This window comes from Pseudomyrmex gracilis, unplaced genomic scaffold (assembly GCF_002006095.1).
Source record: "Pseudomyrmex gracilis isolate BER0280 unplaced genomic scaffold, ASM200609v1 scaffold_44, whole genome shotgun sequence".
Lineage (NCBI taxonomy): Eukaryota > Metazoa > Arthropoda > Insecta > Hymenoptera > Formicidae > Pseudomyrmex > Pseudomyrmex gracilis.
The window spans coordinates 445,845-517,933 of record NW_018020628.1 but is presented as its reverse complement, the minus strand read 5'-3'; the positions used below and the strand labels follow the sequence as shown (position 1 = coordinate 517,933).

Sequence of the window (72,089 nt, the reverse complement as noted above, 5' to 3'; positions counted from 1 at the left end):
ATTTCTGTCAATTCTGTCAATAGTACGTCTCTCAAAGTCGCACTCCATCTCTGATACAAGATTCGCAAAACAATAAAAAAAAAAAAAAAAAAATATTGCGAGTCTCTTCTTCTCGAGATCGTCTTTTTATCAGCTAATAACATCGACGCGACGCTATATCCGAATATCCACTTGCTTTGTGAGCCGCGACAAGATCCACAATATTAGTTTCTCTCGGTAGACGTAACAAACGCAGGTAGGGGTTATCTTATTCCTCTGTTCCGCGCGCAAGAGGGCGAAGAAAGAAACCGAAGGCTCGCGGCGAAAGCTCGAGCCGACGAGGAGAAGACGAGGCGCGGGACGATGAGAGAGGCGAAGAGTAGTCGGCGCGGGAGGAGAGAGAACATTATGAAAGCATTTTCCTAACCGACTGGCAAAGCCCCGAAGACATTTATCCCGCGAAAAATGAAGTAAAATAAATATAATGTAAAAGGCAAACCGCGATGTCGGTACCAAAGAGTGCAGTGCGGAGGAGAGACCGGTCGGTCGCCCGCGTTTCCCTCTTTCTTTTCCGTTTCTGCGAAGTTTCCGACTCGTTTTCGTGTCCTCGTTGCAGGGGGGCGACCGCGCTCCTCTCGCGGAAGAGAGACACGATGGCGCAGGGAGAAAGGAGCGAAGGAAAAACGAAGGGCGATCTCCTTCGCGAGCTACAAGGAGTCACGGAAAATGAAGAAACGGCTGACGACGGGATGAAAAGAAAGGAAAACGAAGCGGGAGAGAAAGAGAGAAAGAAAGAAGAGGCGAGTCTCCAACGGCTCGTCTTGTCTCTTCGGGAACGCGCTCGTTCCTCCTCCCGTCTATCCTCCTACTACCGCCCGCAGGGATTTTTCCTTCTTCGGCACTCGTCCTCCTTTATGCCTCTTTCAATATGCTCTTCTAACTCTCCACCGTCCGCTTGCCCGGTCACGGAGCTCCACTTTTCAACTTGACATTTTTAATTCTTTTTTTTCTTTCGCGTAATCGTCTTACGAGAGAGCAACCGAAGCAGCCATTCGAGAAACGCGCGACGATATGCCGACGGACTCTTTCTCTATCTCTTTCTCTTTTTCTAGACTTCCCTACGATCCTACCCACTTTTCACCAGACTGACGACGTCCTCGGGACGAGTCCTCGCTTTGCACTCTGCGGATTTATCTCATGCCGTCGGAGATCGTCTTACTCTTTCACGGCGAAAAGACATTTCAGAAAATGCGTGTCGTGCGAAGAAAAAAAAGATAAATATAACGAGAGCGGAATATGTTACATTTAATGGGATTTTAAGAAAAAATTTATAATAAAAATGTACAAAGTATGTATTTGTGCATTATTCCGCGGAATATACATATATGTATATAGAAAACTGTCGAGATGCTAAAGACGCTGCACCCTCGAAACGCAGGCGTGGCCGCAATCCAACAGATCGGATCGGTTCGTAGGGAAACGATGATGTGGATTGGGGGCGACCGGTGACTGGTGAAAGGAACCGTGGAAGGAAGGCAGGAAGATATTTACCAGCGTCTCCTCTTACAACCTCGGCAAACTTCAATTCCCCTTTTCCGCGTTCCGGCTCCCTCGTATTTACAATCGGTTACCCGATGCCTAATCCGATGAGAGAGGAGAAGGAGAGGGGGTGGGGAGGACAGACTGTCGTGTCGTAATTTAAGGTGAACGCACGGGATGCGTTCAAGGGTGAAGGGTAGAGAGGAGGAAGGGAATCGCGCAGCGACGACGAGGTTCCCCGCTCGCGCAATTCGTCAAAGCGCGTCAAGAAGCAAGTAGAAATTGCGAAATCTCTCTCTCTCTCTCTCTCTCTCTCTCTCTCTCTCTCTCTCTCTCGTCGCCGACGGAGGTGCGGAGAGCCGCGCGCCATTACTGAATTTCGGTTACTTGTTGTCACGAGAAGAAAACGGAGGAATGGGGCGAGCTCGTCGCGGCCGGGGAGGGGTTACATGTTTTAAAAGTCAGGAAATTGAAAATAATCCGACGAGGATTCATGAATTTCCGGAAATAATTAGCGATACATGTGGCACGGCTCATCTGCATTTTCCTATACGCGCGTCCCGCCAGTACATAACAGATCCATGATTTATTTTCGCACAAATGCGCACAATTAACGCAATTCCGGTATCAAGCCAATATTTTGGCCGATACAATCTGTGCATGTGTGTGTGTCTGTGTGTGTGTACGGGCGCGTGAGCGCGATATACGCGTGCGAGCAAGTGTATTTTTGTTTATTCCCCTCTGCCCACCCGGTCCCCCGTTAAAACGATATTTGTGACGGCCTGTTACGCGTATGCGCATACGTTGCACGCCGGAATGCACTCGATAATTGCCACTATTTAAAATTGCATCTCTTGCCGCCTTTTTTCTTTTTTTTACAAATTTCACGATAAATATATCCGAACCAGTGGCATTGCTTTATGCGGATTGGAATGTGCGTACCGCCGGCCGATTATTTTTTTTATGCAAAAATATGCAACGGATCACCGAGAAAAATATGATCCGGACGACTGCGCGCTCACCGACAGAAACCTACATGCGCGGAATAAAATTAAGTGACGCGGCAACGCGCGGAATAACGAGGAGTCGGCTTGCGCGTAGCGGAGATTTTCAACATTGATTTCTTCTCGTTCGCTCGAGCACATTTCACGATTCGAATCGTTACGCGAAAATCTAAATAAATATATATATATATATATAGGATATATATAATATACACACTCGAGTCGAAATACACATGCAAAAAAAGAAATTCAATCCATACACAGTCAAATTCGAAAGAGTGATTATTTTGTTGTTACATTAATCGAACGGCTTTTTCTATCTATCTCTCTTTCTCTCTCTTTCTCTTTCTATTTTTTTTCACGTGCCGTATTCGCGACTCGATCGTGATAGGAAATGCATATCATTCGACGAATACGCAAGCGAGCTTTTGAAATTCCATTAATGTATTCAAAGAACGGCCGAACTAGCGATATCTGTGCGCAGCTACTCGGAAAGTTCGCGAGGCCTCCTTACCTTATAAATATTCAAATTGTAACAACCCTTTTCCCGCGAAGGGAGAATCGTGCGTTTGAATTTTTGAGAGTTAATCGAGAGAGAGGCGAAATTTAGCGGCGCGCTATACTCTCATTCAAATGAACGGAAAAACCATTATTGCGAGCTGCCGCCGTCGATGTCTAATTACGCTATTTGTCTTTGACGATTGATTGAGTGTTTGTCATAAAAAAAAAATAAAAAATAAAAATAAAAATACAAAAACACCTCGTTCAAACATGTGACTCATTAATAAAAAGTATTCTCTTTCATTCGGTAAAAGTCCAAGCTGCGAGTGTTAATGCGCGTGTTGGTTATTTGAAGACGCGCGCGCGCTCGCAAAAAAAAACAAAAAAAGAATCTTCCGATGCGTTGAATAAAATACACACTATCTGTTCTGTTAGATTGATACCAGCTGAAAGGCTAGTAAACTACGGTTGCTTTGAAGCGATTGGCGACTCAGAACCTTAACCGTGTTGCGGTGTGTTCGCAATCTCGCCGCCGACCCTTCGGGCATGCGGCGCACACACCCTCTTTTCTCACCCACCGGTTCAAACATCCCGAGTAGTACGGAGGCCAAAAGCAGGACCGAAACCAGAAGTGGAAACAGAGACGAGCACAAGGGCGGAAGGATGGTGCGGCGGCAGGAGGCAAAGGGCGCGGCAAGGGGTAGAAAGAGGCGACGCGCGGCGTCGTGTGCATCGTACCGTGTTGAACTTCCCTCTATGGTCTGAGTGAAATCGTTTCCTGCGGAAGAGCAAGCACTTCGTACCTACCACCGAACATCGCGATTTCCTCCGCGAGCCAATTCGCCGAACATTCGCCGACTTCCGGGATGTTACCCGTTCCGAGATGATCGGCGATGTCGTGCTTGAGATTGAGATCTGAAATTTTCGTTGCACGATAATGTGCTCCGCGCGGAAGAGATTGAGATTCGGAAAGCGTCTCGTATCAGTATTTTTTTTTTTTTTTTAACGTTACAAAAATCTGAAACTTTTGAAAAAGTTTGCGCGCAGATATGTGTGCGCAATTAAATATAATAAGATACATAAATATTACGTATACATAAGAGAGTCAAAGAGAGAGAGAGAGAGAGAGAGAGAGAGAGAGAGAAAGAAAAAGAGAGAAACAAAATTTTATAAATTATAAATTGTCACAGCAAGAAATGATATATTAGTATACACAGACATAACTGTTACGATGTAACGGTAATACAATCATTTCAGATTCTGACTGTTTATACGACATATTCACCGATGATACATTCTCCGATGATGCAACGTAACTATCTGGCTATGCAATCAGATGTGTTTGATGCACAAGCACCCGGTGTTAAGCAACTCTATCGGAAAATACGTACGCTGCGGTACCGCGGAGTTAATTTCAGAGAATAGAACACTATAAACCGCACGAAATTTAATCGAATATTAATAAGACTGACACAATGCTGTTTTTTCTTTCAAGATATTCAATCTGTGCTGCTTTTCACGCGACATAAAACAACTTGTTTTATTAACGCGATTTTCCTCTTCTCGAAAGTTTCTCTCGAAAGCTTTCGTCTGAATGAACATTCGTCTCTCAAACTGTCGAGTTTTTTTGATTGTAAAGACTATATACATATATATGTATATTTTTTTTAAATAATAGAAATAATACATATGTAATACACAAAATATATATAATATATATGCAAATAAATAATATATATACATTACTTTATTCTCTCTAAGAATACTTTCCACTAAAACAAAAGATATATTTTTCCATTATTTTTTAATAAAGTTTTCTGCGTTTATATGTCTACATAAATAAAGACCGAAAATTTGACGAGATTCATAATTCAATGTAATACGAGTTAGCAGATAGAATATATGCAATATTATTGCACCAAATATGGCAACTGACACACAAACAAGCAAACTTTATCTTATTGTTAGTCATTAGATATAATCGATCGATCGCGATTACGCTATCATCGAAAGACATTCGAGTGGATTTTACGATGTGGCGTGTGTGTGTGTGTGTGTGTGTGTATATCGCAATATCACGTTTCGTAATGCGTGATGCGGATAAATCCTCGGTAGCGCGCAAAAAGCACGATTGCTAAAGCTCCCGAACGCGCACGAGCTTTCTGTTTGCAGTAAACAACTACATGACCAGCGGCGACGAACGAGGACTACAAAGCGGTAAAATAGGGGTGAAAGATGTCGAATATACATCCGAGTGTCATTGTCAAAATGACGATGTATCTGACGCCTAACTGTCGATGGGATTATGTGTGTTTTTGTGTTTAATTGCCACGCTTTTGATGTATAATTATTGCCGATAAAAATAGTTGGGATTTACATCCCCCAAGAGACAAAGCGAGAAACGACCACAGGCTCTGTGTTTGAAAAATATATTTTATAGTTTTACAGAGAGAGAATATTTGACTCACAAAACACACACACACACACACACTCTTTCTCTCTCTGCATCTAAAGAATTTAATATGCGTTTACTGTATAAATCAAAACACAAATTACAAAAATATATTTTTCTCGAAATCTATCTATATATCCAATTGAGATGCAAACTTTTTTTTTTGTAAATGATGTAAGAATATGCGACTTATATTAAGTAAGATACTGTTTGATCGATAAAAAGAAAAGAAACTGCGAGGGAAGGAGGAATGACCAAAGTGGCGGCTGTCAACTCTCTTGAACAATTTTAAATGTAAATGTAAATTAAAGTATTTGGTCGCGCATTTGCCTTGCTGTCTGGATTCGGGCTGGAGAGACGAGCGACAACAGTCTGCCCGCCTCCGCGATGCATTTGCATATTAAGTGGCCACGACCCAATAACACTTCCGCTCCATAGAGTTTCACGTACTTTATCGCTCTGCTTTGCCCAAAAATACGATCGTCGAAGCAAATCTTTTGTGCAATTTTTTACAATAGTTTGAAAATAAAAATTTAAATGTACGATATTTTTTGTGTGTCATGTTACTTATCAATTGATAATTTTTACGATTAATATCTCAAATAAACGTATTCCAAAAATAATCTCAATATAGTTTTATCTGTCATGAAATTAAGAGTTTAACATATAACATTAATACTTTTTAATACTTTAATACTTTTATATTAGAATATTTTATCTTAAAAATTTGTTACCTATCTTCAAAGATAAATTAAAAAAAAAAAGAAAACAATATTACAAATGCTCGATATGGTTTATTGTAAGGCCTATTTACACTTTGCAGAATCAAATTTATGGATGCGTGACGTCAAAAAATGATAATAAAAAAAAATATATATATAGAACACGGTGTAACCTACAAAACAAATTATCAACAGCTGGATATAAACAGGAAATTCTGTACAGTTACTTTGCGTGCTTTTATTTGTTATCGCAACTTCGCTCGAAGCTTGTTTTTTTCAAAACAATACACGAGATCATCTTCAATTAACTTAATGAAAAGTTTTGCAAATGTCGTTAATGCAAAGATTTTATTTAAAGCTACTTTTCGCAATTTTAGTTTTCAAACTCCAACCGAAATAAAACTTATAAATTAATCGACGTCAGACACAGAAAGTGGCGCTTTAATGCTCGTAATCAAGAATTATCTTCATCCCACGGGTGACTTTGTGAACGCGGGAAAGAAAGAGAGAAAGAGGGAGAGAGAGAGAGAGAGAAGGGGAGAGAAAACGATAAGTAAAGAATCACAAGCGTCTTGCGTAGCCGCGAGAGGCGAATTTTGTCGCTTACGCGAAATAAACTTCGACAAATGATCCGCCGTTCTGTGACGCGTGCACCGGAAAACGCGCGCAAAAACTGCGAGAGCGAAAGATAAAAAGTCAAGCGAGGGAAGAAAAGAGCCGAGGGGAGAAAAGAGACAAGGCGACAAGAGTAAAACTGGCCTAATGGGCGAAGCCTGAAGGGAGAGGACGCGGCAAAAGAGTCTCTTGCGGTACATTTGGGTTTTATTGAATATAACGTGCGTGCGGAGCCCCAACCGGCTTTTCAAGAACTACCCCTTCGAACCGTCCCATTCGCGAACCACCCACTAAACCTCACTCTCGCCGACAGTAGCGGTCGCTACGGTTATTACGGCACACACGCGCCGTGCTTATGGCATTTTTGCGTGCATTTAGACAGTCTTTTTTTTTCGGTATGTCTTTCCGCCCTTTGGAAAGGCGCGCGCTCGCGCAGAGCTAACGGCCTTCCCCGAGCGACTTTTAAGGTGAGCGCAGCCGGCCGACTCCACCTCGCAGCCTCGTTATCGAACTCGATGATTCGGACTTTTATACGGTCTCTTACTGCTCTTCTTTCTCTCTCTTTCTCTTTCCGATCCCTGCCTCGAAAGGTTTCATTAGGAAAGGACCACGCGCGTGGATACTCTTCTTCCTCGCTGCTCCCGAGAACGGATGCTGCGAGAATCGCGGTATTGAAAAGTCTCTCTCTTTCTTTCGATGGATCTCGAGAAGTTTTTTGAGAAATAATAAGTCCCGATGTGTGTTGTGTGTTTGATTCGTGTGTTGCTTTCGCGCGCGCGTAATCATTTTCGAAATGCGGAATTAAAGGCGAACGAAGAAAATTCTCAAAGAAATATCGGACACAATTACAAGTTCGCGGTAAAACTTATTATCGCGCGAATAAAAAAACAAAAATCAAACGAGTGTACGCATTTTCTTGACAGTATATGGTTTCTTTGTGAAAAAACACCCGCGCGAGTCTTGCTTACCCAAGTTGAATTAGCAGCACCTTCGGTCACATAGCATGCGATCTCCTTTCCGCGCCATAGAGACGAGCACTCGAATGGCAGTAATACGGATCTCGACTCCGCTTCCGTTCTTACGAAGCTGCCTTCGCCGCGCGTTTTTTTGTCGGTACTTGTGTGTGCGATTTCTCTCTCTCTCTCTCTCTCTCTCTCTCTCTCTCTCTCTCTTTCTCTCGCGACTGAGGGAAATATATATGTACCATGATATCATAGGATAGGAAAAAGACGGTATCCTCCGGAGCATCTGTCGATCGCGACCAAAAGGAGAAACGAAGCTCCCGGAGGTTGGGGAGGCTTTACGCAAACCGTATTGCATAACCGTATCGAGCCGTTTTTGAAGCGCATCGCGCGGGGATCAGAATCGCTATGCCGGATGCAATACCTATACACACATACACGCCGATTTATGATGTATGCCCATCTCGGCGCATTTCAAATATCGAAAACGGAAGAACAACAACGCGACCGGGTTGCCGAGCTTTAACCCTAAACCTATACACCTGTAATGTATATTTTTGTAAGAATTACACTTCTTTTTCCGTTATCTAATTCACAATTCTTTTGACAAAAGCATTATCGTGAGAATATCTGTAAAAATTATGTTCATGTATTCTTTTTTTCAATATCACAATCGTGTACAATCGTCTCGTTGCAATATTTGAAAAGTGTTAATAGTTTTTATTGTATAAAAAGAAAGAACACGTAAGTGTGGGATTTGCGATAATAATTGTTTAAATAATTTCAGACATTGCTGATTTGCGTGTAAACGCACACATTCGACGATTTAAGAGTTGCGTTTTCCGCCTTGCCATCCCACTCCGACGGAATTTCATTTAATGAAAGACAACATTCGGAGCACATCCAGACTGCGGACGCGAGACTGGTGAGCCCGGATCAAACAAAAAAAAAAAAAAAAAAAAAAAAAAAAAAAAAAAAAAAGTAATACGTGAACGTGCTACGGCATCGAGTTTTTCTAGTGTCTGAATCAGAATGCAGGCTCGGCTCGGACTCTACGTACATACCCTCCCAGAAGTATGCACATGATATTTGCATCAGTGCATGTGAATGGATAAAAGCTACGTGCGCAACAGTTCAACAGAGTTTCTCAATCGCAACACTAGTCCGGGCAACAGGTATTGTCTTGACTCCTCCACTCGTCGCGTACTCGCAACGTATTCGAATTTCCCTTCCACTCATCGCGCGCAAAACATTGTTTTTATTTTTTTCCGTAAAAATATTCACAATACACCGCATGTGTGCCAAAAAAGCTCACGTTTTCCAATAAGAAGATTTTTACAATGTGATAACGCATAATTAACAAGCCAATTTTACTTATTCGCACTGTTGCGGCAATTAATAACAGCAGCATTAACACAGCACGAAGAACTGAGTGGCAATTGAATTTTCTCTGATCTTATTACTATCCAAATATCCAAATATGCGTAATATTGTAAGTTAAATCTTTGATTGATTGCGAGAAGTTAACGTGCAATTTACCTTTCGTTAATTAACTTCGTCGACCCGCGCGCTCGTACAGACGTCGGGAACCGATTTTTTGTCGCGTGACAACCACTGATCGCCGGACAACCGAACAATAAAGGCCCACGCCTTTACAAAAGCCGTACAAAAGCCTCGCGCGCGCGCTCGGTGGCATTCCTATCCATTCACACATGTGGGAAAGATCGTCTGGACAATGCTGAAGCTCGCAAGCTCTGTACAGGCCGGTTCTGCACAGGCTCGATATTAAAATACTTCGGCGTATCCTCTTTCCTCGGAGCGGCGCGGCGAGAAGAACGCAAGCGCCGAAAAGTACAGTTATAAGCGAAACTCTTTGAAAAGAAGGCGGAAAAATCCTGACGCCGAGCGCGCGCGCCAAGATCCTTTCCCGCTACTGCAGGCTGCAGAAAATTCCACGGATTCTGTTCGAACGTTGTCACAATGCATCCGCCTCTCGCAACGGAATAGCGATCGGTATTCTTTGACGTCTTCCTCAGATCTGCTTATCGTTAATAAAAGCTTTATTCGCGAGAATAGCGCGCTACTATGAAAATTCGTCGTTTCTTCTCGGAACTGCAGAGGAGAGCAAAGCGCACGATCTCGATTCTCTCTCAAGCGAGACGATATGCTGTATATTTTGCGAAAACGCGCGCTCGCTCGCATATCGATGCTTTTCCCCTTTCGACGATATTCCGCTCTATCAGCGCGCTCCCGTGATATTCATCGAAACACGAATCGAGTTCTACAAACATTTTTAAAAGATAGATACATGCCGTAAGAGATAAAAGTCACGTATTTTCTTTGCAATTATCCGCAGTTGCCGAATTTCTGTACGCGTTGCGAACGTCGGAGAACAGAATACGTAAATTTTTTTCGGGCTTAGTGCGTTGTTCTCGAGAGAAGTGTGCGGACACACACACACACACACACATCAGAGAACGGATATCATCGCTCGCGCCCTCGGTTATTTTCAGCGTACCGTCGTAAATAATTTTCAGGGTGAAATAGCCGGTGTATCGCTGTGGCCACCCCTGCGAGAATGGAATCGAAAAACTGCATTACCGCGTGCGTTTACGACGACAATATTGTGACACGGTCCTTTGTGAACGTGGGGAAAAACACTCACACGTAAGAAAGAAAAAATAAAGAGAAAGGTGGAGAGAGTGTCGTTTTGACAGGCATATAATTTTTATCGAGCAGCTCGCGTGATAGCAGATGGACGAAAAAAAAAACGAACCTCCGCGCGACATTTATCGCAAGTGGAGTTCGAATCTCGCTGTAACAACGGTGTGGGAGGTCTTGTAAGTAAATAACAATATCGTAAAAATTTATTGCAATATTCAAATCCATTTATCTCTCTCTCTCTCTCTCTCTCTCTTTCAAGGAGGCCGAGACGGAGTCACGTGGGCCGCGCGCAATATTCCACCCCCGCAACCAGCGGTGGTGCTGTGCGACTGCACGAACGGATTGTTTGTCCGCGTTTATTACGCATGAATATTTACGAACCGTGATTTAATATGGCCGCGTCTCTCGAAACCTTGTAAATCTGGAAAACGCGCGCGAGTGAGTACGCGCGTGCGGGGGTGAATTTCTCGTTTGTAATAAACTACGGTGGGAATTGTACGGTGCCCCCGAGAAAATGACAGCGCCTTTGTTGCCGTTACAATGAATTTAGCATCGTAGAAGACCGAACACATTTTAATTTAATGCAACAAAATAAATTACCGCAAGGAAACAGCATACTTTGATGTTACGATTATTCGACAATTACCGTCCGTATCTAACCCCCGGCATATGTGTGTACAGTTATTTTTTTTTCTTCCACCCTGTGCCTTCCGCTTACATTCATTTGGACACTTTTCGCGCACGAGCAATATTACCGAGGTATTACGACGATAAAACGATAATGAACACGTATCTTTACAAGGCAAAAATCGGCTGGTTCCGAGATGACGCAAAAAAAGACCTTTCATTTCGACGACGTCTCAGTCTATTCTCATCGGAAGAGAATGAAGTAAAAACATATGAGATACAGCGGATCAAGAAAAGATAGGCACAACCACTTAGAACACTACGCGAGAGATAATATACTTATAGGTTATATGATCTTTTTCTATGATATTTTTGCCAAGCCGCACACGCGCGAGATCATCATTTTGGAATGTTTATCGCACTTCGACGTTCTCTTGTCCGCATACAAGACAAGCAATAAAGCGTAACATTTTACGCGCGGTTGAAGCTTTGTTTAATGCTCTCTCCAGTGCCGGTGAACGATTAATCTTTTCAACACGCAGTTCACCGCGATGAATGCATTGATTTCTATTTGCGCGACGCGAACGGTGATACCGCAAAGAGTATTATATGTATGGATAAAAAAACACACACACACACACACGCACACACAAAATGCAGTAAATGCTACAATTGGCCGCACAAAGGTTTCTCTTCATTTGAAATCATCGCGACATATATATAGACATCGGTTTTTTTTTTCATAAAACTTGGCAGTGAAAAAAATAAAATAAATAAACGGAAATAAGTCTCTCGACGGTATCAAAATAATTGAGCTTCGCTTTGAACCGAACGAATCGCCCTGTCGCGAATTACACGAAGTACGAGCCAAGAGGTGCATCGTAAATATTAAAGCTTCCTGACTGTCTATCTATTGCTTATCTGGGGAACATCTTGTATCTCTCGCGCTTGGGGTCAGAAGGCGGAGCGTGAAAGCTCGAAGGTATTGACTGCGAGATATATATATATATATATATATATATATGTATATATATATATACTACGTGCTTTTGATATGTTTTAATTCGTATTGGGATACATGACGCTCGTGAGTGGTCGGTCAGTTGGTGTGGGTATAATCAGCACGGTGAGCCTTTGCGGCCTCTATCCAACCCCTCTATCAACCCCGTACGTCCCAAGAGAATCCGGTCTCTCTTTCTTTCTTTCTCTTTCTCGCTCTCTCATTCTAATCTTCTTCCGTTCTTTCTCTGTTTCTCTCCCGAAAGAAATTCAGTGACATACCCGTATCGCTGTGTATACATACGCACACAAAAACACCCAATAGCACACCCACAGCGTACCGACGCCAATATCTCAATTGAGGGGTATGTAAGTCTGTATGTAACTTATATGCATGTGTGTATTAAACATATATATATATATAGATAGAGAGAGAGAGAAAGAAAAAGAAAGGAGCGACACAGATGAAACGCCAAAAAGACTCACGACACCATTACAGAGGGTGACGAGCGTATAACGGCGTTCCTCTGAATAATTGAAGTTCGATCCTCGCTTGTCTAGAATATTAATGGAACCTCTCTCTCTCTCTCTTTCTTTCTTTGCCTGTTTTCTCATATCCCCCTGGCAAACTGCTCCTCTCACAAACTAAGATTCCCAGAGAATGCTAACTCCCCGCGCGCTTCTTACACATTGCATCTTCACGGTCTGAAAATCAGCGACGTCGACGTTGTGTTACGACAAGTGTTTTACCTGTGAATGATATATCTCGTAGCACGATATTGTTTTCACGATAAAGAAACTCTACTCGCAGACGGTATCGGTTTCCGCGTGATTAACATTTCGAGGCTTTTCTCTATTATTACTTCGTTACAACCAGGAGCACGTGTTGCTTACGATCGGCTAATGAGGGGCGCTTTAACGTTGACAGTCTCATTAAACCTCGAGAACACGATTTACAAGCCGTCTATCGTAGAGGCTGTAAGCGAGAATCACATAATTAATAAAAGTCAATCGCGCGCGAGGAAAAAGAAAGAAAGAGAGAGAAAGAGAGTATCCTGCGAAGTAATTAAAAATCTTCATTTTCGGATTTGACGTTCTCATTAATACCTTCGCTAATACATTTGCTCTTCATCTGAACGAAGACGACGCGGTGGATGCGAAAAAAATTAATCGATATTAATCGTTCGCGCGCCGTCACATGTCGCCTTGTCAGCTTATTCGTATATATATTCTGAAACGTCGGCGAGTCAAGAAAAACGAGGAAAGAGAATTCGATATATAAGAAGGAGAGAATGGAGAAAGAAACACGAGGTGATGGTGAAGATCTCGAGTAAAAACGAAGGAGCTCTTCATCTGGCGGAAGACTTTCAAGAGGGAAGACAGGACGCACAGGGGTGGCATCCAGAAGGGATATTAGTGGACTTCATGGAGGCAGGCGAATGCACACCAGGAGAGCCGCTTCCATTATAGACATAACCGCACTTTGCTACATTAGCTTTTATGTTAGTGCATTCTGCCACGCGGCTCGTCTATCTGTTAGTAATGTCCGGTTCTCTATATATGTTTCGTCCACGGCTATACGGTTTTCGAGCTCTGTGTGTTACAGCGCAAACGTCCGAACAGCAGTAACCATCGTCGTTCATGATGCCCGACTCGCGGTCGTTACTTGCAAGACGCCGCGAATGCTCTACAGTTGTCTAACGAGAGAAGTGAATTGTCGGGTGAAGGTGATTCCGAGCCTGTGTCATCGCTCGGTGACCTCAATTCGGCGAGAGAAAAAATTTCTAGGTAAATTCCTTAATCTCTCCAGATATCTCTTAATGCCGTTCTCGATTGTCAGAAAACAATGCGAGACGATAATAAAGAACTTGAAGCGTGATTGTGAGACGCGCAATTTATTTCCAAGCAAAATCGTAATTTCAAAAATCCGGAATTTTTGAAGAACTGAGTAAACTTAGCGAAAATTAATATTGCTTCTGGTTATATCGATAATCCAAAAAGAGAATCGAATATCTCGTCGTATGTATCATCAAACGCAACCGGCCTACGAGCGAACGCGGCAATCTCTGTAGACGCATTTAATAAAATCCAATTTGGATCGAGCCACCGAAATTAGGTGGTGTAGAAACGCCGTGTACGCGGTTCGGCCACCCGGCAGGCAAAGTCGAGGATTGGCCATCCCTTGTGGCCAACACAATTCTGGAAATTTCTGCAAATAACTCCCGGGCTTATATGGCCCGGTTCGACCACGAGTCAGAGCCAGCGACGTCATGAGACTAACGACGGAAGGAACATCGCGCGAAACCAAGACTTATGAGACCTGCGATTACATCGCAAGCGCGGGACGAAAAAAAAAAAAAAAACAAAACACACAAAGAAAGATAAACTAAAATCAGAGAACGAAGCGAAGATGAACCGAAATAATTGCAAAAGTTAATACAAAGTAAAAAAATCGCATTGTATTAGTCGCATACACTCTGCATCTCCATGCAATATTAAAATGTAGAAGATCAAAATATATATATAAAGCGTGGGTGGTAGCAAATATATTTTCATAAATCCAATATTATTTACACATGTGCGACGTGTGTTCTACGTGAAAAAAAAAGAAGATTTGCACAACGTGAAACAAAGTGAATTTTACTTCTCTTGATTATAATAATTACGTGTTCTCACAATACCAAAGCCAGCGCGGCTTGTGTTTTTTCCTATAACGCACTCGCTGTAAAACCAAAGGTAGATTGTGCCCATAGCTTGGATATATTTCATCTCACAATTCATTTCTCTTCGCACATTCACATTATGTGAAATTATCCCATTATAATTTTCATGTCGACGTGCATTACAATGATAAAATTTTTCCTCACGAGTAGAACGTCAAAACGGACAATGCTTTGCGCAGCGCGGAAAAGAAATTTTTTTTTATATTTCAATATTATTAAACTACCGCGGCTATGTTGAAACGTTTATTTGCTATGAAAATACTTTCGTGAAATTATGCACGTTTCCGTGTGTGAATTCGGAATAAGCCACCCCCAGATATTTTATACAAATTAAAAGTTTCAAAAATAAAATATCTGACCACTGACCACTTAAAAGATTTTAATGTATCTGTGAATATTATATTATACATGCGTTACACAATCGCGATAGTTTGTACATTGTAATATTCTCTATTATATCTTTCGAGCTTTTTTTTCATATTCATAGAAATATTAAACGAAAAAACTGCGATTATATTTGACGAAAATCTATAGATAATCACAATACAAAAGTCAAAAGCTGAGAATTCCGCATAATTTTCTCTCGACACGATGTTGCTTCGAACATTTCAATTTCGTTACAATATAAGCTCAGCAATTAATCGTTCACTCAATTGAAGCAATTAGTACGTACAACGGAAAATACATCCAAAATGTTTCGGCAAAACTTGTCGAACACAACTGCGTTTCCGTTGTAGATACAGCGAATAACTTTGATATTCGGATACTACACAAGTTTTACTTTGTTGCGGGATAATTGGAAAGAAATGTTAAAACAACGACTGCGAGAGGAGTGGAATAATATTGAATATTAAAAAAAAAAACAAAATTATTTGTAACACGTCTCAGCGTTGGAAACGAGTTACACGTCAAAGAAGAACATTCTACGAGATGTGTTTTAAATTTCTCTTGTTGCTTAGAAGAAAATTAATGCAAATTTTATTTTCAAATATTATTAAGGTAATAAAAAATCAGACGTTATTTTGTTCAAATTATATTATGCAACAAATGACAAAGTGTATAAATAAAGTTTATAGTTTGTTTTATTAACTGGACTCAGTACTCTATATAGTGTATAATGTGTACAACAAATATTCTTTCTCTCCCTTTTATCCTAAACAAAATTACACTGCGACAAAATAAAACTTGTGCGGTGTCCGAATAGTAGAGAGTTACTCACTGTATGCGAAACAAGTTTGGACGGAAACATATACATTCAAAAGCGAATGCTCCCGCTTCCGCATGGCCTGCAAAGCCGGTGTGATATTTCTTGCTGAATGAGTGACGCAAAAGTGTAGCTTTTTCCCTTCCGCTAACTTTCTGCCACGGTTCGGAATGACCGGAACCACGAATTCGAGAGTAATTAAGGTTCAGGACAAGCTGCCGCCCCGGCTTTTGTATGCGGCCAAAGTGCGCGAGGTTCGACCGAGGTGAATCCCGATTTAGCACACGAACCAATTTACATCAAACTTCTTCCGTTAATTAAGCAATCTCAGAAAGATTCTAACGGAGCGACACCTCTCTCGCTCGCTCGCTTTTTCTCTTTCGCAATTTCGCACCTTGTTCTTCCTTACCTCCTTCCTTCCGTTCTCTGTCGTTGCATTCTTCGCTTAACATTCTTATTCGCCTCTTCCCTCCTCCCCTTCTCTCCCTCCACCGCATTTTCGCGGCGGGGATTCGAACACTCGTAGTAGTTCCAAAACAAAAAGTTTTTTCGCCCGATTCCAGCAACGACTTCTTCGTCACTTCCAGACTATTCTCTCGTTAGTCGCTTTCGTTTTACCCGAGAATTCCTCTCTTTCTCTTTCTTTCTCTGTTTTCGTTAAAATTTTCTGTTTTCGTTGAAATACGCGGGTAGTTTATAATTTAGCGCTTTATAGCGCTAGTAAATAATATAAATATAAATTTTTCGGTTTATAGCTATAAATTATCAAGTGAAAATGATTACATTTAACTGTGTATGCGTGCGATTGACAAGCGAAGCTTTCGTAATTTCCAAAAATCACATTAATCTAAATTGCTCGCGACGCGAGATTCGCGGGGAACCCGCTTTATGGATTAAGCCGAAACTTTGTCATCATTCTAATTGCTCGAGTGGCTGTGTTATCCATCGACGTACAACATCCGAAACTTCGGCGCCAGTTTGCGTTATGAGCTGCCACGGTACGATAATCTTCCAGGAAAGTCCTCTTCTCTCCCCGCGTACAACCGTCGCGGTTTGTACGTCACTTTCAACATTAGTTGTCAAAACCGCACAGAGGTTGCGGTCGACACTCGCAGCGTTTGCGCAATGTTTTTTTTTGTTTTTTTTTTTTTATAAATAAATGTACAGAAGCATGCCGCGAGCGCTTTTTTTCAACATAAGTTTTTTCGTTTTTCCCATTAATTTCGAAAATCTCGTACAACGTTTTTTTTTCGCTCGTTCTGCGTTTTCCATTTAATCCTCCATTACGTTAAGGAGGCAAGACCCTTAGTGAGCGAGCAAAAAACTATCGATTTAAACCGTAACTGACTATTTCCTACGGAGTCCTTGAGCGTGTCATCTAAGAGCACTACGAAATTACCCGGCCCCGCCGACAGGACACGAGAGAGCGAGGGAACGAGATTCCGAGAGGCGGCGAAAATTGCATCAGGAACTCCCATTCCCCTCTTGCCGCCGCTTCGGTCCGGAAAAATATTCAGAGTGGACCGGAGCCCCCGGGCTGGGAGCGCGGAACGAGGCGGGCTTACACGGACGCGCGCACACACACACACCTTCTTTCCCTTCCCATCCCACCCCTCACCCTGTAAAATATTCGAAATCCATATCCGGATATTTACAGAGGTGGCTGAGCCCGGTGTGTCGCGTAACACACATCGACAAGGTTTATCATATTTCAGACCTGTCTCTTCCTGCCGACTCCGCAGGGGGTGACACCTTCCCATCGAGGAGAAATGGGAAAGAAGGAGAAAGCCCAAGTAGAACGGAGACGCGACGAGCGAGAGAGAGTGGAAGGATTCTTTCGCACCGAGGATATTTACATCCTGTTGTGACGCGCGCCCGCTGAGAGATAATTAAGGCGCCAGTGGCGACGCCAAAACTTCCCCGAACGTGTAATTGACGTGTAATTCGGTGAAAACATTTAACTCCCGAAACTGTATCGCGCGATGCCAAACGGAATTGTTTAAGTGCAAAGTTACATCAGACTCTGGTTAAAAAAAAATAAATAAAACAAAGTTAAAACATAAGAGATAAATTAATAAAAGTTTTACGCACAATCCCTCTCTCCCCCGCCCCTTAAAAAAAAAAACTGATTACTTGCCTGCACACGTTACGAGCGAACGGAATGCGACGAGACAGAGAGGAGTGAATTCCGCGTATATATGTGTATAACAAGTATATACAAAAGACCTCTGAGTTCTCGTGCATCGTAACGCCAATAGGGGGGTGGTTTATTATATTTTCGACATAACTCCTGTACGTAGCCAATAAGGATGGCGCAGACGCGTCTATCGCCGTGCTCTTCCTCTTGTATCGAAAAGGAACGAGCGCGAGAGACCGCGGGGAGAGAAAAGAACACCGGAGAAAGGAAAAACGCACGTAGAAGGGAGAGAATACGCCGTGGCGCACCGCGTCGCGTCGCGCCGGCGGCGAGGAGAGGCAACATTTTTCAGTCTGGCATCCATGAATCTGAAATTGAGTGGATCAACCATCTGCGTCACTGTTTTCCTCTTACTTACGGATAGACTTCTGAATATATGTACGACGCATACGCGATGCCCCCCGGATATATATAGATATGTACAATATATATATATATATATATACGGTGGGTATGTTGCGCGCCCCGAGGGAGGGAGGGAAGGAGGGATGCGCTTTCATCTCGGTGCAGTCTACGTTTCCGATCGTGATTATATACAACGATACAATGCTCGTTATGCAAGAAGAGCAAAAAGCCGAGGATATACGATAATAAGAATAATAGATACAATACTCATATATAAGAGACATTACCGGAGGATTTCAGAAATGCAACATTTGAGAATGAAATTGTCGGAGAACGCGTGTCGCTTCTATATTAAAAACATTTGGATCTTATTATTGTTAAAAGGACGCGCGATACGGCTCGCTCACTTTTGGCGTGTGGAAATGCAACGGAAAGAGACAAGGAAACCGGAGACCGCCGAAACGTGTACCGCGTGGCGTGTACGAAAAATAGGAGAAATGCCAGCGCGCAAGGGATTCACCACCGTTGCAAAGGGGGAGGGACGTGCTGGGGGTCGCCGACACAATGGAGAGCAGACGCTTTGGACTTTGTCGCCTCATTTCTCCGTTTAGTGCGCGTCCTCTCTTCCTTCCTTTAATATCATCGGCTTTCCGGGAACGCGACGCGCGTTCCCTTTCTCACCCATCCCTTATCTTTTTCTCTCTCTCTCTCTCTCTCTCGCTTTCTCCCTCTTCCTTTTCCCTTCATCGCGCGTTTTCGTTTCACCTCTCGGACTTCGCTCTATTCCGATGATAAAACCAACCTTTCGCTCTCCTTCTCGTTCTACCGCATCGCCTCGACTTTTTTCCCATCGAAGCGGACAAACGTGTACAAACGGAAAAACACGCTGAAATTTGGTCTCGTCAGCACCACCTTTAAGGAACTTATACCATTACGAACAGATTAATTCGCTTTATTAATTTTGTGGCCAAATATACAAAGACATTCGCACAGGTAAATGGCGAATGTTACCCGCTTATCGTCAGAGAACAATCTCAAAAGATAGTGCTAGCGAAATTTTTTGAGACTACAATTTTCTCAAGCTCCCGTGCTTTTGAGCACGAAATTGACGCAATTGCTTGCGATTAAAATTCGAAAACGCGACAAATTCGACAAATTTTTCGATGTAAAGGAGGATTTAATGTCCGCATATCTGTCGATTCGAATTTCATTTGGTTAAACATTCGCAAAATATCGCGTCGATAAAATTCGCGCTCTCTGAGCTTACAACAAAACCCGCGTATATAAATTCGAACATGTTAATCGCAGACTCAAATCAGCAGAAATCGAAACTCGTCTGCGTGCCGCCGCATTGAATTGCATTTTCACAAATCTGTGTGCGTGTCGATACGAAAGAAAGAGAAACAAATGCGACGGAGTGCCGTATCGAGCACGGCGAGAGAGCGAGAGATAACACGGAAGTATTCGCAATCTCTTTCTCTTTCTCTCTGCAGTTTTGCTGTATCAACTCGGCATTCCCGAGCGCAACATTTCGCTAAGAAGTAACATTTATAATGGCAGAGAAAATAAGTCCGCTCGGAGAGTTAGTGCGCCCGAAAACTTTCGACAGAACCACCTGCGCGCTCTTTACGTTCTCGTTCGCGCGCTGCCTCTTCCCATTCTCCACCTCTCCTGCTTCCACCCTCTACCCCCGTTTCTTTTGTTCGACGACGCGAAACCGGGAGTAAACTCTAGAAATTCTTTGTTACCTTTGTAATCGCGAACGTACGATAAAATAATTACGCGGCATAGAACAAAAGCGCTGCGCTCTGCGTACGATTCCAAAAGATAACAATTATCCCGCCAGCGTGTCCGCTTTTGGTGTTTTAACCTCTTTTCCGGGGTAGGAGGAGAAACGTAAATCGAAATCTCTTACATGTTTTTCACAAGATTTAACGCGAATATAATTGCGCGCCGATATAAAACAAGAATTACAATCTTTGAATAAAAAAACCGCGCGCGCTCGCTCAAAGACCGCACGTGAAAAAGAGATATACGCGCTTATACGTGTAATAAATCAAATATGTGTGCATAATAAATTTTCATGCACCGGAAATTTTAGAATTTTATCCAATTAAATTTTCTGTTAAGATTCGAGCACAGATTTCAACCTCGAAATTTCTCGTCGTTTGAATTTTCGGTGTCTCATTCGTTTTTCGTGATTTCTTTTTTTTTTTTTTTGCGCTGGGTACTCTATTTAAACGACGTATTGAAAATAAATTCAATATTAAATATGATAACGTCGTATCTTCTGCAGAATGCACTTGAAATAAATGAGTACGATTTGTAGAAACTCGTGCGTATAGCGTTAACGAAAATAAATAAAAGCAACGGAGAAGAGTGTATGCGCGTGTAAAACATTTTTTTTTTTTTTTAAATAAACTCTTTTTTATACTAACGAATAAAATTTCAAAGCAAACACACATATGCAAACATGTGATATCAGGTGTCTCATTATCGAAAGAACAAAAAATGCGAATAAAAAGTTGAAAAATTATACTTTCCGGCGAAAAAGCGAGGAAAAGAGCTTTTCGTCCAACTCGCGAGTAGATGGTCAAACAGAAAGCAGTCAAGAGAGTAGAATATCAAAACACATAGGTATATATACGGCGATCTGACCATTCTCGCCAGCTCGTTTAAATGTCGGTTTCTCCGAAACCGACCGCGTGAGAAATTCGCTAAATAATAATTAAACGATACTCGAAATTAATGCGAATTTTTGCCGTCTTCGTTTGTTCTTCTCTCCCCTACCGTCTCTTTCTCTCTCTCTCCCGCTTTCCCTTGTTCTCTCGCTTTCTCACCTCGAACATTTCACCTCTCCGCCACCCCGACCTATTTTTCTCGTCTTCTACACCGCTGCCGCCGCCTAAACCACCTTCGAAGCTAACGAAACGAAGAATAAATGCGGGCCGGTCTATTTTGAATGTATCCGGGTAGCGGTGCCGACAGGAAGATAAGTATTCGCGCCGCACCCCCTCAACCCCGCCGTCCTCGCAGCCGCTGCTTTTCCAACCCTCTCCCCGACCAAAATCCACGGAAGCGCGATAAAGTAATTGCGGTACAAAGTATGAAATATGCAGGAGGTCATGGGGGACGCGCGGGCAACTTCTGGGAAGATGAAGAGAGGAGGCGGCACAGCATAACCGCGGCGGGAAGATGCGAAAGGGAACCGAGGGTGTCGGTGGATGGATCGGTGTAAAAGGGATGAGAGGCTCGAAGGCACTACGCGGACGCGGGGGCTGCCACGAATTATAAGTTTTAATTACTCGAAGATGAGCGGATGGATTACTTCGTACTTCTTTTCTGGAACTCACTTTTAACAGGTTGTGCCGGGGTTTCTGACTGCTATCACTGACAGTTTTTATATATTGCTGTTGATGAAGAGAGGGAAGGAAAAAAAGAAAAAGAGAGAGTGAGAGAGAGAGAGACTTTGTACGTACGACAGCTCGTCCCGACGACGTCGTCGTTGACATTATCGTCGTTGGACTTTCGATAAAAATCGATGGGTGCCGCGTGCTCGATGGGCGGACGACGATAATTTATCATCACCGGAACCGCGCGCGCGATTTTGCGTAACCGGAGGGCGAACCGAAAGCCGTTGCTCACAGAAATTGGCCGTTCGTGAAATTGATTACGCAATGTTCGCCAAAGTGTGGCTTCTTGCTACAAAATCCCCGAAGCCGCCGCCGCGCTCACCCCCGGTTACTATCTTTGCTCATTAACCGCACGCTGCGTTGTAAATTTAAACGACGCGCGTTCTCGTCAAGCCGGTCTTTCGAAAATTTGTTCGGGGCGAATAGATAACCTATAAGTATAATAACTGACCTTGTACGCTCTAGATAGTTTTATCCGAAGCGACGGAGAGAACGACGACAGGTACACAAAACAGGTATACAAAAGAGCGTATCCAATATTTGAGGGTAAAAAAAAAAACATGCGAAGTCGTTAAAATAATATATACAGAGGTTAACTACGGTGATATAGAATATCCATTTTATATACGCCGAGGATAATAATTATCTGTAAAACCCTTACAGAAGGTAGTTGTTGTACAACATTTGTGTGTACAACAACTACCGATAATGGATCAGGCGTGGAGCTTGAAATCGGTATTATTCGTTCGAGGCAACTCCGACGACCGACAGAAACAGCTTTTTCACGGAGGAAATCGCGCGAGGATGTCTCTTTCGAGTCGAAGGGCAAAACTGAGAGGGCGGGAGTGGCAGCCGTCGGAGCTCATTAAGGACAGACCGGGAGCGCATCTCCAATTAACCGGCGATGTTCTAGCGCGTGCTACCGGGTAATCGACCCCCTCAGGGCGCACGTACTCCCCCGCTACTATCTGCCACCGAAGCACCGACATACGACGGCAATAAAAGCCGAGCCGCATCGAGTTTTCAAACCAGTAAATTCCGGTTTTATCGAAACGTCTTATTGGCTCGCATATATACGATTGCATCGCAGGACCGAAGCTACGCGCGTTAAAAAATAAAAATAAACTAGAGATATCTCCGTATCGCACCCGATAAATGAAGCGTTTGTCACATTCAAGGTCGATCAGCGAAGTGTTGTTTTATCATTGTCAGATGTGTACTTCTTACAACAAATTTTAAGTTCAACTAAATATATCAAGATCGATATACGAACCAATACGCCGGATGTGTGCAAATATGTATATATATTTTTTTTTTTTAAACGTAAATTGACACATTTGGAAATTTGATTTCAATTCGAAAATTCATTTCAGACGCTTAATTTGCATCTCCAGTATATAAGTTACCTATTTTTATTTTCTACAAAATTTCAAAAATTCATTACAAAAGAGATACTTGAGTAGAATCCGGATGTTACACGTGTATTAACTTTAACACGTCTAAAAATATTGTATATTTGCATATTCAACACATCGGGTCGTGTGTTGTCGACCTTAAGCTATCTGCTAGTTATATACATATGTATTTCTTGCCGCAAAACAACGAATTAGTCTCTATAATGTTTCCACTTGTTCCTACTTGAATACTTAATTTTTTTTCTTTTTTCTTTCTCGTATTTCGTTACACACACGTGAATCATTAAACACCCTGTAACGCGAGATATTTTTAATGCAATAATGCATACACTTAATAAAATTAGAATTAATACGGAAGTGCCCTTACGTACAAGCTAAACGTTCTTTTAAATTGGTTCATCCATTTAGCTAAAAGTTTTCAGCGTCAAAGGCGAGTGTGTCGAAAGCCGACAACGTGCTCGCAAAAGTGCTTTACGCCGAAAGCAAGATTACTTAATATCAGCTCTCGTTAAGGCTGCAAAATATTAATAGAGACTTCACAGTCTGACGTCTTTGAAATCTGGCTGATACTTTGAACGCCGTCTTACATAAGATATAAGGCGCTTACATATTAATCGACTCATAAATACTCGAGACGCCTTAACACGAGCTGCCATTAATAAGTAACAAACCGACCTGAGATGAGACGCTGCAATCTGCGGATATTGTCTAAACAGGATATTACACACACGCGTGTGTGTGAGATGAGAAATACTAAACGCTCTCTAAATCGTGCGAATAAAAACGTATAATACTAACAACTATTGTTACTAGTAATAATAGTATTACCATCGTGTGTGTATGTGTGTTCTCTAAACTTTGTATTTTTAATAATCAACTGTGACTTTTTCATCACAAGTTACAAAATCATCGCGCGCGATTCGCCGTTGAGATTCGAGAGAATTACAAAATTGCAGCGATGATCTTGAAAACTCCGATAAAAGGAACTCTTTTGTCCGCATAACACCGCGTCTGCGTTTTAATTAAACGTTCCATGACCTCGAAGAAATTGCTGTTTTTCAGCGACATAATGAATTTATATATACTCACGCCGTGCGTCAAGTTGGCGAATGAGACCCGAGCGGCCGACTCGCGCAGGATGACTCACTTGAGAAACTTGTCGCATAATTTTTAAGACGTGCGACAATTTTGCTTTCAAGAAACAAAATGTCCTTTGTGCATACAAATTGTTCATTTTAATAAATATAAAATTATTAAATACACAAGAAAGATAGATAGATAGAGATAGAGAGAGAGAGAGAGAGAGAGAGAGAGAGAGACGAAACAAACACGAAGGAGATTTCTGTAATCGAGCACAATCACGTACATATAATAATATCTTTCGTATATTTCTATCTCTCTGCGCGAGCCCGTATCGAGAACTCGCGCGTCGCGAATATAACGGAAAACTTGATCGGAGCTGAAAAGGGTTAATCGAAACTCGATAAAAATAACCTATCCAAATATTTGGCGTTCTGTTTATTCGAAAGAGTTGAAAACATAGACCGTTTCGTACGAGCCCGAGTAGGCAGGCGCGCTCGCGCGCGCGGGTATGTGAAATTGAATGCAGCGACGAGCCGCCGCGCCGTGTGCGCGCCTGCGAATAAAGTATGGAAAAAAAAGGGACCGACGGTGGCGTATTATTTATCTCAAACAATACGTGAAAAACAATGAAACAGATATCCGTGGATACATACGGACGCAGCGCGAAGGGATGATGCCGGAGGAAGAGAGGGATGAGAGGAGAGGGATGTGCTCGACCAAACAAATCGTGGCGTGAATTCTACGTCACGCTGCTGGGCGACACGATAGAAAAAGACAGGACGAGAGAAAGAAAAGAGGGTTGTATGCGTGGGCGTGTGTTGCGTGTGCGTGCAAATACAGCGTGACGAACCAATTTTCGGGGCATCGGTTGTTGAGAGGTCGAGAATACGCGCGGATGCTGCGAGTATATATGAGTGGTATAAAATGAAATATAAACGTAAACTTTATTGATCAAAAAAATGAGAGAGAGAAAGAGAAAGAAAAAAAACTACTGGATGATACGAGATAGCACGCGTTCTACCGAGCGCTTCATTAATAACGATCAGCATGCAATGTATCTCTTTCTCTCTCTTTCTCTCTCTCTCTGTCTCGCTATTAGTCAAAGTAGAAAGCCACTCGTTTTAAAAATTCAGTTCGCGTGTAAATCTGTTAATTATCGGAGCGAATCGGATTTCGTTTGGGAAACCTGATGTCTTTGAAATTTAATCATACATAATCAAAAAAGAGAGAGAACAACGTTCCGGTAATTTCTTGCTAAAGATAAAATGAATTAAAAATTATACACTGACTTTATTGTGTTTTTTTTTTTTTTTTTTTTTTTCCACATCAATACATACATTATGGGACAATTTAGCGCGTTACATCGACTGGAAAGTTTGATCGTGCGTGTATTCCATAAAATATCGCGCGCGTATAAGCGCTTTCTACGGTGGATTCTACTGCTATGAGTTTAGTGAATTTGTCGGCGTTCATAAACAAAAAGTCGCGGTGCGCATCGAACGCTACCTCGCTTCAACGCGCGCTCTCTCCTCCCCACGCCGGTTCTCGCTCAAACCATTCAAATATACATTCCAAATTTCCACGAAGCTTTCCCCGCGCTCATCTAAATTATGTAAACGATAACGCACAACATAATTACGCGTTAGAGAGTACACATACGCTCTCTCGCTCTCTCACATATATACACGTCACGCCGAAATTTTAATGATTTAAACGACATCTGGATAATTAACGTGTGTCCACGTTATCCTAACCGAACGGCATCAAACGTGTAGACCGGTCGCGGCGGGTTACGTTAATTTTCAACCGGATGCTGCACATTTCCGCGCGCAGAAATACATACAAAAAACACGTCACACTCTCTCGATTTATTCTTAATATCAACGCGATGTCACTTTTGAAACAAAAAAAAAACAAAATGTTCAAACGTTTCGGAGCGCAGCGTTTTGACAAGAGAGCAATTTCTGACGCCAAATTGTATTATATTCCGCAAAATACGACGTTATGTAGTATAGTGTGCCAGCGCGCAGAACCGCCGCCCGCATAAAAACTTGAGCGAAAGTGGAAAAATTCATGACGACGGAAATATTTCGCGAATGCAAACCGAGCGCCGAAAATATTCCACTTCGTCAGATGCAGATTCCGGACTGCGCGAATCACACCGCGCGCCCCGGAGCTGAATTCCTCGCGCGAATCGACAGAAAGCCGGAGTTCTGCCGTTTCGAAGTGGAGTCGATGGATCAGCCATCATCTGGATTCACCTGCCACGCATCTCTTCACAAGTTCGGTTCTCGCCGTCTCAACCAACTCTCTTTACACGCACGCTGACTTATTTCGTTCAAAACTCATTTATGTATTTTACGACGTGATATAGGGGTATGCGAAGTGACCCAATTTGAACTCGAAAATTACTAATATTTATTTATTATATTACATTCGTAAATTCGCACTTTTTTATATTTCATGTGGATTATGCGAGATTTTTCCGCGTGCGAAGTTTCCCTCGCACACAGTATATTTCAGGTCCAATCTGTGAGACGAAATTATTCACTTTTTACGTTGACCTGAATTTTATATCTGCGCTTTTCATAAAAAAAAAAAAAAAAAAAAATAATAATATTACGTGAGCGAAGTCGTTGACCTGTATTTCGGAAGCGTTTTATAAAATGTAAACATAAAAGTGCGGCGGAACTCCTGCAAGTTATGAAATGAGTCCGACGTTTCACAAAAGGATCGTTGCACGCGGTCGGCTGTTAGTATTTCATTCATACGACGTGTACACACGTCAACGTTTACTGCTTGAAGAACGTGCGTCTCGCACGTTAAATTAAGACCGAAATTACAAAACTGAAATTATAATTTTCTCTATTTAGAAATATACATGTGCAAATATGTTTCCTTTTATCGAAAAATGTAAAAAGTATTTCTGTTAAATTTAAGGAACACTTGTCGAATTATCGCGAAAAAGAGAGAATAAAAAAGAAAAGAAAGACGAAACAAATAACACGATAAAAAATGCCGAGTATGAAAATCACACAAGAATCGGTCAGAATTTGCTATCTTTGTTCATCTTTAATTTGTGAAATTTCATCCAATATCAAAGACTCCTATATGAAGACGAAATATACCCTATCATGATACAAGCATAATGTGAGACTCGATGTGACAGATATAGATGGACGTGTACTAACCGGAACAGGTGGCCTGTATGTACACGTATGTTCCGGTAATACATGCTGAGAGAGAGAGAGAGAGAGAGAGAGAAAAGACGGGAGTTCATATAATCGTCATGTTGTAACCTCTACACACTCGATGGTCCGATAAACCAGTACCGATATACCGCGCGCGTGTACGATACCGTTGTGACCTATTGTGGGGCCGCGGCGCAACTATAGACGAGCTCTTTTCTGAGCGCAATTTCGCGCGGCGTGTCGGCGCGATGCTCTGGCAGGCGGGCAAAGAGCCACCCGTCGTCATTGTGCCGCACTGCGAGAAAGTGTGTACACTCGTGCGAATGTGTGGCGGCTTGCGGCCGGTCCTTTGGCCGGCTCTTTCAACGCGTTTCCCCCAACGCACATGTGTGCGCACACGCGCGCATTTGGTTGCACGTACGTGGACGCGCGCGCGCGCACACACACACACACACACACGCGATGTCGCGCACCGCAAACCCGCACCTACGTACACACTTGTTCGCCTCGTCACAGGCTGAAAGGCCGTGATCCAAACCATTTCCCGAAATTGCTCGTGGACCGGCGAACGCGTAACTCGTCGATTGACGTTTCACTGCCCGGCCGCGGGTCGCGCCATCGAGGGCCGTCGCCGATGGGAGAGAGAACCGGTTAAGAAGCTTAAAACACAGCCGGCTGATCGGCCAGTCCCTATGGGGCATCGCTTTGACTCTGGTTTAACACGCGGGGAGATCCTTTCCAACGGCTCATCGCCCCGCGCGCTCGTACACTGTGTTCGCGTCCGCCCTTAATTGCCACGGGGTTTTAAACCCCCTCCTCCCGTCAAATATCGTGCAATTCCGGTAGTTTTTGTCGAGAGCCGCTCCGGTAGCAGCCCCGGTATCGATCAGCTTTTTACACTGAGATGAAGCAAACAATAAACAGCAGTTGAATTATTAATCAAGGAATTACGCGAAGGTTATACATGCATATTGCGTGTACGACGTAATCGCAATATACAACATATACAATAAATCGCAATCGATTTTCTCTTTGGTCGCGATCACGAAGTGAAGCGAACTCCTCGTGGAGTTGTCGGTCTTTATGTTTTGCAGTTATGTAAAAAATGTCATAATAGCTTGCGTACTAATGTATGCCATCACACACTACGTGAGCGGTTTTATTTCAAATCGTTTTTAGTTTAATCTGTGAATAATATTTATATGGGATTTCGGTGATAAATGGAAAATTGAATAAGTGTTTTTCAAAACTATGTATATTTGCGCGCGACAAATGCACACAATATTTGTGTCATTATATCGTGTGAAATTATTTTTGTCGCATCGGTGTTTATACTTTTATCCGCGGGCGTAATTAAAAGTTCGATCGCACTTTCGTCGGTAGGCGCGAAAATATCGCCCGTATCGCTCTTCCGCGTATATACGTGCGTATATACAGTTGAAAAGTTTAAAACGCGACCGACTTTTCCCGTATACGTCGCGCTAATTTCGTTTTAACAATCCGTGCTTTAACGACTTTCCGACAACACGTCGAGCGGACAGTTCGCCTTTAATGCGCGTGCGCGCGAGCGCGCGCGCTAGATTAATATTTATAATTAAAAAGTTTTACCCGCGCACTGTGTTTCTCACGAGTCGCGTTATTAAACTAATGAAAAGGTAGTCGTATCATAATCTTTTGTCGCGCAACGCACGGTAGCCGTAACGTTCGGATCGGTTTCCAGTTTGTTTATGTATTGACGTATCGACAACGAGATGACTGATCTAACAGATCCTGCCTTTTCCTCCCACCCGCGCAAACGCTCGGTGATTATATTTGACATACCTAATTTTAGATTACCTATAAAAGCTCTGTAATCGCGTATTCGACGCGGATTCAACGGCGAGATAACAGCTTATAGTTTGCGTAATCACAACGAAAGCGCGTAAGCTTCGACGCCTAGTGTCTTGTAATTAAGTGTAACTCAACTCGCGAATCGTTCGGAAGGTAACATCGATCGCGCATATTTGGAAACTCAGTTTTACCAAAACGTGACAAAATTTTTACGAGCAAATTGAAAATTCAATGTGTCAAATTCGCGTGTGCGAAAAATACAACTTGTAAAAAAACTGACTCAATATTCTCTTCAATTCTTATTTTTAGCATACAAGTAGATTTTCTCTCACTGCGTAAAATATCTATATAAAAAAATCCATGTGTTCCGCAAAGTGCGCGTTTTGGAGCCGAATGTATCACATCTATTGTTGCCTCTTTTCCGTGTTGCCGATTGGTCGATTGGTTGATCGAGTCGAATCGAATCGGTAAGATCGAGAGAGTAAATAATGAAAAGCAATTTTGAGACAGTTTGTCGTATATGTAGAGAAAATTAAAAACATACCTAAACGTAACTAAAGTCACCTGACAGGAAAGAGTAGAAAAACAATACGTGAAAATAATTTATACGACTGTAATTTATATTATATATAACATTAAATAATACATATTATACATATAATTTATTATATATTTATAATATTATACTTTATATTGTATTATATGTATTATATACAGTAATGTCACTGACCTCCGCCGCGCGATCTTGGCGGGGTCACTGACCTCGGCCGCGCGGCCTTGGCGGGGTCACTGACCTCGGCCGCACGGCCTTGGCGGGGTCACTGACCTCGGCCGCGCGGCCTTGATGGGGGGGGGAGGTCATTGATCTCGGGCGCGCGACCTGGGCGGGGTCTCTAACCTCGGTCATGTGATTACGGTATATATATATATACGTGTATATGTGTGTGTGTATGTATGTATATTATATATAGATATAGAATATTATCTATAATATATGTATATTATATATAATATATGTATACGTATAATATTTTTTTTTTTACTCTTTTCTTTGTCACGTGACTTTAGTTACGTGTTATTTTTCCATTTTTCTCTCTTTCTTTTATTTTTTGAGTTTGATTTTCATGTGTTATTTTTGACATCTCTCGTAGGTGTATTACATAGTTTATAAGATGTATATATTAGCTGTCATCGCGGTGACAGGTTGTGTTCACTGATGCAACACATGAAAATGAAAATAATAATAGCGTGCGCGTAGCGCGCGCTTGTGTTGTGTTAGTAAAACAAAAAGTTGTTACTCCACAAACAAAACAAGACAAGATGCGCGAGCAATCGGGAGAATTTACATACGATTTTTGCGATAAAACCGAGCGAATTGATTACCGCTTAAGATTTTGGAAATTGTTGCAAATCCACGCGAGCAACCCTATCGATTACATGTTTTCACATTGGAACGTTAATCTGATGTTACGCACGTCCGCGTAGCCTATCGTCGAATGTCAATATTAACACGGCGTATCGCGCGTGATATTATTTAATAACAAACAACGCTTACTTTTAATCCCGGAACAGTCGAGAATTTCAATTAAATTTTCAAATAGTGCACCGACGGAATTCATCGGACATCGAACGTGATTTTTCGAAATCGATAATCGAGCGGCTGTGTGCGATTATGTGTTGTATAAAAAACGGTATAATTACAAAACAGTCTCTGTTTACTTCAAGTGGGAAATAAATCACCGATTTTAGATTAATGTCTACAACAATGTACTCCCACGCGACACAAAGATTTCAACAAAATGTATTGTTTATTAAAATGTTTATCAAAATGTATTGTTTTTTAAATATTATCAAACTTGATTAATAAACTGACGCTATAAGCAACGCAAGTTGGAAGCGATTTTATACCATTATCATTAATAAAAAAAGATAAGATAACATGTACCGCCATATGCTATTAACATTATCTCATCTGGTCAAAGTACGGTTTAAAAAGTATTACTCACAACAGTCTAACCGAAATAACATATTCAGAAAAAAAGAGACAGAAAAAGAGAAACAAAGAGAAACAGACAAAAGAAAGCAAGAGTTAAACATTTTTGTGCAAAACTATTAAAAAGAAAAAAGAAAAACAAAAGCTAAATCATTGCACACACTGATTACATCCGTCAAGTATGTACCATATACAAATACCACTTCCCCTTCTTCTTACTACCACTACCAGTCGTACTCTCGTGTTACGTAAATTGACGTAACTGACTAACTCTAAGCATATAAAAAGAAGATCATTTCCAGCAGCAGCATTCGAACGTCTACTATCGGTCCATTGATATCGAGTCAAGTCTGCCGCCGCGTCTTGTCGACATGGACGTCTGGATATTGTTGTCCATCCTGGCAGGCACCGTCGCTGTGTATTACTACTTCTTCAAGGATTTAAATTACTTCAAGAAACATGGAATTCTTCACATGCCGCCGTTACCCATCGTGGGCAACATGGGACCGGTTTTCTTCCGGCAATCGTCGTTGGCTGCGCTCGTCAAAAAAATCTACAATCTGAACCAAAATGCCAAGTACGTTGGTTTCTTCGATGGTATGAATCCGGTAGTGGTAATTCGTGATCCGGAACTCATCAAGTCCATCGGTATCAAACACTTCGAATCGTTCACCGATCATCGCGCTTTTATTGACGAAGTGAACGACCCGCTGACCGGTAAGAATCTATTTTCGCTACGCGGTGAGAAGTGGCGAGACGTGAGAACTCTACTGAGTCCCGCTTTCACGTCCAGCAAAATGAAGAATATGTTCACGTTAATGTCCGATTGTGCTGCAAATTTTACTGAATTTCTGTCCAAATTACCTTCGGACGAAACTGTGATGGAAATGAAGAATTGCTTTACAAGATATACGACCGATGTGATTGCAACGTGTGCTTTCGGAATTACAGTCGATTCCATGAGAAATCCTGACAACGAGTTCTATGTTTATGGGAAAGCTACAAGTTTCAACACATGGCGCACTATAAAATTCTGTATAATAAGAAGTTGTCCTCTCCTCACCAAAATGGTGGGCCTCAAATTTGTCAGTAATTCCGTAGCTGTATTTTTCAAGAATCTTGTACAAAACACAATAAAAGCCAGAGATGCGCAGAACATCGTACGACCGGATATGCTGCAACTGATGATGGAAAGCAGAGGAAAAAGAGGACCTGGAAAAGAATTAACTATTGAAGACATGACTTCGCAAGCTTTTATATTTTTCTTAGGCGGTTTTGATACTATTTCTGTTACAATGTGCTTTGCCGCTCACGAACTTGCCGTTAATCCAGACATTCAAGCGAGATTACGCGACGAGATAGACGATGTTCTCAAATCAACAAACGGGACATTAACATATGAGGCTTTAAACACAATGCAGTATCTGGACGCTGTAGTTAACGAGACTCTTAGATTATGGCCTGTGGGAGTGTTTTTAGATAGAATGTGTACGCAGGAATTTGAACTGCCACCAGCGCTTCCCGGCGGCAAACCTTTCGTTGTGAAGAAAGGAAGGAGCATTTGGTTTCCGGCTTACGGTCTTCATCTAGATCCGCAGTATTGGGAGGAACCTGAGAAATTTAATCCTGATCGATTTTTCGACAAGAAAAATATAAATTCAATTGCGTTTATCCCATTTGGACTCGGCCCAAAAATGTGCATAGGTAACAGATTCGCGGTATTGGAAGTCAAAGTATTGCTGTTTCATCTGTTGGCTCGTTGCGAATTAAAGCCGTGCGAAAAAACTAATCACCCATTGCAGTTGAGCAAGGCAAACTTTGCTTTGCAACCGGAGAATGGATTCTGGCTGAAAATTCAACCAAGAAGCGACATAAGTGTTACGTCTACTGATACGGCCAATGATCACATTTAAAAATATGATAGTGAGATTCTTTTTTAAATTTGTTGTGATGCAGATTTAAATTAGACAATATGTGGAAAACAAATGTGTGAGTTTTTTGTAGCGTGTGTCAATGAATAACGTGTCCAATCAATAACAGCAGATCAAGGAATATAGTGTGTGTTTAACACACTTTATTAAACAAGTGTGTAAAACATTTTACTAAACATCGCATGTGCTTTATTGTATCAAATGCTGTTGTGCAAATAAAATAAATATTCTTAAGCACGACAGAAGCGGAATAAAGTTAACTAACAAAAAAATAATCATAATAATTGTTATATTTATACAAGTTTGAGCTTGCTGTTAAATTGTTGAAAAAATATACTATTTTCTCGATCTTTATCTTCCGTTACATTTTTTTATACAATCTAAATATGTACTTCTACAATATAAATTTTACATGTATAATTAGTAACTAGTTTTGTAGAATAATACGTCTTATAATTACACTATACGTAATGCATGTGTTTTCTAGTGTATATTTGTTTTTCATAATATGAGAGAAATGTTTTATAATACATTAAAAATATGTGACGATAAAATAGGTTTTAAAAGTGCAATAAGTCGTATATCTTATATAACAATGTGATAGCTTTGTTGAAAACGTCATAAAGAAATTAAATCAATTGGGTGATATCAGAGTGAAATAGTGTCAACTACATACATGCACTTGACTGAAGTCAAGGTTATAACGAATATAACAGAGACAGTCATATGTCTGACTCCGAAACCAAGCTAATCAGCTACTCGTAGTCTTTCTGTTAGTACGCAATATATACCATCTGTACGATAAATTTACTGATAAATGCGTATTACACATTGTTATTTCTTTCCACAAATATTTCTACATATTTTAATATACTGACAATATCAATAAAAACGCACCGAAAAATAAACAATAAATTAAAAAACCATTAAAATAAGTTTCAATAAGTATAAATAGTACTTTGTAGATTCTATTGTATACTTATACATTGTTCTTGTCATTAAAAATTTTTATCAACAGATCAACTTAATGAGCACAATTTCTCTCTCTCTTTCTCTCTCTGTGTGTGTGTGTGTATGTGTGTGTGTGTGTTTCATTCGTGATGATGCTTATCACTGATAACAACTCATATCAAAGTGATCAATTTTTTAATGTCTCAACATATTGAGAATTATAACTTCTGAAGAATGTGATTTTGTAAATGAACGATTATGTAATTGCGATCCTATAAAAGTTTGCTATTGCAATTTATAGTACAATAAATTAGTTTTTATGCGTGTTATCGCATTGCTGTACCAGGCTACAATTAAGTAAGAAATAATCATCGTATTCATAAAAATTCAAACATGCTGTTAAACTATGAAAACTAAACACTATTTTATTGATCTTATTTTTTTTGTGTATTCTGTTATATAACTCTATAAATAATAATTATGATAATTAGCAATTACTTTTGCAAAACATGTCTCTTATTCCGTTATGTATTACATGATGCATTTCTGTTGTACAACAAGAAAACATTGCGAAGGAAGTGACTTGATAGAACAATAATGGAGTCTTACATATAAAAAAACAGAAGTCACAATAATGGATAGTCAAGGGATACAATCAAGTCTATCAATAAACATAAATAAATCAAATGCCGTCTCATATTTATATTTAAAATTTATCTTCTTCATAAAAAAAATTAAATATACTCGTCAATTAATTAAACTCTTAAAAACTACATTACATAACGTAAGACATAAAATTCTTGAAACCTCAGCTTTTTATGCAAATTTTTTTCTACAAAAAAACGACATCCAAAATTAGAAGCGTTGAAATGTTTTTTGAAAAGGTTTTATTCCGCAAGAAAAATGTTTTCTCTGACTAAATTGTTTCTCTTATGTATTGTGTTTCTTTTATGACGCAACATTTAATTGATCATATCTCCAACAAAACAGTCCGTTGTTTCGAGCGAGCATTCGTATTGCACTTGGCGCGATTGTATCTTTTGATCATACTGAAAAAAGAAACTCATCATTTTGATCGATTTTCACGTAACGAGCCTTAATTCGTTCGCGAGCTCGACGGCGAGCTCACGTTGCGCGACAGGTCGACGCGCGCAATGAAAGAGCTTCAAAACAACGACAACTCATTTACTAATCACTGTCATTCGTTTCCACGATGTATTTCATCATCGCCGATAATTCGTTATAATACGAGAGAAACGTAATCGCACACGGACGCCGCCCGCGGCACGCTTACATATTCCGCGACGAGACACATTTCGCGTTAGGCTGTGGCGGCAGCAGCTGCTGCTGTGCTTACGACACGCGCGCGTATGTGATCGGCAAACAATGATGATGATCTGCGCGCAGTTCGACCGTTCGAACAGCGAACGGCTAATGGCGATTAACGTAACGTTTAGAGCATTAATCGGTGGCATTAATATCTCCACTACATTCCGCGCGCCGCGCCTCTCCCTTCGCCCTTTAGTGCATAGCAAACTGCGGCTCACGTGGGATGTATTAATGTATGTCTGCTTAATACATGCGGCGAATCAGGGAATCGACTCCTCGCAGTAAGAGGGATTACTTCTCGCGGAGAAAATTGATTTCAGTCGGCGCTGTTTACTCACTTCGAATTGCACGATATATAAATTTCAAAATTTATCGAACATCGAGCGTGATTTTTCAAATCGCTTCGATATTCGAGCAACTGTGTGCGATTATGTATTGTATAAAACACGGTATAATTATACGGAACAGTATCCGTTTTCTTCAAGTGGAAGAAGAATCACTGATTTTAGATTAATGTCTAAGTACAACAATGTATTCACACGCGACACAAAGTTTTAAACAAAATATAATTTTTTTAAATATATTATTATTTAAATATATATTTTTTAAATGTATTATTCAACCTAAATGATAAACTGATGCTGTTAGCAACACAAGTTGGAACCAGTTTGTATCATCATCGCTAATAAAAAAAATAAGATAACATGTGCCGCCATATGCTATCACCATTATCTCGTCTGGTCTAAACGCAATTTTAAAAGTATTACTCACACACGACAGTCTGGTCGAAATAATATATTCAGAAAGGAAAAGAGAGAAAGAAAGAAAAAAAAAGAAACAGACAAAACAAAGAGAGCTAACCATCTTCGTGCAAATCTATTAACAAGAAAAACAAAGAAGAAACGCTGAATCATTGCATACATTGATTACACACTTGACGTTCATCAAGTGCGTTACCATATACGGATACAGGAATCCCCTTCTTCTACTCACTACCACTACTGCCAGTTGTAATCTCGTGTTACGTAAACTGACTAACCAGCATATAAAAGGAAGCGATCATTTCCAGCAGCAGCATTCGAACGTATACTGTCTGTCTAATATATCGAGTCAAGGCTGCCGCCGCGTCTGGTCGTCGACATGGACGTTTGGATATTATTGTCCATCCTAGCAGGTACCGTCGCTGCGTATTACTACTTCTTCAAAGATTTTGATTACTTCAAGAAGCATGGAATTACTCATATATCGCCGTTACCCATCGTGGGCAACATGGGACCAGTTTTCTTCCGGCAATTGCCGTTGGCTGGGCTCGTCAAGAAAATCTACAATCTGAACCAAAATGCCAAGTACGTTGGTTTCTTCGATGGTATGAATCCGATAGTGGTGATTCGTGATCCGGAACTGATCAAGTCCATCGGTATCAAACACTTCGAATCGTTCACCGATCATCGCGCTTTCATTGACGAAGTGAATGACCCGCTGTTCGGTAAGAATCTATTTTCGCTACGCGGCGAGAAGTGGCGAGACGTGAGGACTCTACTGAGTCCCGCTTTTACGTCCAGCAAAATGAAGAATATGTTTACGTTAATGTCCGATTGTGCTGCAAATTTTACTGAATTTCTGTCCAAATTACCTTCGGACGAAACTGTAATGGAAGTGAAGAATTACTTTACCAGATATACAAATGATGTGATTGCGACGTGTGCTTTCGGAATTAAAGTCGATTCTATGAGAAATCCCAACAACGAGTTCTACGTTTACGGAAAAGACGCTACAACTTTCAACGCATGGCGCACTATAAAATTTTATCTAATAAGAAGTTTACCTCTTTGCACCAAAATGGTGGGCCTCAAATTTGTCAGCAATCCCGTAGCTGTATTTTTCAAGAATCTTGTACAAAACACAATAAAAGCCAGAGATGCGCAGAACATCGTACGACCGGACATGCTGCAACTGATGATGGAAAGCAGAGGAAAAAGAGGACCTGGAAAAGAATTGACTATTGAAGATATGACGTCGCAGGCTTTTATATTTTTCTTTGGCGGTTTTGATACCGTTTCTGTCACAATGTGCTTTGCCGCTCACGAACTTGCCGTTAATCCAGACATTCAAGCGAGATTACGCGACGAGATAGACGGTGTTCTCAAATCATCAAACGGGACAGTGACGTATGAGGCATTAAACGAAATGCAGTATCTGGACGCTGTAGTTAACGAGACTCTTAGATTATGGCCTGTAGGGGTGTTTTTAGATAGAATATGTACGCAGGAATTCGAATTACCGCCAGCGGTGCCCGGCGGCAAACCTTTCGTTGTGAAGAAAGGAAGGAGCATTTGGTTTCCGGCTTACGGTCTTCATCAAGATCCACAGTATTGGGAGGAACCCGAGAAATTTAATCCTGATCGATTTTTCGACAAGAAAAATATAAATTCAATTGCGTTTATTCCATTTGGACTCGGCCCAAGGATGTGCATAGGCAACAGATTCGCGTTATTGGAAGTCAAAGTATTGCTGTTTCATCTGTTGGCTCGTTGCGAATTAAAACCATGCGAAAAAACTAGTCACCCGTTACAATTGAGCAAGTCAAATTTTGCCATGCAACCGGAGAATGGATTCTGGCTGAAAATTCAACCAAGAAGCGACGCAAGTGTTACGTCTAATGGTACGGCCAATGGTCACATTTAAAAATATGATAGAGGGATTCTTTTTTAAATTTGTTGTGATGCAGATTTAAAGTAGATAATATTTGGAAAACAGATATGTGAGCTTTTTGTAGCGTGTTTCAATGAATTGCGTGTCCAATCAATAATAGCAGATCAAGGAATAGTGTGCGTTTAACACACTTTATTAAACAAGTGTTTAAACTTAAGAAACACGCTTTGCACACTTTAATAAACACCGCGTGTGCTTTGTTGCATCAAAGTACTGTTGTGCAAGTAAAAGAAATATTCTTAAGCACGTCCAAAGCAGAATAAAGTCAAAAAAAAAAAAAAAAATTATACTACTAATTGTCATATTCATACAAGTTTGAGCCTGCTTAAAATGTTAAAAAAAAAAATATACTATTTTCTTGATTTTCCTTTTCTGTTCTGATTCCTTATAGTGTAAATATGTACTCATACTGTAAACATATACATCTTTCATTATTAACAAGTTTTGCAGAACAATACATCTTATACATCTTACATCTTAGACTATATGTAATGCATTTGTTTGCTATTGTATAATTTGCATTTTTTTTAATATGAGAGAAATGGTTTTACAATATACATAAAAAATACGTGACGAGATAAACGAGGTTTCAAAAGTGCAATAAGATAACTTCTATAATAACGTGATAACTTTGAGAAAAACGTCATAAATTGATAAATCAATTGAGTGATATCACAGTAAAATAGTGTCAACTACATATGTGCACTTGACTGAAGTCAAGGTTATAATGAATGTGATGAAACAAAGACAGTCGTATGTCTAATTTCGAATCCAAGCTAGTCAGCTAATCGTAATCTTTTTGTTATTGCGTAATATATACTATCTGTACAATAAATTTACTGATAAATGCGTATTACACATTGTTATTTCTTTCCACAAATATTTCTGTTTATTTTGATATAAGTGATAATGTCAATAAAGACGCACTGAAAAATAAACAATAGATAAAAAAACCTATTTAAATATGTTATCGTACTATCAATAAGTATCGATAGTACTATGTAGATTCTCTTGTAAATTACATTGTTTTTGTCAGAAATCTGTATCTAAAGGACAACTTAATGCGCACAATTACTGTGTGTGTGAATCATTCGTGATAATGCTCATCACTCATGACAAACAACAACTCATATCAAAGTGATTAATTTCTTCTGACGTTTTAGCATATTGAGAACTACATCTGAAGAATGTGATTATGTAAATGAATGATTATGTAATGTGATTATGTAAATGAATGATTATGTAATTACGATCCTATAAATGTTTGGTAATGCAATTTATATTACAATAAATTAGTTTTTATGCGTGATATCGCATCGCTGTACCAGGCACAATTAAGTAAGCAATGATCATCGTTGTCATAAAAATTCAAACATATTGTTAAACTGTGAAAAAATAAACACTATTCTATTGACTTTATTCTTTTTATTTATATTTTGTAATATAACTCTATAAAGATTCGTTCTTTAGTGCATAGCAAACTGCGGCTCACGTGGCATATATTAATGTATGTCTGCTTAATAAATGCGGCGAATCAGGGAATTGACTCCTTGCAGGAAGAGAAATTACGTCTCGCGGATAAAATTGATTTCAGAGAGAGAGAGAGAGAGAGAGTCAGCGCTGTTTACTTACTTCAAATTGCACGATATATAAATTGCGATTCTTTTGTTTCTCATTGAAAAACGCACGAGATTATTTTCAATAGTAATGCAAGCGACAAACGACTTGCAACATAAACGACGCGTTACTTTATTGACAAAAATATTAGCGCTAATTGAACATAATGTTGTTCCCCTACCTTTACATTCTTACCTTTACATTCTTTCATTCTTCTGTTTTTTTCTTATAAAATATTTACATTCCGATGAAAATGTACGCGTCATAAATAAAATATTTTCTCGTCAACGATGTCCGTCTGTTCTGCACTATTGTTCGTTCTAAACACATAGCTGCTTTCGTATCTAAAAATCGTACCTGTGGCGCGATAATATATGCGGATAAAACGCTCGTTGCAAACGAGCAACAACATGACGCCAGGTCGTAAAATGTACGCCCGTCGCAATATTCTGCCCTAATTAATCGTTAACTCTTATTACGACGACGACGACGACGACGACGACGACGATGTACGGCGACGGCATAAAACGATAGTTTTTCTTAGACACATTTTGTCAATATAAATACAAAGAAGAAACGAGAGCAAATGTCGAAGTTAAAATGCAATCGAAGTAAACGCAGTGTGAAAAACACACACACACACACATACACGAGAAGTGAGAACCGGTAGAACCGGTTGAGTTGTCACGCGCGGCATTCACACCCGATGCGAGGCGTCCGTCTTTCCGGCGGATGCTATTTACGCGCGAGAAAAAGGTCTGAAGTAGGATTAATAGCCCATGCAAATTCGCGCGCAGCGCTAATAGACGAAACCTGCACGAATTGAAAAAGTTTTCCGGCGGAAGAGCAAAAGGGTGTAGGCGGAAAGACTCGCGTGTAACGTCACGATAAATCGTAGAAAGACGTTGATGACCGACAGGTAGGTCGGATATTGCGCGCCTACATCGTACATGCCGATCTACTGGGTGGATCGGAAGTTTGTTAGATCGGTATCGGAGACGCGCGCGCGTTTACGTCGCCGCGGGTTACCGTCGCGGCGTTTCACAACGCTCATCAATTAAAACGAGTGGGTTTCGCTTTATCTTTTCGATGTAATCCAGTAAGAAAAATAACGTCTCTCGTTTGAGACGACGATTCTCGATTGCAGCTCGTCCCTTCTCGCTCTCGACGATGTTATCGCACGGAATACACTTTCGCAATTGCTTTTTACGTTCCAATTAAGGGCTTTAATTAATAACAATCGATTTTTTACGAAGCTTCCGTGCTTCGCCTCGCGGTAAACGCGGGCACACCCCGTACACCAACACACACATACACACACACACACACACACACACAAGCGCGCGCGCGCTTTACCGCGGAAATTATATTGCGAGAGGATGAGTGCGAATCTAGGTTACGCTATATTACCACTTGACAGACAATTATTGCCATATGACGGAACGTGAATGTAACAGAAATATACTGTGAAATGCGTATTAATGCAAGAAGAGTAAAATTGTTCTCGGTAAGAGAATTTCGCAATTTCAAAAATTGTAAACTCGATTCTCGCGCAACTTAAATTTTTAAACATGTATCGAGACTAATCTCGATTAAGAGACGCAAGTAGATGTGTGCCTTTTAAAATATGCAAAACTCCGACCGGATAGTAGTTTTCTCTTTTATGCTGTTATATCAAGTTCGCGTGCGCGAGCAATCAACTGTGCATGTAAAAACTTACCCGCGAGGAGGAGTACGGAGAGAGAAACACCATGATCAGCCGAGGCTACACCGGGACGCAACGGATTTTCTGAGTTGTCGTCGACCTCTTCTCCCATCTATCGAGTTGCATCTCGAAGTTTTCTGCAACAGAACGAGGAAACGGTAATCTTGATATGTGCGGTATAGATAGGTATGTGTGAGTGTGTATGTGTGTGCAATAACACACTCGATATCACGGTTACCTTCTTCCCGCGCTGAAGGAAGACGGGTAATACGAGACGCGTACGACACGCGACGAGCTCGTCGTCGACAACGACGTCGCCTTAGTTTTATCGTGCAACCGCGCGCGCTTATATCGCGGTAATGCCTCGCTCACGGTAAATGAAAAAGTTATTGTTTTCCATTCTGTCCTCCTTCGGAGCTTCTCCTCGGCCTGTCCGAAGTTCATGCGAAGACCCGAGAATGCACACCGTGAAAAACACCGCGCGCGCAAAACCGCGCTTTATAAAACATTCGCCGCGCGGGTAAACTCGCGCGGCTTGTAAACTCGGTAAATATGATACACGACCGCCCGAGCGGAGCGAAGTTTGCGCTAAATCATTCGCGAAATCGAACTCGTAAATCCGAAACTCGGCAAATTACCGGCGAAAATTGCAAAAGTGAATCGAATAGAGAGAATCGGACGCGAAACGCATTTCTTTATTACATTAAACGTGAATCGATTTTTGTGACGCGCTCATGGTATATTGCGTACCACCTATATTTGATTTTAGACTTTTAGACGCGACGACATATGTACGTGTCCTAATATAATGACGGTCGTGAAATTATTTCGGTTCGTATGTGTGTTTCGCTTATACACATGTCGCGACAATGTCGCGCTGTTGTGTAATAATAATGATAAAAAAAGCGATCTCTCTCCCGTTACAACTTGTTTCTCTTTAAAAGTTTAAAGGGCGAGAGCAAGAACAGAGCCTGCGTCGCTCGATTTCGGTGTCTTTATCGTCGTGCGCGCAGTCAGTGTGGCCTGACAGGCCTGAGCCTTCTATGATTGATATCTACCTCGTCCTCTTCTTCTCTATACCCCGTTATAGTCTTCCTGCACCCTCTTCATACCATGCGCATCACCCTTTTCGATCATATCGTTCCGCCTATCAACGTTTATATCTATATATATATGTATATAAACTATATGTACATATATATATATATATATATATTATAATACACATGTATGACGTGTACGGACCAGGTTTCTGTGCTTGTTCGAAACAAATCGGGCGATGTGTGTGGGTATTATGAAAATTGAAAATGAAGACACTCTCGTACTAACTTATATCATAGAGACGTTTGACCGGATACTCTGTTCTCCTGTTCGCGAGAAAATCGTGATTAGATAATTTTTTTGCCTCATCACATTAAGCATTATAATTCAAACAAACATTCGTGCAAAGTTTCTATTTGGTATTCAATCAACAAAAACGTTATCGTAAATATATTTAATATATCGCGGATTTGGTACGGTTAGAGTAATCTATTCGTTACAATTCAATTTGGTTACACGGTTTATTTCTCGAGAAACGTCTCTCGTGCACGATGGTGGAAGAGAAACAAATTTCCGAATGTAAGAAAAAGAATCGGCAAAATATAATGCATCTCTCGTTTTCAACGGAAAAAATAATAGCAATATCTCTGCGATCGTACAATTGAAACGCTCGATAATATCGAATAAAATTGTTAATTTGATCCGATATTAATTAAATCTTTACGGATCGCGCGCAGATAAACCCTTTATTCCTTTAATTCTGTTCATAGAAAATTCCGATGTATTCAACGCGAAAGTCGATAGCGAGCTTTTCTCTATCGTGTAAAATGAAAATCTCAGGGGGTAAAATGTGCTCGTTCCCTTTTGTAGAAATTCGTTCCTCTTTCGGAGAAAATTAACCGATCGCATGTAAATTCGTGACAAAGTGGCGCTCGTTGCAATTTCTAACGATGAAATTTTTACAAAACCCATATTATTAATTAAGGTAGCGTGAACCGACGACGGTTTGTTTGAACAGACTGACGCATGCATTTTCTTCTCTTTCGCGGAGTATTGTTTAAGAGAAAGCGCACGTTAATGCGCCTGGCGGTGACACGAGCATTATTAGGGCGAAGGGGTGTGAAAAAAGGGAGAAGGGCGCGCGCGCGCAATCCCGAGGGACAAAAATGTCGTTTCTAAACTGTTTACGTAAAGCGACAAGTACGCTGGTTACGCTCTTTCTCCACTTTCCACTCTCCTCTCTCTTCTCTCTCTCTCTCTCTCTCTCTCTTTCTGCTGCGTCTCAATGAAATGACAGGTTTAATTACGGGATCCGTGCGTAGATGCGTGCGTGAATTTCTGAGCGCACTTCAGGTGTCCATCGATTTTGTATCGTAACTGGAACGCACGTTTGATTTCGCTCACGTGCGTTACACGTTCGTGAGCCGCCAATCATGTCAAAATATTTTCGTCCCCGTATATGTTCAGTCGCGCATTTGATTACGCCGGCGATGTGAAACGCGTGTCAGATTATTAGCGGTAGAATCAAAAGAGAGAGAGAAAGAGAGAGAGAGAGAGAGAGAGAGAGAGAGAGAGAGAGAGAGAGAGAGATGTGGCGGGAGACCTCGACACTAAATATATAATATTGTATAAACCAAAACGATCGTTTCAACAGTAAACTGTAAACGCAGAGTACACAGTGTGTGCGTTTGCTCAATTAAAATTTTATTTGTTTATTTGCATTAAAGTAATATTTTGGACATGGTGATTGATGAGTTTTAATCTTATTTTTGTGTGTGTAAAATGTAAGATAGATTAAGATAAATATGTAAAAATAAATGCCGGTTCCTCGGAGCTAGAAAACACAAAGTGTTCGAACGGAGACACGAAAACGAAGTATGCGTAACACTGATCGCGTGAAACGCGTTTGTCTCGTCGCGGTAAAAGAAATCGTTAAAATTTTTAAAGAAAACTCACAAAACTGAAGTTACCCTTAAGCGGCGAAACGAGACGCTGTATTTAATCGCGATGTATATAAAAAACATTTGACGCTCGTGCGACGATTCAAACAGCTGACAACTCCAATCAATGACTTTCTCTCGACGAGCGACCGTGATCTTTTTGTTTGTTTTATTTCTATTATTTCAGCACGTCTACATTTTTAAAATTTTCTTTATATTTGCGTATTTTTGGATGTGTGTTTCATATCTGGAAAAGTAGTAATAAAAATATACCATAGATTTTCTCCTTTCCTTTCGGAAACTTAGCAGATAAAATTCGGACGTCTCGATGATCGGGAGAAAGTCGTCCGCGGAAGCGCAACGTCAAACGGCGATTTTACGAGTTCGTCGCGAGTTACGGAATTTAGAAAATGCGTTTAATCCTGACGACCGACGCCGAGGACGATGATGACACCCAGCTTTGTCGACTTCGCGCTTCGGTAGTGCGCATTCCGAAAGAGGAATTCAAATTGCAAGGCGACCAGCAAGAGAGCGACCGCTCTCGGGTCAATTGTATTAATTAAATCTCTTTTGCGCGATCGTGCATTGCGACTCAACAGGCAGAACGTGTTCGGGGAGGGAGGGGGGAACGACGGCGCGAGCGAGCGAAGAATTCAACGGCCAATTCGGATTCTCTCGCGTGACGATCTAATCGATCACGCCGCAAAGCGCCGACAAAGCGTGCCTGCGTATTTCTGAACGCGCGCCAAATTAAATTAAGTTGAACGATATGCTTGCTGACGTCTTTTTAAACGGTTCGATGGTTCGCGATTAATTCCACTGTCGATATTAACCTCTCAGCGTGTGGTTACGCTTGTTATCTCGATACAATTTTAAAATACTTTAATTAGCAGAAGCAATAAGTGTCGAGGCGCTATAATTTATTTCGAAAGATTCGTTCGAGATAAAATCGTCGGGAACGCTAACTCCTGTTCCCGTTTCGTGTCGAAGGAAAACAATATCGTCGTGAAATAAGTAATGAGAATGAAACAGTTTTTCCATGTTCCTCTTTCTCTCTTCTCTTCTCTCACCTCTTTTTCTCATAAATGACATATTATAAATAAAAATAAATATATATATATATAAAATATCCGTTGATTTAAAGCCCTCCTGTACCGGGTCGCGCTCTCGTAAACGTTAAACATAACGCAGTGCCAGCGTTAAACAGGCCGCAAAACTGTACGACGGAAGAACGAAAGAGGGTTCCGTTTTTAGTGCCACTGGTAAAGGAACGATGGTTTTAACGCGTTTTCTTTGCCACTTTCTATTCTTTCCTTCATTCTTCGCTAAACATAAGCCGAGCGACGATGTTTCCTCGATTCTCTATTTCTCTTTCTCTTTCTCTCGTCTGACGAAAAATATTAGTCTACGAACCTTGAAAACTATTTTTACAATCACAGCACAGCGCGCTCGCCATAGACATAGATAAGATAGAATTATCAATTATCGCGTTATTCTTTGAATCTTTTGTGCTTCTTGGTAAACGTGCGTGAAGACGCGTTTTCAATGTAGACGGTTCTAACGTTTATACGAGCAGAGCGAAAAGTGCCCATTAAAGAAGGAGTAAAAAAGGAACGCGCGCGAGAGAGAGGACGAACGATCTCTCGTAGGATGAGCGGGAGGGTAGTTCGGGAGAAACGTCGTCGTACGTTTTCAAGCACGGGAGAATTAAATGCACCACACCGCTGTGGTTTACGGCGAAGGCTGGCACAGTAGATAGAGGTCCATTCGATGGGAGGCAGTTTCGAGTTTCCCGTTATCGCGACAATGTATGCGCGCTTTCGCGTTGGCCGCTATCGATTTAATCCCTCCGCGAAGGACCTCCGGACAAACCTGTCGTCGATACCGTGTCATGACACGACTAACAAAGTCCAGTCAAGATAATTTTCCGACGGACAGTGAAACACTGCCGTGCGCGACCAGCCGGTCCGTTAATCCTCTTTGGTAACGACGAACGTAACGCGAAACTAAGCAACAAATTTCCCCCAAAACCTTTGAACTATCGAAAAACAATAAATATACAGAACAAACAAAAATACATCTTGCAAACAAGATTCAAACGTAGGTGTGCGAAATATATTTAATAAATATTTGAATGTTTAATCTCTGGCAATTTTTGTACATACACGTACATTCCCTACAAATAGATTGAAAAGTATAACAACGCACAAAAAACATATCCGACCGCCGGGAAACAAATATGAAAAGTGTGTGTTATTAGAAATAAATTTCTAAATTCGAGAAAAAGACTTGTCTTTCTCGATTAAAATCTCTGTTCAAGAAAATTATGATACAAATATTAAAAATCAAGTGAAGAACTGCAACGTCTTGTGGCGTTCTCTTGTAGAATGTCTTTCCGTGAGTAGATTGTTATTCTCCGTGGTATTCTCTCGCTGGGAAAAATATCAAATAATCGCCCCTGAAAGAAATTGGCTGCGTCGCGCAGAAATCGAATCGAATCATGCGCCTCTTTCGGCGCTTAATAAAGTCCTCGTATACCTTTGACGAAGAGAAGGATGAGAGAGAACTCGCTCACCCTCCGATACACTGTGAGATCCTCGGGGTGGAATCTTTTTCTCCTGGCCCCGCAACCTACCGGAAAATCCCCGGGGCAAGACGAGAGCGGGAAAATAAGTTGAACATATAATTTGAAAAGCCGCGGGAATACAAGCAACCGCCACGCAACTTTATACCCCGGTAGGAAGCAGAAGGCAAAGCGCAGCCGACAGAAGACGAAGCTGACAGAGCTGAGATGAAAGAGACTGCTTCCACGGCGTCGACGTAAGAAGCGAGCGTAAGAGGCAAGAGAGGAAAAAAAGGCGCAGAAATAGCACAAGGAAGCACAAGGGTTAAGTTAATTCGCACGTCCGCGGAGACGGTTTCTCGCTTCTTTAGTTTGTCGCATCCTTTGCTCAATGTCTAATTAGAAATGCCGCCCATGTATCGACGATACACGCTGAAAAAAAAAAAAAAAATGGCAAATAATATTAAATTTCTGCCTTTAGATTTTGTATCTGATCATTCTCTTTCCCATTGTGTAGTATAATTTTTTGAGTTCTTCTATTTTTTATGTTCAAGCAGACACGCGCGCGCGGCGCGCGGAGCGACGAGGCGAACAAAGCGGAAAGCGAGAGCGGAGCGAACAAAGTAAATCCCCGCGAAAGCAGGGATGTCCGTTCCCCGTTAATTACTCTTACACCGAAATTTCCCAGTCGAGATTTTTCTGAAATTTACGGGAGCGACACTTTTCCACACGGGAAAACGGCTGCCCGTAGCAATGAACGAGTATCGTTAAAACTTTCCGACGCGAGTGCTCGTTGAAACAAAACGGCTCCGCTTATTTCGAGGTTAAAACGGCGCCAGATAGAGCGGAGTTTATCCTCCTACTCGTGACTTTCTTTTCGCGTATAGAGACTACGAATATCGCACGTCGCTCTTTAACCGAGACAAGAATTTTGCGGGAACCGCGAACGCGCGCGGAAAGTATTTTTTTGTTCTTGCATTTTAATATTTCAGCGACACGCAAGCTGCTTACGAAGCGCAATAAAACAATTATAGAAAACAAAAACACATATTCGACGTGAAAATGTGTTCTCGTTTCATGTATTACAAAATCTTATATCTTGTCCTCCTCTCTTTCTTCCTCGTGATCGTCCACAATATAATTCACTCGATAATATCGAATAAAAAAAAATAAATAAATAGATAAGAAAAGAAAAGGCTCGAGAAGGAGAGAAAATGTGTTCGCACGTATATAACACCGTCACGAATCTTCTTTATGTGGTCGCCGAGCGCATAAGTGCACGTACACGACCAAACTGACAACGGACAATGCTGATTCGCTGCAAGCGGTTTCTAGAGAACGACGGAATTCGAGCCGCCAGCCGGCTCTCACCTAATTCTAAATTTAATAAACACATACCTGTCCGCGCGCGCGCGTACGAATACTAGCGATGATGATGGTGGTTTCAAGTGAGGCGGCACAGATGTTTGAGGTTGTGGAGGATTCGCCATATAACGCGGAGGGGAACCCCCTACCACCAACCGTTAAATAACAAGGCCCGTATATATAGTACCGGGAGTGTCTCGTGAACCTTATGAAATATGTACGCGGGTGCAGCTTTGTGTCGCTCGTAATGATCGTCCGCTTGTGACGATTGTGCGCGAGTCTATAAAGACGATTAATAATAGATTGATTCAGAGATAAATAGATATATAAATCTCTTTTATAAATAATAACAATATATAAAAGATATCTTACTAACGTATGTAGTTTTGCATCTTTAAAAATCTAATTTTATATATTGTCTTATCGAGCAAACTTGACAAATTGAATTTCATTGAAAAATTTCAGCAAATTGAAATTTCATTGAAATGTCAAGAATAAAAGAGACATACATGTTTCCCTCAACATCATCTTCAGATCTCAATATTTTTGAAACAAGTAAAAACAAAACTCTGTCTCTTTGACGTAACAAGATTTCAAAAGATATTGTTGAAAAAATGCAAATATAAATACATGTGATTTTTTTTTTAATGTGAGAGCAAATAAAAAAACACGCGCGCAATCAGAAAACGTTCTACCGAAAAAAGTGCCTGGTCCCCTTTTTTCACCCTCGACTTCGGATCGCACTCCCCACGAGACGAGTCAGGACGAGAACGTCGACGACGCGACGGTCGATCCCTTACACGTGGAGGGAATGGGAAGGCCGAAAGCCAAGTAAATCTGTTCCAATTCCCTTAGTTCCACGCTTTCCCTTCCTTCCCCGTCCCTCGACGACGAGGAGGTCCTGGTATAGCCACGTTCTTGTGTGTGTCCCTTACTTATTTTGTACTTTCCACTCGCCTCCTTCCGTGGATGGTGCTACCTTCCTTATTCCCTTAAGCCCGTTTCCATCGCACTGGCTTTCTTCAACGTGACATTGTGTCCCGACTATCGTGTAATGACTTTCATTATCCTTCCGCCGCGCGATCGTTTGATAACGTAAATCTACTTCTCGCGCTATTCACGCATGTCACAAACACTCCAAGTTCTGTCAATTTTAACACCATCATTTTAATTCTCCTCTCAAACAATTGCTAGTTTTTTATTTTTTATTTTTTTTTTATTTTGCGCGTTTATTCTCAACATGAATTTTCTTTCGCCCGCCTACTGCGTCCTACTTATTTCTGAAATAACAAACGTAAAAAGAGGAATAACTCACGGGCGACACACCAAATTGAATCTTCCGATCGCGAGAAGAGTGTTCGTTCAATTAGACACTCGATTTATTAATCGCCCGGTAAAGTCTTTTATCTCGGCGCGCGCTTTCTCGCCCCCAACGGACAGGAAGAAATCTTTCTTCTTTCGCACCATCTCTTTTTTTTGCCAGCCGGGATTGCTGCTGATCGTTTGAGACCTGTTCAAGATTATCGGTAATTACGAAACTTTTCAAGGGAAACGAATCGTCGCGAGTTTACGAAGTCGGTTATTAATCGCTACCGTCTGGATGCCGATTTACCGAGGGAATATTAGTTTTTTTTTTTTTTTTTTTCACCAACAGCTGAGAGCGCACTAATATCAGAGATCAAAATCGACTCGATAATTCGAGATTCGGTTGCGTCGTATATAATCGGCGAACGTGATAAATTGATCAAGTCTCTCGATACGCGGCGCGTCACCGCGCGCGAAAACATCGCGCGGAAACGCCAAAACGGATGGTGTTGACGAAACGTGTGTGTACTCGACGAGAATCGACTCACAAATCGCCTTTCGCCCTGAAAGGACTTTCGGCAGTAAGGAAGTTCCCGCAGGACATGTGTAGCGTACCACTACTACAACCGCGTACATCGGGTACCTTGGGCTTAATGCGCCAAGCTGAAGCATGCCAGAGCAATGCTCAAAAGGTGTAAAATCCGAAAATCCGTAAAATCCAAGCCATTTCGCCGCTGCTGTTTCTTCGTTTCTCTTTTCTCTATATATACATACACGCACACATACACGCACGCACGTGTACACACACATATTTATATATACATCTTTTTCCCTTTCCTCACGCTGCACCATCTAACCTCTGACTTTTCTCGCTCTTTTCACTCGCCCACAAATATATCCTATTCGCTTCCACGCTCCCAGAAACACCCAGCATTTAACACGCTTTCCGAACACTCGCGCGAAATCTCTGTTAAGCTGGGAACACAAGCCGGGGGCTCACCGAGAGCCGCGCCGAATTCCAAGTCCCATTCATGCCAAGTTTCTCCCCGCTTAGTCGAAAAACCGAGACGATCGTTCTTTTCGTTCGACTTAGTTTTTCCTCAGAAAATCAGGTTAACGAAGATTACTTCAACCCTTAAACTCGGCGAACGAGGAAATTAATATTTGCCGCACCGAGCATACACACGCTTTTTACACAAAAACCGCACGAAAGAGACGATGCGTTTACGTACACATTATAACCCACTAATGAGCACTCTACCTACGTCTTTGCAAATAGCGTGATACGGAATAATATATTTCGCGTAGATTTTTTTCTTTCAATTGTTTGCTGAGCTATACATGCGGAGTATGTTGCTTCTGTATGTGTGTGTGTGTGTAATTCACGAAACTTGGAGAAAAATGTTCGATTGGTACACTCGAGTCGGATACATTTCATATTTGCAAGAAAATTTATTACTTCAAGTACACGTAGTCGCGTATTATATCCTTTTTAAAACGTAATCCATTATACCATCTTGGCAGCGATCAATACGCGAGTCGTTAATTCCGGAATTTGCAGGACCAGGTAACCTCCGCGCCGGAAACTCATCACACCTCGATAAAGAGATAGATAGATAGATAGGTAGATAGGTAGATAGATAGATAGGATAGCGAGAGAGAGAGAGAGAGGGAGAGAGAGAAAGAGAAGAGGAATAGAGGGAACAGAAATTACTGATTGGTCGTTACTTTTCTAGTTTTCAATATGTACCAATTAATTTTCCAAAACTATACCGGTAATATTGTTCGATGATGCAAATCAATCCTTCGACCAAAGTCCTACAAACAGAATACCAACAGAATGATTTCACAAAGCCGGGAGCCGGATATTGGTTTGCCTCTTTGCGCTTTACCTACTCGGATGCCCTAATAGCCGCACAAAGTAATCCCGGATAATTAATTCCGAGCTATGATATAGCGCAGACGCTAATACGGCCAGGTGTGTTTCAATCAACAATCGACAAAGTCACAGCTTTCAGAGAATACGCAGCGAATTATTGCGAGATCATTCACGGCGGTGTGTGTGTGTGTGTTTAGCAAATCATTTAAACGCGGTTTGTTGAATTTTTGTTTGCTTATAAAACAAAATATATTTTAAAACATTTTTACGACATAGAAAATCTTTAAATCCGAGTTTCTACAGTTGAGTAATTTCGTCGCGGCTGCATAATCGAGGCAAGTAAATGAAATCTCGTTTCGAAACTGCAAATAAACTGCAAACGCATTCCGGCGATCAATTCGGTCGAAAAATCTAGCACTCGGAACCACGAAATGTCGCTGGGAAAGCATTGCGCACATTGCTCCAGGTGTATTATCGCGGTTAGAGAAATAGCGGACGATTAGGGAAATCTGTTTCAGTGTTAAATACAGCCGGCGATTTCATGTGCCACATACGTTTCCGCGCGCGCACACATTCTCGTGCGATAAACGGTGCGGGTGATATCACATTTTGCAGCAACGCGAACTTCCCGCACGGGGAACACACCGCACATAATACGCGCGCGCGCAAATACACACACACACACACACACACGTACGCATATATAGAAAGCGCGTGCACGAAAGTACAGTTGGATTGGTAAGAGAAGTTTTGAGAGCACTAGGAGAGAGAGGTATATAGGAGCTCATCGACGCGTCAAAGTGGTCCCAACCAATTTCATAGCGAGGTGAGCAAACAGGGGTTCTCAAGCTTCCCCCTCTTTTCGTACCATCGTACAGCGGCTTCCCTTTATATACCAGGAACACGAAACCATCAACCGCGAACGATCAATATCCCAAATTACTTTTCGTCACCGTGAGAGTGCGAATCACCGCAGCCGTTTCGAGAGAGAGACAAGTCGAACGTAACGTAATTATATGCCGGTATAATTAACGTTTTATTTTTCGTAACGCGAAAATCACATTTCGCGAGTTTCTGTTTATCAGACGAACTTTATTTCTCTCTCTCTCTCTCTCTCTCTCTCTCTCTCTCTCTCTCTCTCTTCGTCTGTGTTAGTTTTTTAAAATAAGCTAAATCTATACTCATGGTATAATACCGATTACACACAGAGTTTTTTAAATCCAACCGAGTTTAATCGCGCGTATAGTCCCAAGATAACCGTTTAAAACCGTTTAAACTGAACTTTTAACAGACATGTGTGTACATACCTGCGTAGTATGTTTTCATATTCAACTCTTATTAAATGGATTTACTGTGTCGACCGGTCCTCAGTTACGGCAATGGTTGATGTAATAGTTCTGTCGTGCAGGTGCATTACGTAGCGATATTACTCGAGATATGCAAACTACAATTCTCATTAATTCTCACCAATATTTCGCGGTAATCCGCGTAACAGAAACTTGAGTTGAGAAACCATCGGTGGTGCCACACGATGAATAGTTGGATATTGCAATTAATACGCTACGCTAAGAGAGGAGCAAGTATTTGCTATTACACAATCACGCTAGCATTGTTATTAATAAATCTGTAACGATTTAATGGACAAAAGTAAACACAAATTTACGAACTGATCAATTACTTACGACGTCGATCAATTACTTATTCGTGCATCACATATGGCAATACGTCGGAAACTCCCGATGCATAATTTATATTTTAATGAAAGACTTTACACACACACACACAGAGAGAGAAATATAGAATCTTTTCTCTCAAGCGTGATAAATTATTTCATATATAAAACAGACGTTATAGGATCAATTACGTACAAAGCTGATAAACTCAAATGAAAAAACAGGTAAAAACTACCAAGCGGATTCCGACGGCAGAGAAGTTCCAGGCGGCAAAAATACCTGCGCGCATTGTTGGTGTGTTCACGTTCTGCTCTTAAATATATATTATGCCTCCGAATTATAACAAGCGCCCCAAGATTATGCAAATGTTTAATCGCGAAGGAGCCCGCTAATGGGAAGAAATTGCAGCGCTGGCGCCAGATTAAGAGTCACCCCCTCCGGTTTCGAGCTTGCAGAGCTACGGTAGCCTCCCTCTAAGACTCCTTTCCCCGTTAACCGCCCGCACCCCTTTCGCGCCGCCGTCTTGCTTGTCGGCTCCGCCGAGATAAGGATTTAATTTTTGGCCACCTTTAATCCTAATTCCGAGTTACTTGGAAAGCAGGTGCGCGCCACCTCGGCACTCTCTCTCTCTCTCTCTCTCTCTCTCTATCCTTCCTTCCGAACACTAACCACGAAGGATGACATACTGGCCCGATGAAATAAAATGGCGCGGCACGTCATGCGATTAAATATTTTATTATTCATTCAGGTCACGCGATTATTCAATCTCCGGCGAGAGAAAATCATCTTCTCTCTCTTTCTCTCTTTCCCCCATCGGATTAATATACAATTATGAGAATTGCAAATGTATATATATATATACATATATACAATATACACATATATACTTAATAAAAAATTTAATAAAAAATATACACATATATATATATATGTGTGTGTATATTTTGTTCTCTGCAAAAATTTACAAAGTGAATAAACTGTAAATTACTAAGCAAAAAAACGATGATAATTTATTATTACACATCCAAAGCGTATATTAATTTTGTTCACATCACTTTTTACGGTTAATCACCTCGTCTGTGACATAGCCATCGTATTTTAATACGGTGTCAAGCGACAAGAGACAAAATTTCTTCCAGGAAAGGCCCTTTACTTTTAATCTCGTTACTTCAATTCTATCAAGGGGATAACACCTATTAATTCGTTCCCAGAATGAACTCGTTAAAGGAGCTCAACTCGGTCGCGATGTAACTTTGTTAAGGGGTATGCGTAAAAACATTCGGCGCCCGGCCTTTGAATATACCCGCGTCGGAAGATAATAAGAGAATTAATTGATACGAAAAATGCAATTACGGCGGAATAAAGTGGTCGCGCGCGATAAGCAAACGAGAAACAGCAAAGAACACGATGTCACATAAATACTTTTATGAGAGAACCAACTAATACGTCATCGACGTAGTGCGACGTAAATAAGCGCGCAATACGCGAGATTTTATCGACGACTCAGAGATTTGCCGGTCCGTGCGATACATCCTACAACAATATTGCGCAACGGAAACAATAAATTGTAGTGAAAAAAAAAAAATTTTTTTTTATTCTGATAAAAAGAGACACGCGCTCTACATACAAGTGCGCGAACTATTTAAAAAATTTAGTGTCAGTTTGGCCTCGTTATTCCCAGTTATCCTTGTCGGTTCGGTACCGCGCACGCGGAGAGATATAGACGACATAGGTATATGTGTGTCTACATCGACCGATGTGAAAAAAAAAGTTACTTCGAAACAAGATTTGGTTTGGTAACGAGTGAAAATTGATTTATTGGATTTATCGCGCGTTTCGATTCGTTTACATTAGGCAGGATGTTCTCTGCGTGTAATACAAACAGCGCGATATTTTTTTTCCGGCGCGACCAATACGCGAAAAATGACTTACTGTTCGCGCCGGTAAGAAGATGTACCGTGTATATATATATATTTTTTTATCAAACTTCTTCTCCTGCAAACGAGTATTCGAAACGCGAACAGAGAAAATTATTAGCGCGGAATCGAAGGTAATTTTTTTTTCTAAAATCTCGAAGAAAACCTGGTTAGTCAATTCTCGTCGCGAGACAACTGCATAGCGCGGCGAAACAACATTGCGCCGGCGGCGCTGACGCGTTCTCGGCCGCATAAACAATTAAGCTAATTGTTAAAGCGACAAACGGGGTTTATACGTGCTCTGTCAGTTATATATATATATATATACATATATATATATATATATATACGTATATATATATTCGTAGCAGAGACTGATGTAGTCGGTGCGGCCGCCACACACACGCACACTCTCCACCACGGACAAACACAACGTTGCGGCTTGAGTTGCTGCCGAGAGAGTTGCGCTCGCGAGTTGTTCTTGCGCTCGTAATACACATGTAACACCGTGCACAGACATGGCGTGTAACTGCACGCGAATAGGTCTCTTTGCCAAATATTTGTGTAGACAAGGAAGCAACGTGCGCACACACACATACGCTCGAGCCGCCCTTGTCGTCTGCGCACTCGTCTGTGTAAAGCGAGTGTCAATTATATTCGAATTTTGGCACTTTGATGATATCTCACGTTGTAATTTAACGCGGTCAGAGAGCGTCGAGAACATTAACACTTACACTTTCGGTCCTGTTGTAGTCAATACGTTGTTCGTTCACTCGGCCGATGCGATAACTAACAGAGTTAATTTATCACATATCACGTTTGGTATTGAAAAACGAAGGCAAAAAGAATTTACTATTTAAAACTTAGATAAGTGCGGATTGTGTCTTTTTTTTTGTGTAACAAGAATCTCTCCGCTTTATACGTTTGATAGCCGGAATGGCGGATACGGAAGAGAAAAACAAATGCACAAATAAGATCCAGCTGCAGCACACGTTATATATTATGCACAACTGGAAGCGTATCGAATTGATCGATGAACCCGCTAAGGTGCGGCATATCGTTTTCCCGAGGAGATGTGTACCCCATTGTTTCCCCCGCCCGTTTTACGCTCATATTCTCCGTGGTGCATTAAGGTCCAATTCCAAAACGAAAAAACGCGCGCGTATACGATTTCCTTTATCAAAACGCGAAAAAAGACCGTTCGCTCTCGACGCAATCGAACTACGTTTATTGTGAATGTCGTCGTAACGTTTTTTTTTTTTTTTTTCAATTCATGTTAATTCGCCGCGGCGCATGCATTTCCGACGTTCTCGAGCAAATTACACCAATTTACTTGTTTTTATTAAATTAAGGCAACCAGAGTAGCGTGACTTTTTCAAACATGTCGAAATACGTGTGGAATGTTTGCACGCGAAATATGTACAATAATTATAAAAAAAAAAAAAAAAAAAAAAAAAAAAATACACGGACTGACACGCTACAAAAAGCGAAGATACTGGCTAATAAAGCTGCAAAATGACGATACGCGGCGAAAAACAATTTCGTCAACAAAAATTTACAGTACATTTCAAAGAAGCCAATTAAATAGAATCTAATTATCTTTAATTATATCTCTCCCTTTTATATAGCTTTGAGATATACGCGGCGTTTACATCAAACGCCGCTCCAGCGATCGCGACAACGCGATCCGTTCTCTTTCGTGAATTTTACGTTATCAGCGCATCGACAAGTAATAACGATAACGATGAGATTGCGTAATAAGAATCCGTCGTTATTACGCTTACAATTAAAGAAGCTTCGCGCACAACCGGCCGAAGAGTTGATACATATATATATATACTATATGTATATTATATATTGTAACATGGCGAAACTTAAGAGCGCGCCAGAAACGGCATCTTTCTCGATCAATAAAGAAACTGTGTGTAATAAAATATCTATTTATCGGTTTGACATCCGGAAAATGTTTTATCTACGCCTGCAGGGTGACGAGCGAAGGATAGCGACGTCACGGTTACGTGGAGCGTGTCGGAACATAAAGCAACAAAAATCTCAAAAGCCTTCAGACCCATTGGAGTAGACGTAAAGCAATTTCACAGCGGGGATCAGAAAGCAGCTTGAGCAATAAAGCTTTGCGCTCCTGGAAAAGCGCGATATTATTTAATGCTCGGTCAATCGAACGACGCGGCGCGGCGCGGCGCGTAAAGTTTCTTCCGACACGCCGCCGATATGCCAGTTATTGAAAAATTCAAGTCGGCTATGCCGCGCGTAATTTTTTTCTTTTTTTTTTCTCGCGGATCGCTTTCCGGTTGATGATATTTGCGATCGCTAATAAAAGCTCGACGTATAATTGAGTGTATCGCCGTGTGCAAGCGATATATTTACGCAAAATCGTTCATTGATGCACTCCAGCCGGTCGCACAGCAAGCACTGATAAATAAATTGCAAATTTCGTTATTTAGTTTGCGCGAGATACCGGTACCGCGGCGTCGTAGTAAAAAAAAAAAAAAAAAAAAAAAAACACACACATATGCACGCAGATTACACGGTGAATCAAGTATAGGAGGGATATACCTCGTATCGGAAAAACTTTTATCTCCCGTATCGTCACGAGCGAATTATGTGTTTATTAATAATAATTTCGTGTCTATACGTGAGAGGTGTAGATATTATCGAACACTGCGGTCGAATGAACCAATGAGATCGAGTGATAAATATTTCTTCGGATAAAAAAAAAACTCTGCGAGTTCAAAAAACATTTATAGAAAAAGTATGAAATTTCTTGAAAATTGCGATTTTTTTTAATATAAAATAAAAAACATAATTTTCTGTGAAACACACATATGTTCGATATGATCTATACGTACTTTTTTAAACCTAGTTGGTTATTGCATCGGTCTCCTATCTCGAAACCGAACTACTTCCGGTTTTATCGCAGCTCTATCCGATAAACATTGCGTTATCTCTATCCCGTCTCTCCTTCTCTTTCTCTCTCTGTCCTTTCTTCTCTATCCTCTCACTACCAGAAATTACGTAGAGGCTTACCTGGCTCACCGCAACACCTGCGGCTTTCCCATCCCCTCGTTTCCGAGAAGCTATCGATTTTCTTTAATCTCCACTGCCAAAAAGATCCTCATCGCAGATATTCCAACGTGAGAAGCAGCAACTGACGACAATCGACGCTGCTATTATTGTTTTTAACTTACGGATTCCCACTCACTCGGAAAGAGACTTTCGATTCCCTTGCCGTTCTTTTCAATAGCGCGATCCACGCGAACTTCGGTTTTGATATATCTGATATAGATTAATGCGATAATATTATTGAAATCTTAATATAAACATGCCGTTGAAAACGTTGTAATTTGAAATTCCGTATTTCAGCAATATTGTATGTATTTTTATCATTACAAATTTATGACATTTGCTATACATCCGACACGCGATACTACTCGTGTTTGGTATTTTATCACGTTGTAATTAATATTTTATTGTTATTTCTACACTGTGTGCGCGTGCGTACCAATAGAAATCTGAATAATAATAAAAAATAAAAAAAAATAAAAAAACGGGAAAAGACAAGAGGCGCAATAAAAATCGGTTTCAGCTGAAACACTAAACCCGGGACATATATAAGATAGACTCGTTAATGAAGAAGCAAAAAAAGAAGGATAGGGGGAGGAGAGGTGTCCGCAGCTATTCAGGAAGCACTCAAGGAAGTTGGGTTTACAATCAGGTACGTCGAGAGGAAAGGTAAACCTGCCTTCGTTCTGCGAGTTAAACTATCCGCGCGGCTAATGGCTCAGAGCGGTTCGAATGACACGCGACAAAATAAAATACACCTTCAACGGGAAGTTCTTAGCCGGGAGAGACAAACCGTCTTTAGAACCGTGACATTTAAGTGATGACGTCCTTCGGTCCTAAAGAGTAACTTGCGAGCGTGCAAACTTTTCGTATTCAAACTTTTTTGTCGTTTCCGAACATCGATTGTTTCTCTGCGAGTCTATGCAAATGAAAAATAACATTTGTGAACAATTGTTGAAAATAAATAAACATACATTAGCGATATAAACTACATTATTTCTCACTTGCATGATTATCAATGATAAAGAGTACTATTGAACAAATATTATCAAACAAATGTGAAGAACATTGTTAAATTAGCAACAACAGTATATTATTGCAACAATATCTTAGTGAATAATTATGGTTCTCATGAGTTAAGAATACGATTGAAATATGCGCAACATGCGAATATCATTTTACACGCGACTTCCAACCCTCATGTCACGCGCTGTTACTCGGTCATTAAGCGAGTGACAAAGAAGTTTCTATCGAATCTTGAATGTGTCAGAGAAAGGGATTGAGAAATCCCGGAGGAGTGTAAAGAAACGCGTCAAGTCGAAAGTTTTGACTAAATCAGTCGACTTCGTCATCAACATTGTCGCTTTTCATCGATGCGCAAAACTACCGCGCAAACGAAACGAATTTTTTAACGCTCGTGCAAATATCATTCGAAAGACAAGTTTGTTTTTTTTTTTTCCGGATGAGAACTCACGGAATAGAGAACAATGGGAATATCAATATATGTTAACTTTGTAGAGACAGGATAAATCAACGAAACGACACGGAAAAATAAATTTCGCGAAATATCATCCCCACGTTTGCTGCGATTTGCGTGTTATCAATATATTTTCTGTATGTTTACGACAAAAGAGTGAGTTTTTTCGGATTAAAATCTAAAATCGCGACGAGGTCTTGTCCATATCTCCTTTTTTTTTTTTTTTTTCAGTCGTATCTCGCGGCAGTGATTATCAGAGAGTCTAGACACGCACCTAATCCTGCGCGAGGGGACGCGATTTTCAGAAACTTTTAAAAGTGCTCCCAAGTTCTAATTGAAACTTTCGATCACAAACATTGCCCTATCTTCCGAGCGATCATAAAGTTGCTTAAGCCGCGGGCTCTCTAATTCCGAAAAGAGATTCAAGTTTAATCATCGGACCGATTTATGAGCATGCCGCATGGCTCGATTAAAAAAGTTACACAATGCTAATAAATGTTATGAGGGATATTTCGTCGTAGATACATGAAATAATCTCAATGTTACATGTCTATTGATGTGCGTATCGCGAAAACATCGCGTTGGACTTGTGAGCGGAGACAACGCTCTCGTGACGACATTAAATCGTTCGCGTTATGGAAAATATTTTCATTTCTGTAATCTCGATGTCATACTTTCTCCCTCTCTTTTATTTTACCGACTTGCTCGGTTATGCGAGTCGATAAAAAGTAATGAAATAAATTTGATCTAATTTTAACACAAGCTAAATTTTTAAACACATCGTCTATAGCGCTTACACTCATCGTACATTTTATGCCATATTGCACAAAAAAGTACTCGTATTACACGACAAAAGGAGATGTTTCTATTAACTTTTGTTAAAGGGAATTGAAAGCTCGCAAAATTAAGCAAACAAAACTAAGAAAATTCGTTCTTCCATAATGCACCTTAATTTCATTCAATTTCGCACAATTCGCGAAATTAACGTTTTCTCGAATCTTCAAAGTAGCATATAATTCATTTAACAAACTTGTTACTTTAACACAAAGTTCCTACAATAAATAATTACAGAATCGACCAAGATATTAGATATTTTATATATTAATAACGCGAGTAACACAACACACGTTAGTCGCTCGAAAAGTAAAAAATCTCGGCCTCGAAGCTAGTACGAGAGCGCGCGTAAAGTACTTAAGTAGTAGACTTACCTCGATGGTCAGACTGCCATGGCGCGGCGGGCTTCAGTCGACTTCGGGGAGCCGGATGGATTTTGATTGTGATCGCGACCGACCGAGGACAGGACGTGCCACGACGGTTCCACGGCGCGCGGTTTAAAGCACGATGACCCCACTTTTCGCTCAATGCTGATCGTCAGAAAGCCGAGCTGTCACGTGCAATCTATCTACGGCACCGACAACTAGCCTGCCCACGTGACGTGTTATGCACCCGCATGACACACGGACAGGTGCCATCGTCAACGTTGGGTCATTCGAAGACAAACGAGACATCGCTGTGGAAATGAGTAACGAGTGCGAGTTGCGACAATGTTGGAAACTCGGTCACCCACACACACACACACACGCACACACACACACAGACAAAGAATTTTAATTAATGCACGCCACGCATGTTACGTCGGACAAAAATACATTGGAAGTTTGTACAAGAGAGATCTGAAGCAGAGCAAAGATTTACATTACTTCTGACGAAAACAGCTTCGAAAAAAACTTGGAGTACGTGTGCGATATAGAAATTGTTTCATGTGTCAGTTTACTTTAGCAAATTGAAACTGGAGATTATCTTTTGCTCTTGTTACAAGCTGGATTCGTCATACATCTGACGACAAAGTTACAAATGTGTGTAACGCTACGAGATAAAAAACTTCAAACAACAAAGCGACGAGATTGAGGTACGAAGAAATCGCACAGAAGAAAATGCGACTTACATAAAGATCGCCGACCTACAAATATTACTTTGATTGTATTTCGAGTATAACAAAGAAAGACGAAGTTAACACCTGTAACACGCGCGCGCGATAACAACTTACTGAAAAGAAAAAAAAAAAAACGCCAACTTCTTTTTCGTTTCTTACTTCGTGCGAATGATTCTTCGCAGCAGGTGTCACCTAACGGAAACTTGACCGTGGAAACTTTTCCTGCCCGTCTTGAGCCCTTAAAATTTTCAACTAAATAAAAGGAAACTCAACTACGATTGCGTTGCAGCAAGGTGACCCGATCTCGTTTCCTATTACTTCCAGCGAATGATTTTACGCGAATGTCACTTAGCGGAAACTTGATCGTTCAACGCGCGAAAATTGTCTCAAGATTATCGGAGAAAGAACTCGAGAAGATTCAACACAGTCGCGTGTTACATGATTCGAATAATTTCGAAAATGTATTATATCCGAAACAGAAAACGGTTATTCGCGAATGCAATTTAACAAACTTACAGCCAAACCGAAAACTAAACTTTCTTTTTTTTTTTTATATATATATATACAGTTACTCTCTGTTGTGTGCGCTCTAGGCGCTTAGTTTGAAAACTTCCGAAAAACTGGAGCACAACGATGTTGCGTGACCAGCTAAAGACATTTTTAAGAGGATCTACGACATCTTTGGTTTTTGTTTTTTTTTTTTTTTTTACCCAAAAAATCCTTTGAAGACGACAGGGAAACCGAATCCTTTTCCGAAGCCGCGTTGCTGCGTGGTGACCCCGTGTGTCTCGTGTCTTTCTCATCCGCAACAGATGATTCCACGCCGGTGTCACCGAGCGGAAACGCGGGAGCCACGCTGGTCAACGTGCGTGTAATTCCAAGAAGTCCTCTGAAGAACTCCCGTTATTCTTCCCGCTCGCAGCTCTAACCCTCTCTCCCAGATTTAGAGTGACCTAAAATCCTGATCGGAGACACGCGTAACTTCGTGGCTACGGAGGGTTGCTCTCTCTCGGAGGACTACTAGGGGTTGTTGACTATGCGAATGCCGACGGTAGACTGACACGGTGGTGGGATCGCTTCGAGAATCGTGTGGGACGGTCGTCGACGATCGGGAGTGGCCCCCGGCTTGCTCGCGATGAGGCGCACGCGCACCCCCTGCCTTCTACCCGCGCCACAACCGATCCCTCCGGCTCCCTTCGACTATCCTGTCGTTCACTCCTGTCGTCCCCTTGCCGCCAACCGCCTTCCCCCTCGCACCACCCGAGCCACCAACGCCATCCATGAGCGCCCTCTAGCAGAGGGTAGGGTGGATAGGTGATACGGTGACGAGACACCTATATGTTCGGTATATCGGCTCGATCCGCCGCAAAGGAGGGGGAAAAAGCGACAGAGGAAGAAGGGAACCAACCTCTCCCTCCCTCCCATCTACTCCCGTTCTACTGTCGTAACGTAGCGCGCGCGAAAGGAAGGGGATGAAAAGATGTTGCCACTGCCTTCGGGTGGACTTGGTAGAGGATTTCGAAAACACACCCGATGATCTCCCTCCCGAGTAGAAAATACGAGCTCTGATTTCTTATCGATTTCTTCCAAAAGGGAAAAAAAATGGTTGTAAGCGCCAACTGCGTATTCTCTTCCGATTGATTGTGAATTCTGTGTATTGTTTTTAAATGTTAACAAAATTGCCAAGAGAGTATAAGTGCTTTAAAAATTCTACAACTCTTTGAATCTTACTCTTTTCTATGAAATAGAGAGAAAACGTTACGTTCCGTTGATAGTTTAGCTAGCGCGAAACTCGAACAATACGCGAGAGAGGTGCCTTCGAGGAGTGAAGCTGAGCAACTAAAATAGCATCTCCGCCAATTATGTTCGCCGACGGTCTCCTTGTGCGCATGTGATACACGGAAAATCTCAGTTTTCTCACGCAAGCCGGGCATACAGCTTGTTCACAGTGTTCAACCAGGAAGAGGCGAAACCTTATCTCCGTCTCCTATCACGACTAATGGAAAAAGATGCGACGCGTCACACGACACCGAGACTATCGAGTGTCGTCGCACATTTCGTAAGATAATAATAATAATAATAATAATAATGCAATTTCGAGATTAGGATCGTGCGAAAAGTGATTCGATGACGGAGCGCGCCCGATGAATGGACACGAATCATGGTCGAGTCCATCTGTTGTACAATTTAGCAGAGCAAACAGAAGTTTATACGCGTATCCGCATGCGTGATCACGAATCACGTGCGTGCAAAACGAAACAAGAACATTAAGGTTTCTGATGTTTTTTTTTTGTCACAGTAGATTCTATCTGTGCCGCAAAATTATAAACGCATACACAATTCGAAACATGTGCTATTATACTTATGATGTAAAAAAAAAAAAAAGAATAAGAAGAGAAAATAAAAGCTTGTCAAGAAAATCACAAAAGACAAGTTGCTGCAATTTTCTATTCGAATAGTTAGTTTACAGAATTTTATCTCAAAAAGAGCGCAGAATGAGTGCGAGAAGTTGCTCTGTATTAAAACCACGGCAGTTCGGAATGATTCCTTTTCCCGAAACAGACTTCATTACCGCACTTACCGTTGGCGAAATAATAATCCAATTACTGGGTCAGGCTCGTGCTCGGACCTACTCGAGTGCACGATGAATAGGCATCACGGCTCTGTCGCACGATTTATGGTAGATATATAGCGTGTGGAGAGGACGACGCGCGTATACACCTTTGTATACGAGTGTCCATTCATAGGGTGGGCCGGTGGTAATCAGAAAAGTTCTGAAAAATAAGTGGGAATATATTCGAGTTTGTAAATTCGCGCAAATATGTTCGAAAGAAAAGATGCAAAATTCACTCACGAACGCACCAGCGTCTAATAGAAAACACACGTCTGATGTGTCGATCCATTTTTGTGTCTTTAATTTTTATAATATTTTTATAGTTTTTGAATATATTTTTTTTTTTTATAGAAAACCGCTGAACCTTTGTTGACACGCACTCTAAAATATTCAGCGAACAAAAAGAATTGTGATGATACATTGTGCATGGTTTTTTGAATTATTTATACCAAGAGAATAGCAGCGCTGTTGGTCACGGAAAATGAAGCTTATTTTATCGTGTTCCGTTTAATCGGTTCACCTTATATGCACGACCACGGGCGCGCCGGGAGTCGTCACCCGATTCATCACCGGCGCGGGTGCATCGATGGCGGGACCAGGGGTGACGGAGGGTGTGCTAGTTAGAGCCGTATTCATTACAAATTACAGACCGCGAACCGGTTTTATGACACCGCAGAAACGCGAGGAGCGCGGGGCCGGTGTGCCGTCTGTGTGTGTTTCGCGGGCTCCCCTTTTAATCCACCACAAATGTTCATTTTCCGACCAATTATCGCTAATTTTCATTAGAACGGCGGCGCGGCGTAGCACGGGCGGCGGTGGTGGTGCGTGTGCTCGAAACGGCACGCGAAAGAACTGATTTGCGTTTCCGCTTCCGCGTTTTCGAACTCGTTTTCAGCCTGCCACGAGACACTGATTTTCCGCAAACGACAACGAGACTTTTTTATTCGAGTAAATTTGCTTCATTACGACTAGTCGGCACGCAGAAATATTTCGATACAGTATTTAAGATTTCGGCGCAAATTATTGATGAAGTATCTTCAAAATGTGATTTTGTTATCAAAAACGCTAGATATCAAGTCATCGATAAGTTTCGTGCGTGCAATGATATTTTTGCGAGATAAAGAAGGAATTACTTTTCATTTAACTAAAATATATGTGTGCGTGTATGTGTGCGTGTGTGTAATCTGTATTTATACACTGAAACAGTAAAACATGTGGCACAATCTCGTATCCGGGGCAACAATCACGTCACTCGGCGGTTACACACAATCATGAAATATAAAATTTCTTTTCGATCAAAATTGTAGCGCCAACCAGCGAGATTGCAGATAAAAAACTCACTTCGTCGCCTCACCTTTCAACGTGTCTAAAATCCAAAAAGCAACGTTTTTCATTAAGACGCGTTCAATCTACAGACTCTTGTACATCTGACAACGAAAATGCTATAGTTTCTTACGCTAAAAAATGATGACCGAGTGGGGAAAGCGGCCATTTGCCAGAGGGTAACTCACGAATAAAAGCGGAATAACAGCGTGGTGGTAAAACCGCGCGAGGTTAGAAAAAACTGACGGATTTTTAATTATATCGAAGTCAAAAATACCGAAGAAATGTGTTATCGCTGAATATAAAACTTATTCGAATGTTAGATATATATATATATACAAGTCGTATATGCGGAATACATAGAATGTAAATTATACATTATATTTGTGTGGGGTTCAATCCGTCGATAATTTACAACTAAACTAGCTTACGTCGCCGAGGCGATGGAAAGAAATTCCAATTTGTCTGGCAGAAGGCGCCGCGCGATTATCTTTTCAGCACTTTTCCACGTTCCCGCGCCGCGCGCATGAATATTAATAGCAATTTCGGTATCATTCTGTCGTGTCCACGAGATCAACTCCTAACCCCGTGAAGCCGCGCTAACCCCCGTCCATTTATTATGCCAAACAGTGATCTGCATATTCTAACGCGCTGTGTGCAAATTAATTCGTTACCAGGAAACGATCATAACGGACAACGACGTCGACAGCCATGTCACTTCCACGTAAAATCCTTTGACATCGGGGAGCAGGGCAAGGGGAAGGGGGAGGAATACTGAGCGCGGTGACGCACAGCGCGCACCGCCAGGACTCTGTACATACGTACTACTATAGCGCAAGAAGCGTCGTCGATGGAGCGGCTTTAACGGGCCCGGTTGACGTTAAGTCAAGTGCCGTTAAGTCACGTCGAAATTATGCGGCACGGCCGTTTGGACAATTTTCCAGCAGTTTAAGCCGCAATATCTTCCCGCGGTCCCTTCTCCCTCCCCGTTAAAGGACAGCTCGACAAGGCAGATGAGCCTTTCAGGCGCGAGCATATTTGACTATTACGGTGGCGAAAGGCGCCACGATAATTCACCGCCAAAGAATGTTGCCCGATGAATAAATAAGTGTCGATGCTTATGAAATTTCAAGTGAAGATTTACGGGGTTTTGCGTCTCAAAAGAAATTTCGTGCATTAATGCGGAATACATTAGAAATTGATTCGATATTACGTTAAGAAAAATACGCTTGTTGGCGGCGCTCTGTCTCCGTGCGAATAAATTTTACGCGATTTAATTAAATTTTTCGCAACGAAAAAGCACAGCCGGAATGTTTGGCACGTGACAAGAAACGTCTCCTCGGCGACACCGTTACGAGTGTATCGTGTGTGTTCGCACATACACGTGTGCTTCTCGCGTCAAGTCACGTCGCTTTCGTGCGGAGAGCAGATTTGGAAATTATGCAAATCTGGCAGAGGCTGCCGCGTCGCATCAAAAATATTCATTCCGGACGCTCCTCTCCTTCTTTCTCGCTTCGCTCCACTTCGTCTTCGAGACCTGCCCCTCTGCGAGAGTCTAGAATTTCCCAATCGAACAGCGATGCTTTATTACATTTATTTGTTGTAAAAATTGCAGAATGTATCTTAAGCAGAGCTTACGGATGTCGGGATTTGTTGCGTTTGTTATATTCGTTCTCTTTGCTGCGTGTATTTCAAAGTAGCTTATACAGATAAAAAAATGTGGCATCGACAGATTTTGAATCTCTTAACTACGTTAATACGATACAAATTACTGCGCATATCGCGTGATATAATTTAATCAATGTTTTCAATAATAAAAGTTCTATTGTGATTCTATATATATATATATTCAGAATAGATATATATATATATATATATATATATATATATCCATTCTGCGTTTATGCGCGATAGACGGAAATCAATTTCGCGATAACAAGGATGCAATGTACATCAAAATTTCGTAATGCATTTCGCGCACACACGAAAAATATTTCGTGAGTCGTTTGTGCGCGAGGAGCGGAAAGCAAACATCCATAACGACACATTTCATCAATTCGCAATATCGCTCATAGCTTGAAATTGCGCCATGATAAATCCCGTGGCAAATTACGTGCGGCCGAGCACCTACAGGTTAAATCCATAGTGAAACATTTCATCATTGAAAGGGTTGCGCGCCCGATACAAGCACGAGCGACGACTGGATAATTTTATCACTCGAATGATCAGCTAAATTAACGTATCTTGCAAATTACTCGCTGCGCATAGAGAACGATGATCTAATCCGAAATGGAATGGGAAAAGAGAAGCGGGGAAAAAAAGTTCTCGAAGCAGAACGCGCCCAAAGGCAAATCGGGAGTTTTCCCCGTTATAAAATTCTACGGTAGATTAAACTAGAGAAACGATAGTCCCGCGCCGCGCGCGTGACTCTAATGGCTCGACAAACGATACTTTAAAGCGCGGCTCGTTGCGCCCGCGCAATTCGTGCGACACCTACCTTTCGTAAATCGAAAATGCATTTTTTTTTTTCTGCAACGGATCAATTGCCTCTATAAATCTCGATAAAGAAGGATAAACGTGTGTCGCGCGCACGCGCGCGCATGAAAATAAGTCCGATAACTTTTATCAATTTTGTCTGCGAGAGTTGTATCTCACACTTTGCAAATATTTCGGTAGAAACGACGATACGATACGGTTTATATTATTTTGCTGTCGATATATTTTCCATGTGTGTGTGTGTAATTTTTTTTATATGTAACGCGAAAGCGAATATTTCCAACTACACATAAAATTAATAAACATAGTTTCCACGAGCGATTTTATATTCCGATTCAAACATTGCAAACTATGATTTTTATTTTAACCAAACACAAAATTTTATTCGGTTTCACGAAGAGTTTAACATTCGTTAAATCAATACAGGAAGAGAGTAGCTCTGCAAAAATGAAAAAAAAAAAAAAAAGTTAAGGACAATAGATACGTCAAAACAAGTCAATTACACACACGCACGGATTCTCAATTCCGCTCAAGTTAAATATAAAGTGCGATTGACTTGCAAACAGCTTAATATTAATTTTTTTATAACGTATTTGACAATTAGATTGCCCATCGTCATTATCCATTAAAAGGAACACAGAACCCTAAGCAGACCGGGATTATTACGAGCGCGTAGCAAACCGATGAAAACTTTCCATTCGTCCTGCTGAACGGATTTCGACGCGTGCAGCAAATCGCTCTCTCTCTCGTTGAGCAAGAACGGCGCGCGGCTTCCGCTGTACGGTTTTGCCAACGCTAATAGTATTTAACGTTACATTTAACAGGATTATTATGTATTAATAACGTCTATCGTACCGTGTAACTCTGAAATATATAAATATGCATTGGCTCGTGAGCCGAATACACGCGCGCGGTTCGCGCGTCAGTTAGAGTCCGGATCATTATGCTAACCAGTACGCATCCATGTTCCACCGATTAAAGCTGCTTTACGTTTTGCGATCGTTTCTATTGATGATGCAAAAAAAGAAAAACAAAACGTAGAAAACATTTGTCGTAACATCGTTATTTGAAAATTGTTTGCGACAGAAAGCCAATAAAAAAAAGTTCGTGCAAGGTTGTAAACGCAACGATTTTGACGATTTGCGTAACGTAATTCTAATAGAAATGTTATTTATATAACGTCACAATGGTAATTTCCAATCGGAGGAGGTTATCGTCAACGAAAACAATTGGAAATACGGAGCGATAAGTAAACTAGTTTCTTGCGCACACGTGTGGAGGGTACATAAGCGTGTTACATAATGTAGCACGATGTGCACACACGGTACTGCTCGTAATAATCCGCTTGATTGAGTTGGCAATATCGTTATAGTGATTTCGCTCTCTGTACGAAAATACATGTGGCAGAGATCATTTATCGCGCGGTGTACTCTCCCCTTTCCTCTCCTCCCCACTCCTTAGTTCGAGTCGAATATATAAAAGAACAAACGATTTAAGAGATTACAGGCACAAAACCCTCGGTAACAAGTAACATAAGAATAGAAATACGATTTGACGAGGACGAAAAGTAGCGGAAAAATCGAAAGGGAAACGAGAAGGTGCTCGCTCCTTCATATCGTATCGTGATTTGTCGGGACAATGTGTTCCGATTTAACGAACACCCCGTTCCCGACGACGAGCGCGGAGATGTCGTCGCTGATAATGCAGATGTTCGATCGGCGACAAACACGTGATATTGCGATAGTGAACACGAATAGCAAAATCACAGAGAGGGAGCAGCGGGAGGGGAGAAAAAGAGAGAGAGAGAGAGAGAGAGAGAGAGAGAGAAAGAGAGAGAATGAAAGAGAGAAGGGGATAAGAGGTAAAAAGGCGAAAGGTTGAATCGTGAAAACGAGCTGCCGACAGGGGAGGTTACGTCGCTGACGATGCAACGTTAGAGATAAAGCGAGCGTACTTCAAGGGTGATTGGAGGATTTGCAGTTATATTCACTCTCGGGGATGTTTGGGCAAATGATTAGAACAAAAAACAAAAAATCTCGCACATACGTACATTTTTCTTTTGTCTCGAAATTATAATCGTTCGTATTGTTTCAAGCATAGTATTCATTTCGAGATTCGAGAAATATACTTTGTTAAATTATTAATAATGTCGTAAATTACGAAACAATGTTTCTAAAATCTCTTCTTTGATTAATTAATTTTGTTCTTTTGTTCTCATAAATTAATAATCAATAATCATACCTATATATGAGCGCGATTTAATAGTGCCAGTGTCTTAAAAATTGACACCGGAGGTGCTTGTATATCTGTGCCGCGCTTAAAGATGAGGACAGAAATACATCAGAATGAATCGAGAAAACGAGAGATCTTCTCTGCGCTGAGGGATTCGACAGAAAAGATACGGCGGTGCTCTCGTTGCGGAGCGCTTTGTGGTTTTTATTTATTGACGGAGAAATGTTAGGGGGAATCAGGGATCACAAGACCGAAAGCGCGTTCAATGAGTTTGGACTTACGTCAGAGGCGAACAAGCATCCTGCACGTGTCAGTTTAGATCAAAGCGTGGAAATCATCGCTTCCTAACAAGGAAAACGTTCCGCGACGAGTTCGCTCTCCCTCATGCGGGGGAGGAACGCTCCAAGTAGTTTCGATGAAAATATTATCTCGCGCGCTAGAAAGCGTCGTCCCCCTTTACACAATCTCTCGTCGTAATCCGACGTGATGGGCAAAAATTGAAGAATATTCGCATAATGTACGAGAGATACGCCCGAAATATATTCAGATTAAAAACGTAAACAAAAAAAAAACGCACCGCTAATTAAAAAACGAGAGCGTATATGGGGGTGGTTTTCGCTGAATTTTCGCGCGCGACACGAAATTATTTTTATTTTCATCCGATATATATTTCCCAAACGCACACACAGAATGCGCGTGTATGAATGTTTTCCGTTCTATAGAAGTCGGTAAACCTCTTTGCTATTCCGGTGTGTACGAGATAAATATTTCGCGAATATATATCGCTTCGTCGTGTATATTCTTTATTTGTCACATCCGTCCAATAGCGTGCCGTTGAATACAATATATGTTTCGAATCGGACATTATGAACAAATCACAGATGATGAGATCAAAGAACCGTTCGGATACACGTTACTGTTGGCCGATTTAAAAGCTGCAAAATTGGAAAAGTATGCGGGATTATGATATTCAATACAAATTCCGCTTTGAAATCCCTGCACATGTTGTATACAGAAATAAAACTCTAAATATATTTAATGATGCAAAAATGTGTTTTAGTAATTTTTTCGATATATCGAGGTTTTCTATTTGTTAGGGAAAATCTCGAAATTTTCTGTAAGTTTCTTTTATATATATATATTACATATCAGTTCGAAGTAACTTGCGTATGCAAGTGTGAGAACATTTTAATTTGTTTACATTAATAGAAGACAGGCGAGGCAATAATAATTTATCTTCAACAGTTTTCTTCACGCTGGACATCAACAATTACATAAGAAAAATCGTCTTTGTATTATTCAATACTTATCACGGCCTCTACTTATCGTCTCTCGTATATTTCACGTAATATTTAGCGTGTATGGTTGTGTGTGTGCGCGCGCGTACGAAGTGGTAGCCTATATTTGCGTTGCACTCGAGCCAAGGTACGCTCCAACCCGCATAATGACCACCTCGAATCGGCCACCGGGGTGGATTTATGTCCAATTATTTTCTTCCTTGGTCTTCAACGAGGACACGTCCGGCCAACGAGCACAAACCTCGAGCAA

General features: G+C 41.2%; 2 protein-coding genes across 2 annotated transcripts; both read left to right on the top strand.

Moving 5' to 3' along the window:
- Positions 1-31,782: 31,782 nt before the first annotated feature.
- LOC109853160 (cytochrome P450 9e2-like) lies at positions 31,783-34,412 on the top strand. Its single transcript, XM_020424989.1, has one exon. It carries the CDS (start codon positions 31,830-31,832, stop codon positions 33,369-33,371), a length of 1,542 nt encoding a protein of 513 aa, XP_020280578.1. The 5' UTR covers positions 31,783-31,829; the 3' UTR covers positions 33,372-34,412.
- Positions 34,413-36,738: 2,326 nt separating this feature from the next.
- LOC109853145 (cytochrome P450 9e2-like) lies at positions 36,739-39,234 on the top strand. The gene has a single exon (XM_020424969.1). The coding sequence runs from the start codon at positions 36,810-36,812 to the stop codon at positions 38,352-38,354; it is 1,545 nt and encodes a 514-aa protein (XP_020280558.1). The 5' UTR covers positions 36,739-36,809; the 3' UTR covers positions 38,355-39,234.
- The last annotated feature ends 32,855 nt before the right edge of the window (positions 39,235-72,089 follow it).

Excerpts from the sequence above, each read along its gene's own strand:
- LOC109853160 (XM_020424989.1), top strand. The coding sequence starts at position 31,830 with ATGGACGTCTGGATATTGTTGTCCATCCTGGCAGGCACCGTCGCTGTG.
- LOC109853145 (XM_020424969.1), top strand. The coding sequence starts at position 36,810 with ATGGACGTTTGGATATTATTGTCCATCCTAGCAGGTACCGTCGCTGCG.